Source organism: Protopterus annectens, chromosome 5.part0, assembly GCF_019279795.1.
Source record: "Protopterus annectens isolate FY-2018-M chromosome 5.part0, PAN1.0, whole genome shotgun sequence".
Lineage (NCBI taxonomy): Eukaryota > Metazoa > Chordata > Ceratodontiformes > Protopteridae > Protopterus > Protopterus annectens.
This window is the reverse complement of record NC_056735.1, coordinates 1,514,180,979-1,514,253,067: the sequence shown is the minus strand read 5'-3', so window position 1 is coordinate 1,514,253,067 and position 72,089 is coordinate 1,514,180,979.

Genomic DNA, 72,089 nt, shown 5'->3' with positions numbered 1-72,089 from the left:
TTTAAACAATACTGTGGATGCAGATAATACAGTGTTTATGGCTACCCACAAGTCCTGCCCTCAGTTGCCCACAGTATCATAAAGCAAGTTTACCTCTATCTGGAACTAGTTGATAAGTAACAAATTAATCCGTTGAATCAAATCTATCATTAAGGTCTATATTAAGATGTCAAAACGTCGTAATATCGAACACCTAAACATCAACCCGTATTCATCAAAATGCATTTACGCGAAATGATGAATACTTACAGTGCAAAAAAAACACTTGCCCCACAATCTAATATAATTTACCTAACCTAAAACAAACCTACCCATGTGGAGGGCTTTGCCCCCCCACACACCCACGACATGGGGGCCTGTGCCCTCTGAGATCGCACTACAGTGGATAAAAGGGCAACACCATGCAGTTGGCCAACTACAAATTTGCCCTGGAAGTATTCATAGAATCGCGTAAATGCATTTTGATAAATATGGGTCAACCATCTTGCGTTCAATATTACGATGTTTTGATGTCGTAATATAGACCCTATCATTATGCTCATCTGGACTGCTAAAAGACTAGCTAATGTTTCTGCATATAAAATTGTAAACTCATTTTTGTCCATACACTCATTTACCAAACAACTAAATTATCTTTCACTACTTCTTTATGATGTTCTTTCTTTCTTCCAGTCAAAGGTTCATACTAGACTGTTGATCAAGTAGATCATTTGTAGCCTGGCCTCAAGATCCCAATTTGTCATTGCCCTACAATATAAATACTGTACCGTGGGTATTGTACTCAAACAGGGTCAGTAGTTACCTTTCTCTACATCTATGGAAATTCTGTCCTTAAAAGAGAGATTAATTGAAACAGATGTCTATCTCATCAGCAGGCACTGTTTATTTTATACCGCAGTGGAGGTTAAGTCCCTTTGAGCATGTGTTTAGGGTTTTGCTTGTTTTGTGAAATGTAAAAGGTGTTATAGGACTGGATCCATTGAAGCCTTGTAGGTAAGGCAGATGTTCCCCCTCCGAACTCTGTACGAAACAAAGAGAGAGCATTTAAGGCACTTTTCATGGTTACATAGAACATAACTACCAAAGTATTTCAGCACCTCAATGTTAATTACAGTATCTCTCATACTCTTACTTCTAAAGCTAGGAGAAGTATAACAATTAATGCTCTAATCCCTACAACTGAATATCCCTTACCAATTACAGATTTTCTTTCTACAGAGAATTCTCTTATTTTGCAAACAGCAGAAAAAAATCTCTGATTTATTAACTTGTTACTGGTTGGCTGGTCGCTGAACGCCCCTGCATTCAAAAGGCAAAATGGTTACCTGTTTCTGCCAGGGTAAGTTGCTGAACATGTTGATTTTTAAGCATGTCAATGACAGAGCATGCCCTCCCCTTGCAAACAAATTACAGGTACATCAGTCCTCTTACTCCATAAGAAACAAAGGAACCATCAAACTAAACAGAGACCTAAAATCTGAGACAAGTTATTCAATAAACCTATTATTCCACATGGAACAGACTGCACAATAACATATCAGCCGTAGATGTCCTTTTACAGTTCAAGGCTAACCTGAAAGATCACCTTACAGAAGGCTCTAAATGAATCTATTTAGGAGCAATGGCTAAGGCTAATACAATTCACAGAACAAAAACAAAATAAAAACACCCTTAATTACATTGTGGTTAACAATTCATAGAAGAACTAATTCTGCCTCTTTGACTGCTACATCTTGCGATTCTAAAAATGGTTATATAGGTATATTTGTAAATAATGTTTAATTTATTATTTGTCTGTATTGTGTGTTTGTACTACTTCTATTTGGCTACTTGTATTCCAAAAATGTTATTATTTGTATATAAAGTTCAGATTATTATTGCTATGTCTGCAAACATTTTTATACACTTTTCTATATTATTTCTGTTATTGCCTATTGCCACCAATTGTGTTCTTTTCATTGTATTTGTTGCTATAGCTCCTTGTTGTAACTGTTGTTGATTTTTTTCTCACTATAATGCATTATGGCCGAGTAAGTGACTGAAGGGCTTCTAGCACCAGCCTTCTAACCCAGTTATCAAAGAAAATAAGCAAATAAATAACTAAATATAAATAAATGGAAATAGTATGGCTGGTTCCTTTCCACTGGAAAGATAAGCTGCAGAGTGTTTTCTCTTCTTAGGTAAATATCTTCTACCCTTATCTCTGTTGCTCCTGCATCAGTGAGCACAAAAGTGGCTCCTCCTACATGTAAGAAGACAGATATGCAGACACACTTTAGGTGGCCTGTAGCAGGTACAGTGGGTACACTGGGTGCTTCACAAATATCTCCATTTGAACAAACCAAAAAACTCAAAATACACAGGAACAATTGACCAGCACTCAAATCTGCAAGACACCATCAACCACCACAACGAATTGACCTAGGTTTCGTCTTTATTCAGACTTCTTCAGAATAATATTAAACAATTCAATCCATCCAAGCTTTATAAAAGATTTTTTTATGATTGATTGAGTGTGTTCATTCACTTTAAGTACAATGGATGTTAATTAGTTAATTGAGTAATGATGTCATGATTTGTCTTTTATAAAGCTTGCCTGTACTCTCCTCGTCACCTCTCTTCCACACTCACCATTACTCTGCTGATCCCCAAGTATTTAAATTCATCCACCTTCACCAGCTCTACTCCCTGCATCCTCACCATTCCTCTATCCTCTCTCTCATTCACAAGCATATATTCTGTCTTAGTCCTGCTGACCTTCATTTCTCTCCTCTCTAGAGCATAACTCCACCTCTCCAGGGTCTCCTCAACTTGTTCCCTACTCTCACTACAGATCACGATGTCATTGACAAACATCGGAGTCCACAGGGACTCCTGTCTGATCTCGTCTGTCAACCTGTCCATTACCATTGCAAACAAGAAAGGGCTCAGAGCTGATCTTTAACGTAATCTCACCTCCACTTTAAATGCAGTTGTCACTCCTACTGCAGACATCACCACTGTCACACTGCCCCCATGCATATCCTGTGCCACTCTTACATACGTCTCTGTCACTCCTGACTTCCTCATACAATACCACAACTCCTCTCTACTGCCTATCCATTTCAAAAATGGATGATGTCCCTATCTGCCAAGCCTCATAGCAAGCTAAAAAAGCAGGCTTATAGGCAGCCATGCACAGCTAGTGTGGCAATGTCTATCACCAATACCGGACATTTCAGTTTCCTGAATGCTTTATGGCACTGTACACCAGATAGCACTAGATAAATATCCCTGGCTTATGTCTTGCACTTTAATGTGTTACTGCAATGGAAGCTAGCAGAACATGGCAAAGGAATTGACTGATAGCGATATACAGCAAATGTTAGAATGTGAAGGGTACACTGAGTCCACAACCATCACATTTGACAAGACAGGAAATATTCTGCCATGCAGTTCAATTTAGACAGCACTTAGTATACCTGTGCAAAGTACAGCATATGGCATGTGTGCAAATACTAGAAGTGATATGATTCTGAAAATAGAAGAACCCTTTATTCACTTGGAAAAAAAGCATTCCATTGCAACAATCAATATATAAGCATTTATACTTTGACATAGTGTTCTCTTCTCATCATCTATGCATTAATAGCAAAGTTGCATGAACAACACTAATGAACAGCAGGAATATATGTCTTATGAAAGAAATAAAAAGATGAAATGAGTTAAACTTGTATGCTTTTAAAAAGTACAAAGATACATAAAAAAGGCACACTGGGCAAGACTCAGACCAATGATTTCATTTCTACTCTCTATAATTGAAGCCATGCTACCTGTGCTCAGCAAAAAAAACTGTCAAATTCTATGTACAGTTCCAATAAGGCAACAAGGCTGTTCGAGTAGTACAGGAAAATCAATTCAAACGGTATTCCTGGAACTATGTCTGATAATGGTCTTTCCTATATTTATACTGTAGCCTCTGCTCATAATAAGTAATTAAATCCAGCAGATTGTCAGACTCTGATTTCTGCTGCCAAAAGATTAAAGCAGCTGATGCCAGATTTACCATTCTAAGCTAAGTAGCTTGTTTACCACTAAGCTTACACTGGGGAGAATCCAATCCCAAGTGCCAGAACCCAGGTTCTTGTATCGATGGTATATTTGACCTTAGTGACCATGATGCAGCATCCTGAAACCTCTCCTAAATACTCCTACTATACTGACAATTCTACATCATGTGCAAGCAGTCCACATCCCTATAACCACATCTGCAACATCTAGTGCATTTGGACATCCCTCTTCTATATAACCTAAGTGGGGTATGTTGCCACTGATGTATAACTTTATAATACGTGAAAACAAGGGTGGGTATATTAGAGAATATAAGTCACCCTAACATTATATTTTCCCACTGCTCCATGGTAGTTGCAAAATTCAAAGCCGTAGACCATTTAGCCATGAATAGATCTCTCCAATGCGGTACATATGTTCACAGAAACTGATACATCACTGACATCACTCCCTTCATGAAGATCATGGTAGTAAATAAGTTTGCAAACTGGGGTGGCAGCTTCTTACCCCCTATCTGAGTAGGAGATCTCTTATCCATGGCATGCAGAATCATTGAAGATGCTCCCATAACTAACAGTCAATGTTTCCACAATTTTATCTCTGCATTCTTGGTATGATACAAGGGTAGAACCCTCATTGGTAAGTAAGCCATGCCAATAAAAGAAGTTGTGTCTGATCCAGGGTTACCAATATAAAGGTTTACCCTCCACTCAATATGCAAAGTTATCCTATGTACTCATGAATGAGGCTGTTCCACTACTTAAAATCTTTCTTAAATCAGTGGAGTCCCTCCCTCCTGTATCTTCCACCTTGTTTTCATCATCTGGCCCCTTCAAAACATGCTCAATTTGCATCACCATTATTTCGACAAGCACCCAGAGGGATGTTGGTACATTCTGGCTTGCAAAGTGTGAGTAATAGAAGACATCCTGACATACCTCTTGAGAGTGGGCATTTTCAGGCGTCCAAACTTCACAAGGCCTGTTAATTTCCTCATACAGATTTATGGGGGTTTTCGCCCCATAAAAAGGAGAAGAAAAGTTTTTGGAATTGAAATGGTTACTGTCAGTAAAAGGAATGTGTCTGGCAAAAAGTAAGAATTTTGGAGAAAGTTATATTTTAATTGCTCGCATTCTAGCTAGGAATGGTAGATGCAACCCAAGCCATTCCTAGAACATTCTTCTTATATACAGTAAGAGGGGTTGCAGGTTTAAATTAGGATAAACCTCATGTTAGTGGTTAGGCAAACACCCATATAGGTATGAGAGTGGTTCATGCAAATAACATTTATGCTGGTTACAGATAAGGCCAGATATTTGTCCAAAATACCTAAAAATCTTTAGAATGTTATTCATATTAGTCACAAGACCCTTGACCATAGGACATCATCATCCACAAATCAGGATGATCAATATACTCTAGAGACATTAACCTTCAGCCCAGCTTCAGAGGAATGTTATCAAAGATATGCTGTGACCATACTGGATCATGATCAGGTGGAGCCCTAGGCAGGTTAATGGGCCAGGGTCCTACCTCACAGCACCGCCTCTTGGCTGCATCCCTCCCAGCCATTCCGGTGTCCCATTACTTGGTTATTTCTCACCAGTTGGCATAAACACTGTTCAAACTTTTCAGTGTGCATATTATTTTCTTCTTTACTTTTACAATGATTAGAAATATTTAAAACTTTTCAAAATTTATAGCACAAACACTGATAATCATTTGCTAAACAAAACAATACAGTCTCATAATGAAAACAGACATAGCACGAACAGTAAGCTTTGCTGCCCTTGAAGCTCACATTCATTGAAATGGCATTGAAACCCACATTCAAAGAAAATGTATCTGGCCATTGGCAGATAATGTTTACCACTCGGCTGTTTTCAAACTATAGGACTCTTGCACAAAAAATTTTTTGACCATGCATTCATGCGTGTATTCTTTGAATGATGCACAATCCTGATTGTATTAAATTACATTCCTTGTATAATACAGTACCACTTGTTAGAGTGGATTTTAAATTTGTGGGTTTGAATATTTATTTCAGCCACCAATGAGACAAAATGTATGAAGCAGTAAGGACAAAACTACCCATTAGAGAACATTTCAACCACAAAAGGACCCTCAAACTTCCGTCATTACAATCCACCAATATCGGTCAATATACACAATCTCTGCAGAAGTAAAAGTCATGCAAATAATTCCATATTAAAGAGATCAATAACTAATGAAGAGGTTGTTGCTGGCAAACAACTTTGCATACCAGTTTTTCATGTACAAATTCAGTTCCTGTTGGCTTGAAGAATAAACTGCCATAGTTCCATTAAAATAGAAAGGTAAGCTGGAAATATTGCAATAAGGAATGGCTGTCAAACCAGCAACAGGATCATAATTACTAGGCATCTCATCCAAAGGAGGACACACTGAGGAGTGCAACACCCCATCCTCAATTAAAGGAGGCATGATAAAATCAGTACTCTATGTACATGGTGTGGAAGTAGAACTCACAGCTTTCTGCACCAAAGGCAAATATGCTAACTGTTGTGCTACTAATGCTGCTTTTAAAGGTGATAGTACAAACGCTGATGATGGTCATTTCTTAAGCAAAACAGTTACACATTGAAAACGGACCTTTCATGAGTAACACTAAACGTAGCTTCCCTTGAAATTCAACATTCCTTGAAAATCAACAGAAGCTCAACATTCCATGAAAATGCCCAGAAGCTCAACATTCTTTGAAACTGCAGAGAAGCTCAACTGTCTTTGAAAATGCACAGATGCTCAACATTCTTTGAAAATGCAGAGAAGCTTAATGTTCCTTGAAAATGCACAGAAGCTCAACAGTATTTGAAAATGCACAAATACTCAATAGTCCTTAAAAATGATAGTTTGTCAGTTGGTGTAGAGGATTCACACTTAAGGGTCCTGTACTGAATGTACAGGGGTTGAGCCTGAATGAGTTAACCAACCTGCCATTCCTAACAGGGCATTTCACACACACACAAACCCTTTTCTACTAACTTACTATTTCAGGAATGAATGACCCATTATGTTTGTCCAGAACAGTGGCAGCTGCAAAGGCATTACTAAATCCAAAATTTGTGCACTCTGTTTCAGTTTAAAAGTGTGTGCATACTAAATATGCATGTATAGAGGCGACTAAGAATGCACAATGCATTTGTCTTTAAAGAAAAAATGTAATGCACACAGAATGTGTTCCTAAATAAGAAATGTATGTTTTTGTGGCAGCCTCACAGCCAGTGGGCCCCCTCCTCATCTAGTTGCACCCCCCCCAAGCCAGTGGACCTTAGGCAACTGCCTTGGTCACCTAGTGCTGGATCTAGCACTGGTCTTTACTGCTTCTACTGCTAGAACAAAAAGCAAGGGAGATGCTGGGCATCCTGGACAAGTTCTTCTCTGCAGCACAAAGGGGGCAGATACTACACAACTAGTAATCACCTGGACCATGGAAGCATTATATAGCACCTTGCATCTATCAGTGAACCAACTTCTAATGTCATATGCACTGACAGCTTCCCAAATAAAGACCAATTCAAGGGAACTGAAGGCTATCCTAAGAGCCAAAAAACAAGCTCCCACTGGGAATTTTTGAGCCTTGCTAAATTGTTCCATATTGAGCCATAAATGCACTACATCAGTACCCCTTTCCTCCCTTTGATAAATACTTGTTGAGATAAGTGGATGTATTTAGGGAGAACATTTTCCAGCCTGTGCGCTAAAATCTTTGCATATGTCTTTGTTTCCTGTTGCAGCAGAAAAATTAGATGGCAACTTAATGGGGATTAAAGATCTATCTCTGGTTTAGGAAGAAAACTGATTGAGATTAGTCACGAGGAAGATAGAAATATTCCAACTTGCTCCACCCACTGATATAATTCAAGTAACTCATTACCTAATAACTCTAAGAGCATGGTATAAAAGTCCCTAGGAATTCCATCTACTGCTGGGGAACTTTCTTGAAAAAAGCCAGCAAGTGTTGGTAATAACCATATCAAAAAAGTATTTATTGACCAGAGGGGAGAAAACCTCCCCTACTGAAATACTGCTATAATGGATATCAATAGCAGAAAAAGCTTTAAACAAAAAAGCAATAAATTCCAATAATGTTTGATTCAAACCGGTTTCGGCTCCTCTGAGCCTTCTTCAGTGAAATAAAAAATGGAAAAACAGAGTATCACAGAACACACATATATATATGGATTGGTCCAACCCATGGTCCAATCCAAACACAGAATTCACAATTGGTCATTAAGACCAGGTGCAAACAAAGCTCCAAGTTTAATAATCCATTTTTACTCCTTGGAGCTAAGTAATTCCTGCCAGAACTGTTTATCATTACATTTCCCCCTAATACAATCAATAACCACAAATTTGTATGAAGCAGATACATGTTGCAAACAATGTTTATATAAAGCATTGCTAGTACGTTTCTTTTAATGTCACTCAGATGCTCACAAATTCTGAGACGGAAAGCTCGAAGTCTTTCCAACATAGAAAGCAGAACAAGTGCAGGTCACCAAATAGATGACCCACTCAGTATTGCAGTTAGCCCAAAACTTTATGTCAAAAACTTGTGAGGTATTTTTACTGGTGAATTCATAAGTGCGTGAAATACGAATACAAAATGAACAATGCCCACAGGGAATACATCCAACAATGGGTTTCCCTAGAATAGACCGCTGAGTTGGTTCAGAAAAATCTGCACCCACTCTCTTGTAATGACTCAATTTTGAACCAATGGTTTGTCCCCTTTTGAATGAAAAAGAGCAATGATCTGGCAACATAGAACAAAGTTTTGAATCAGCTTTAAGAATGTTCCAATGTCTCTGTATGATGTTTTTAAAGCCTTGTGTATTACGTCCGTATGTGGTTACCAAACGTAAGGGTTGCAACTGCTGACAATTATTCTTATCTTTGTATGTTAATAGATCTTCCCTATTTAAGCTGGACACAGATCTTTTGGCAACATGTATCGAACCTGGACGATAACCCCTCTTAATGAATCTACAAGTCAGATCATCTTGGGCATCAATGAAGGATTGGTGGCTAGAACAGATTCTCCTGGCTCTAAGAAACTGGGATTTCGGTATATTTTGGATGACATGTTGTGGGTGGAAGCTGGTAGCATGTAATATTGAATTAAATTCAGGGAATTTCCTAAACATCCTGGAGGATAGAGTGTTATCCTGGTTCCTAGTAATTTCTACATCGAGAAATACTATCCTTAGTTTATGATAAGTCAATTTAAATTCGATCCCCCATATATTATTATTCAGGTATTCAAGAAATTCCATGAGATATTGTTCATCAGCTTTCCACACCAACCAACAGTCATCCAAATACCGGCCAAATATCCATCTCACACATATATATATTATGTGTGACATCATAAATTATAATCTCTTCAATGTATGCCATAAACAGATCTGCATATATGGGTGCAAAAGATGCACCCATAGCAGTGCCCTGCTTCTGCCAATAGCAAAGATTCTGAAAATAGAAAACATTGCTAGACAGCACATATTCTGTAAGGCATACAAGAAAGGTGTTAAATCCAGATGGATATAAACCTGATCTAGCCAACCAATAATCCAACGCTTGTAAACCCGCCCAATGAGGAATGTTGGTATAAAGAGAGGTAATGTCCAGGGTACATAATAACCAATGAGATTGAAGTTGGGAATTGTTGATAATATCCAAGAATTGGGTGGTGTCCTGAATCCTAGCTCTAATTTGACTCAATAACGGTTTTAAATATAGAGTCAAATATTCTGATAGTGGTTCCGTAAGGGACCCATGTCCAGAGACTATTGGTCGCCCAGGTGGCTTGGTGGCATGTTTGTGAATCTTTGGCAAAAGATATAAGTACTGTTTTTTCGGTGACCCAACCAATAGCTGCTCTTTCACTTCTTGAGTGATAATGCCTTCATCCACTGCCTTGGTTAAAAAACCATCAATCTGGCACTTGAAGTGGGGAGAAGGATCCACTAACATCTGCCGATAATATTGTGTATCACCCAATTGTCTCATAGCCTCACCATCATAAGCAATTTTATCCATTATCACCACCGCTCCTCCTTTGTCAGCTGGAATAATAACCAAATTTTTGTTACCAATCAACTCATCCAAACAACCTAATTCCTCAGTAGTCAAGTTATTGTAAGTGACTGGAAAGTCTTTGAGATGACAATGTATGTCCCGTAGGACATTTTTTTGAAATACCCCTACTAAGTGATTCATAGGTGGAATAAAGGTTGATTTTTTAAATCTAAAATTACCAACTGTATCACAAGGCACATTGGAAACATTGCTATCAACATTGCTATCAAAAAACACCTTCAAATTTAATATACGACAAAAATTGGTGACGTCCTGTGCCAGAGACTGTTCGGAGACAAAAAAACCTGGAACAAAATTGAGCCCTTTATTTAATAATTTGATTTGTACATTGGTTAAATCATGAGATGAAATATTGTGAACATTAGAATCTGAACTTATTGCTGTGTCATGATCTTCATTAGTGTTTCCAAACTGTGTTTGGATTTTGTGTTTCCTATGCTTCCGCCCCCCTCGTCGGTATCTGAATTGAGAGGGTGTGATAAATTATCTCTTTTAGACGTGGGTAATCCCTCACATGAGTGTGAATCAGATTCTCCTTCTGTATTAGAGGAATAATCTTCCCCAGATGTCCCACTTGACAAACCAGTTTTGGTCTTAAGAATAGACCTAGGCCTTTTTCTTTTTGGAGTAGATGCTCTTTTATCATATTTCTGATCATCCCTGGGCAATCTAAATGATACATTCTTGGAATTGTCAAAAGGTTTCCCCCCATCATAATCACCCACATCACGAAGAAATTTTTTGATTTTCCTATCTTTAAGGGTGGTTTCCAATTTAGACAAATCTGTGGTAAGTTTCTTAACCTGTGTTGTAAAAGAATCACAAGCTTCAAACTTATTCGTCTGTAAACTTAAAGTATCCAGATCCTTGATACCCTGTTGTACCTTACGCCCGTAAAAATCGTAAGCATCCACAAATTGGGATGAGGCCAACTGTTGAATATGACCCCAATCCTGGATTAACTGGTCATCAATGTCAGAGACCAAAGGTTGTATTTTAACCCTAAGACCCCGTGGGGTAATATGTTTTTGTTGGTATGCCTTGAACAAGCGTAAATGCCACACATTGGTCCTAACCATCTTCATTTGTTTGCCCAATTTGTTAAAAAATATATCACATTGTGCATCCACATCAGACCCAACCACATCTGTCACAATAGATGAACCATTCTTGTCCAAACCAAACACAGATAAATCATGCATGTCAGCTGACAAACCCTGTATAATCGGTGACAATGCCATGTTTATAATTTATGAATTTTCTTGCTCAAACCAAACCAGTCAAATTGTGCTTCAAAAAAATGAACACCAAAAACCAAATGTTATTTTAAGCTCAATAAAGGCTAATGTAAATATTGACACACCAATAATCCAATATCTGTATATAGACCAAAATTGAATCAAAAAATTTGATCCAAAATCAAACCATTATACTTTCAACACCAAAAGATAAATTATATATAAATAACCTGGTGTGTATGTATAAGTCTGATGGATCAATAACCGATCAAATAGACCAATACTATGAACAGCCCAAACGACCTCCAAAAGACACCCAAGGTCATGTTGCTGTGTATAGGTCTCAGTATTGTCAAAACAAGATGCCAGTAGGCTATAAGCACGTATACATCAGTCAGAATATATCAAATACAGTATATAATATACTGAATTGAATCACATAATATTGAACATGAACCAACCTGTCCAACAATTGATCAATCAAAAGAATAAATTGTCATTAATAAAGGCCCCATATGAACTAAAATGTGTTCATTGAAGCACAATTAGACTGGCACCGGATCTGTTAGGCTATTATAGCAAACTAATGTATTTCCAAAATGGACCACATAGTGTCTGGTGAACAAAACATGGTTCAATTCAACACCCAAACAACATAGACCCCACCGACACATATATAGAAGACAATATGATCAATGAATATAAAAATATGAATATACCACCAAACATGAAACCAATATGTATCAACAGTTGTCCATATCTTAAACGTAAAAATCAAACTGTTGAAAAAATGGTGGTCTTACCAAAAGTCAGTATAGACTGTCCGAAAACCAACCTGTACAATGTGTATATAAAAAATTGGACATCATCCAGATTCTAATTGTTATAAAAAATGTGAGCTATATCAACCCCATAGAAATATATGTGTATCACATCTACATAACCATTAAACAAAAAATCATCCAGAATGATATTATATCCAATCCAAAAAACACACAATCACAAAAACCAAATAAATTATAGTTGTCTGCAAAAAATGGACATGTCATAACACTGTTCAAATGAATGTTCACACAAACTCTAATCCTAAATACTAACCAAACAAACAATGATCTAAATCAACAAACTGGCCTGGCGAAATTGGTTTAATAAAAATGTCATTAAACCAACTGAAAAGAATACAATTTAATAAATTCACTAGATTCACCAAACCCACAAAAATATAAACCAACAAGTTTAGATGGACCCCCAAGTATGGGATAAATGCAACAAAATAATCACATACAAGCAAGAGGGCATTTGGCAAAAAATTGACCCTACATGGAATCGCACCCTCATCTGATCACCCTTCGGACTAGTGAACCATAATGTTCGATTGTTCACACTAAACACGAACCATGAACCTACAAATAAACAAAAGTGACTGGAAAAACCTGCCACCTATCGCACTGACCAGCAAATTCACCTACCAGCACTATTCTATTAAACCAACTGAATATCTAATTATAGTGTTACATGTATTTAGTTGAGTATAAAAATACAAAACCAAAGCATATAACCAAGATGCAACAAAAGAATATTGCAATGAAGCACCTTAGTCCAAAATAATTAGCATGACCTACAGTCATATGATATGAATCATGGTTCATGTAAAGTCCTAACAATGCAATAAACAAAAGAAATTTTGTTGAAAAATACAGATCACCATTGAGAATTAAACATCTTACTATGGTAAAAATCACCACATGGTGGATCCGGACAGGAAATGAATCAGCCCAAACATCCGGAACTCTTCAAAACCAACAGATTAATGTAACGGTAAATATGGCCAAAACAAACAGTTACAATGATAGTAAGAAGTTCACAATGACTAAAGTTAAATCATACAGTCGCACATAAGGCTCATCATCCGTTATAGGTTATGCACAAAAAATGGTATTCGCGTAAACCGCGAAACATACACCCTACCAGACAAACAAAAATTGCATTGAAAGTCTGCCAAATGGCATACTATACAATAAATACATATGCCCGCCCTAAACTGTTGGATTAGATAAACATACAACCATGCAATGGTATCAAATATATCAAACTGACTGTAAAATGACAATAACATGTAAGCCACATACAAAAGTGTGTGACTATAACACTATATACAGAAAGAATGAACTAAACATACTATCGTAAGATGAAGATCCGAGTTCATATATAGTCCAGCAATGCCCTAAACAATTAATGAAAATGAGTCCAAATCGCCAAAAGAGTTGGAAGATCTTCCGATAGTAGAATTCATCGTATGATGGACCCAAGCAGGAAGTAAAGTGGCGTAAACATCCGGAGCTCCTCAGAATACGCAAACAGTTGTACCAACGCTAAACATAGCCCGAATAGGCTATAATGGCAGTCATAAGAGGTTATAGATAGCTGAGTACTGTGATACCCACAAAAGTCAAAACAAAAATAGACTAGGAATTATATACCAACGGCAGCGGGTTCCAGCAACTGTAGAAAAAGCATCAACAAAGCAGCAGGTGCCCGTGGAACCCTTGCGGCAAAACAGATGAACAACAGTCAACAAAAAAGCCAGCAAGTGTTGGTAATAACCATATCAAAAAAGTATTTATTGACCAGAGGGGAGAAAACCTCCCCTACTGAAATACTGCTATAATGGATATCAATAGCAGAAAAAGCTTTAAACAAAAAAGCAATAAATTCCAATAATGTTTGATTCAAACCGGTTTCGGCTCCTCTGAGCCTTCTTCAGTGAAATAAAAAATGGAAAAACAGAGTATCACAGAACACACATATATATATGGATTGGTCCAACCCATGGTCCAATCCAAACACAGAATTCACAATTGGTCATTAAGACCAGGTGCAAACAAAGCTCCAAGTTTAATAATCCATTTTTTCTCCTTGGAGCTAAGTAATTCCTGCCAGAACTGTTTATCATTTATCAAACATTATTGGAATTTATTGCTTTTTTGTTTAAAGCTTTTTCTGCTATTGATATCCATTATAGCAGTATTTCAGTAGGGAGGTTTCTCCTCTGGTCAATAAATACTTTTTTGATATGGTTATTACCAACACTTGCTGGCTTTTTTGTTGACTGTTGTTCATCTGTTTTTGCCGTGCAAGGGTTCCATGGGCACCTGCTTTTCTACAGTTGCTGGGAACTGCCATTGGTATATAATTCCTAGTCTATTTTTGTTTTGACTTTTGTGGGTATCACAGTACTCAGCTATCTATAACCTCTTATGACTGCCATTATAGCCTATTCGGGCTATGTTTAGCGTTGGTACAACTGTTTGCGTATTCTGAGGAGCTCCGGATGTTTACGTCACTTTACTTCCTGCTTGGGTCCATCATACGATGAATTCTACTATCGGAAGATCTTCCAACTCTTTTGGCGATTTGGACTCATTTTCATTAATTGTTTAGGGCATTGCTGGACTATATATGAACTCGGATCTTCATCTTACGATAGTATGTTTAGTTCATTCTTTCTGTATATAGTGTTATAGTCACACACTTTTGTATGTGGCTTACATGTTATTGTCATTTTACAGTCAGTTTGATATATTTGATACCATTGCATGGTTGTATGTTTATCTAATCCAACAGTTTAGGGCGGGCATATGTATTTATTGTATAGTATGCCATTTGGCAGACTTTCAATGCAATTTTTGTTTGTCTGGTAGGGTGTATGTTTCGGTTTCTTGAATACCATTTTTTGTGCATAACCTATAACGGATGATGAGCCTTATGTGCGACTGTATGATTTAACTTTAGTCATTGTGAACTTCTTACTATCATTGTAACTGTTTGTTTTTGGCCATATTTGGCGCCGTTACATTAATCTGTTGGTTTTGAAGAGTTCCGGATGTTTGGGCTGATTCATTTCCTGTCCGGATCCACCATGTGGTGATTTTTACCATAGTAAGATGTTTAATTCTCAATGGTGATCTGTATTTTTCAACAAAATTTCTTTTGTTTATTGCATTGTTAGGACTTTACATGAACCATGATTCATATCATATGACTGTAGGTCATGCTAATTATTTTGGACTAAGGTGCTTCATTGCAATATTCTTTTGTTGCATCTTGGTTATATGCTTTGGTTTTGTATTTTTATACTCAACTAAATACATGTAACACTATAATTAGATATTCAGTTGGTTTAATAGAATAGTGCTGGTAGGTGAATTTGCTGGTCAGTGCGATAGGTGGCAGGTTTTTCCAGTCACTTTTGTTTATTTGTAGGTTCATGGTTCGTGTTTAGTGTGAACAATCGAACATTATGGTTCACTAGTCCGAAGGGTGATCAGATGAGGGTGCGATTCCATGTAGGGTCAATTTTTTGCCAAATGCCCTCTTGCTTGTATGTGATTATTTTGTTGCATTTATCCCATACTTGGGGGTCCATCTAAACTTGTTGGTTTATATTTTTGTGGGTTTGGTGAATCTAGTGAATTTATTAAATTGTATTCTTTTCAGTTGGTTTAATGACATTTTTATTAAACCAATTTCGCCAGGCCAGTTTGTTGATTTAGATCATTGTTTGTTTGGTTAGTATTTAGGATTAGAGTTTGTGTGAACATTCATTTGAACAGTGTTATGACATGTCCATTTTTTGCAGACAACTATAATTTATTTGGTTTTTGTGATTGTGTGTTTTTTGGATTGGATATAATATCATTCTGGATGATTTTTTGTTTAATGGTTATGTAGATGTGATACACATATATTTCTATGGGGTTGATATAGCTCACATTTTTTATAACAATTAGAATCTGGATGATGTCCAATTTTTTATATACACATTGTACAGGTTGGTTTTCGGACAGTCTATACTGACTTTTGGTAAGACCACCATTTTTTCAACAGTTTGATTTTTACGTTTAAGATATGGACAACTGTTGATACATATTGGTTTCATGTTTGGTGGTATATTCATATTTTTATATTCATTGATCATATTGTCTTCTATATATGTGTCGGTGGGGTCTATGTTGTTTGGGTGTTGAATTGAACCATGTTTTGTTCACCAGACACTATGTGGTCCATTTTGGAAATACATTAGTTTGCTATAATAGCCTAATAGATCCGGTGCCAGTCTAATTGTGCTTCAATGAACACATTTTAGTTCATATGGGGCCTTTATTAATGACAATTTATTCTTTTGATTGATCAATTGTTGGACAGGTTGGTTCATGTTCAATATTATGTGATTCAATTCAGTATATTATATACTGTATTTGATATATTCTGACTGATGTATACGTGCTTATAGCCTACTGGCATCTTGTTTTGACAATACTGAGACCTATACACAGCAACATGACCTTGGGTGTCTTTTGGAGGTCGTTTGGGCTGTTCATAGTATTGGTCTATTTGATCGGTTATTGATCCATCAGACTTATACATACACACCAGGTTATTTATATATAATTTATCTTTTGGTGTTGAAAGTATAATGGTTTGATTTTGGATCAAATTTTTTGATTCAATTTTTGGTCTATATACAGATATTGGATTATTGGTGTGTCAATATTTACATTAGCCTTTATTGAGCTTAAAATAACATTTGGTTTTTGGTGTTCATTTTTTTGAAGCACAATTTGACTGGTTTGGTTTGAGCAAGAAAATTCATAAATTATAAACATGGCATTGTCACCGATTATACAGGGTTTGTCATCTGACATGCATGATTTATCTGTGTTTGGTTTGGACAAGAATGGTTCATCTATTGTGACAGATGTGGTTGGGTCTGATGTGGATGCACAATGTGATATATTTTTTAACAAATTGGGCAAACAAATGAAGATGGTTAGGACCAATGTGTGGCATTTACGCTTGTTCAAGGCATACCAACAGAAACATATTACCCCACGGGGTCTTAGGGTTAAAATACAACCTTTGGTCTCTGACATTGATGACCAGTTAATCCAGGATTGGGGTCATATTCAACAGTTGGCCTCATCCCAATTTGTGGATGCTTTGGCCGATTTTTACGTAAGGTACAACAGGGTATCAAGGATCTGGATACTTTAAGTTTACAGACGAATAAGTTTGAAGCTTGTGATTCTTTCACAACACAGGTTAAGAAACTTACCACAGATTTGTCTAAATTGGAAACCACCCTTAAAGATAGGAAAATCAAAAATTTCTTCGTGATGTGGGTGATTATGATGGAAACCTTTGACAATTCCAAGAATGTATCATTTAGATTGCCCAGGGATGATCAGAAATATGATAAAAGAGCATCTACTCCAAAAGAAAAGGCCTAGGTCTATTCTTAAGACCAAAACTGGTTTGTCAAGTGGGACATCTGGGGAAGATTATTCCTCTAATACAGAAGGAGAATCTGATTCACACTCATGTGAGGGATTACCCACGTCTAAAAGAGATAATTTAACACACCCTCTCAATTCAGATACCGGCGGAAGCATAGGAAACACAAAATCCAAACACAGTTTGGAAACACTAATGAAGATCATGACACAGCAATAAGTTCAGATTCTAATGTTCACAATATTTCATCTCATGATTTAACCAATGTACAAATCAAATTATTAAATAAAGGGCTCAATTTTGTTCCAGGGTTTTTTGTCTCCGAACAGTCTCTGGCACAGGACGTCACCAATTTTTGTCGTATATTAAATTTGAAGGTGTTTTTTGATAGCAATGTTGATAGCAATGTTTCCAATGTGCCTTGTGATACAGTTGGTAATTTTAGATTTAAAAAATCAACCTTTATTCCACCTATGAATCACTTAGTAGGGGTATTTCAAAAAATGTCCTGGACATACATTGTCATCTCAAAGACTTTCCAGTCACTTACAATAACTTGACTACTGAGGAATTAGGTTGTTTGGATGAGTTGATTGGTAACAAAAATTTGGTTATTATTCCAGCTGACAAAGGAGGAGCGGTGGTGATAATGGATAAAATTGCTTATGATGGTGAGGCTATGAGACAATTGGGTGATACACAATATTATCGGCAGATGTTAGTGGATCCTTCTCCCCACTTCAAGTGCCAGATTGATGGTTTTTTAACCAAGGCAGTGGATGAAGGCATTATCACTCAAGAAGTGAAAGAGCAGCTATTGGTTGGGTCACCGAAAAAACAGTACTTATATCTTTTGCCAAAGATTCACAAACATGCCACCAAGCCACCTGGGCGACCAATAGTCTCTGGACATGGGTCCCTTACGGAACCACTATCGGAATATTTGACTCTATATTTAAAACCGTTATTGAGTCAAATTAGAGCTAGGATTCAGGACACCACCCAATTCTTGGATATTATCAACAATTCCCAACTTCAATCTCATTGGTTATTATGTACCCTGGACATTACCTCTCTTTATACCAACATTCCTCATTGGGCGGGTTTACAAGCGTTGGATTATTGGTTGGCTAGATCAGGTTTATATCCATCTGGATTTAACACCTTTCTTGTATGCCTTACAGAATATGTGCTGTCTAGCAATGTTTTCTATTTTCAGAATCTTTGCTATTGGCAGAAGCAGGGCACTGCTATGGGTGCATCTTTTGCACCCATATATGCAGATCTGTTTATGGCATACATTGAAGAGATTATAATTTATGATGTCACACATAATATATATATGTGTGAGATGGATATTTGGCGTCGGTATTTGGATGACTGTTGGTTGGTGTGGAAAGCTGATGAACAATATCTCATGGAATTTCTTGAATACCTGAATAATAATATATGGGGGATCGAATTTAAATTGACTTATCATAAACTAAGGATAGTATTTCTCGATGTAGAAATTACTAGGAACCAGGATAACACTCTATCCTCCAGGATGTTTAGGAAATTCCCTGAATTTAATTCAATATTACATGCTACCAGCTTCCACCCACAACATGTCATCCAAAATATACCGAAATCCCAGTTTCTTAGAGCCAGGAGAATCTGTTCTAGCCACCAATCCTTCATTGATGCCCAAGATGATCTGACTTGTAGATTCATTAAGAGGGGTTATCGTCCAGGTTCGATACATGTTGCCAAAAGATCTGTGTCCAGCTTAAATAGGGAAGATCTATTAACATACAAAGATAAGAATAATTGTCAGCAGTTGCAACCCTTACGTTTGGTAACCACATACGGACGTAATACACAAGGCTTTAAAAACATCATACAGAGACATTGGAACATTCTTAAAGCTGATTCAAAACTTTGTTCTATGTTGCCAGATCATTGCTCTTTTTCATTCAAAAGGGGACAAACCATTGGTTCAAAATTGAGTCATTACAAGAGAGTGGGTGCAGATTTTTCTGAACCAACTCAGCGGTCTATTCTAGGGAAACCCATTGTTGGATGTATTCCCTGTGGGCATTGTTCATTTTGTATTCGTATTTCACGCACTTATGAATTCACCAGTAAAAATACCTCACAAGTTTTTGACATAAAGTTTTGGGCTAACTGCAATACTGAGTGGGTCATCTATTTGGTGACCTGCACTTGTTCTGCTTTCTATGTTGGAAAGACTTCTCGAGCTTTCCGTCTCAGAATTTGTGAGCATCTGAGTGACATTAAAAAGAAACGTACTAGCAATGCTTTATATAAACATTGTTTGCAACATGTATCTGCTTCATACAAATTTGTGGTTATTGATTGTATTAGGGGGAAATGTAATGATAAACAGTTCTGGCAGGAATTACTTAGCTCCAAGGAGAAAAAATGGATTATTAAACTTGGAGCTTTGTTTGCACCTGGTCTTAATGACCAATTGTGAATTCTGTGTTTGGATTGGACCATGGGTTGGACCAATCCATATATATATGTGTGTTCTGTGATACTCTGTTTTTCCATTTTTTATTTCACTGAAGAAGGCTCAGAGGAGCCGAAACCGGTTTGAATCAAACATTATTGGAATTTATTGCTTTTTTGTTTAAAGCTTTTTCTGCTATTGATATCCATTATAGCAGTATTTCAGTAGGGGAGGTTTTCTCCCCTCTGGTCAATAAATACTTTTTTGATATGGTTATTACCAACACTTGCTGGCTTTTTTGTTGACTGTTGTTCATCTGTTTTTGCCGTGCAAGGGTTCCACGGGCACCTGCTGCTTTGTTGGAACTTTCTTGAAAGTAATGATTTGACAGCCCTTAAAACTTCCTCCTGAGTGATGGCAGCATTCAAAACATCAAAATCATCTGGAGAGATCTTGGGAAGAATAACCCTACTCATAAATTCATCCCTTTGCGTCTTGTTTTCTTCCATATCTGATCTCTACAAAGCCTTATATTCCTTAGTCATTATTTCATTAATAATGCAGACATTCTGCTGAAGCACATTCAGGATATCCTTGAGACCTAATAAAAACATTCCAATCCATCCTCCTTTCTTTAATATGCTGTGTTAGGAGCTTTGGAGATGTAATTCTATTTGCCCATGCCTGGCTTCTCGATGTTTCCAAATTATCTTCTTTCTCTGCCATTTGTAGGGCCTTGCATTCTTTTTGTACTTGGGTTACCTCCCATCTAATAATCTGGTCTGCAGAACCCCATGAATTGTAGGCTTGCTCTTTGTTAGCCAGAAGGTACTCTAACTTTTCTGTCTTCTGAGTTCCTATGTCTTTCTTATCCCTGGCCATCCTTTTAGCAAAAATTCTAGTGTTAATCTTGAGCTGTTCCCAATATTGGCCTATATCAGAATTTAGGGCATTGTCATTACAGCCAAGTGCACCTCCAGGTGTTTCTGCTGTTAACTCCTACTGTGTCTCTAGGTATAAAATGTTGCTTGTTCATATTTCCATTAATAATTCCCAAACCATGCTACATATAAGGTATCACAATATTTTATCTTGAAGCTTACATGATGGCAAACATAATTGCATTGATATTTGGCTTCTTTCGATGAGCATTTCTTAGAACTGTAAGATGATAACTTAATTTTTTAAAGGGTCAAGCTCCACCCACTGGGAGTTAAAGGTACACATTCAAAAGACATCTTCTGGAGAGAATGAGTTAATGCTAGTGATTCTTTCCAGACGGTCTTCCATGAGCCACCTCCCTTCCTGTTTTTTAAATATAGTGAGGTCCATTCTCCATGGCCTATCACATGAGGGGTGCCCTACCTCTATAATCTCAAGCATAATTGAAGCATGGCATGTAAAGTGCACTGAACAGTGCTCACATGACAAAATCCCTCAAACTTTGCTAACATTAACAAAAATATAATCTAGCCTGCCAAGCCATTCCAGCTGTTGTTGCTAGGAAGATGTAGTCAGTTTCCCCAGGTAAATCATAAATGACCCAGCATATGTCAGCTAATGCAAAGTGCATCATAAAGTTATTCAATGCTTTGATTAAGTGTTGCGGTATCACCCTTCCCACTGGAAATCTGTCCATAGTGAAGCTGATGGCTACATTAAATTCACCACCACCAATCTTGGCAACACATCCCTTCCTCTCCTGCTCAAGGGGTCTGTTATACTGTACTATGGGTCAGTAGAGTCTGTATTAGAAATCAGCAAAAATAATGTAATCTTTTCCCATAACTACCCTGAGTATTATCCAGTGACCCTAAACATCTTTACACCTTCCAATAATGACCAGTTTAGTGACTAGGGAACTAGGGTAACCACTTCTGTCTTTGCCATTTTGGTACAACAAGCCTAACTTCATCATTTCCAGTACTTGAGACATTTCATAACTGCAGTATACTTAAACTTAGTTCTCTGAAGCACTACAATCTGGGCATTGTGCCGTTTGCAATAAGAAAAACATGACATTACCCTTGGTCATGTGGACAGGCCTCTGGCATTACAGGATACAATTTGGATCAATTTAGAATTCAAATACTTTAACACTACCTGGTCATAACTAGACATCTGCAGCAGACTTGTAAGTACACCAAATAAAAGAAAAAAAAATAAAGTAAGTCGTATGACAATAAAAAAATACAATAGCTTGTAAAAAGAAGCAAGACAAAAATACAGCAATGCAACATGTCTTCTAAATGGATCCCATTTCATTAACTGAAAGTACAGTTAACTGAAACTCAATTTGCTGAGACCAGTTACATGAAAAAGCAGTTCTCCGAAACATCAAAATGCTGAGCCACAAAACACAGACATGACACCTAGGTCAAACTCTCACACGAAACAACAAATATCCCTAAGTTTTATGGGGGGGGGGGGGCAAGCCGTCCTGCACCCCCCCCACACACACACACACCATCTGCAAATTGTATATACCAACTCTGAGATCACACTACAGTGAAAACAAGGGTAGATTTCTTGATCATACTGCAGTGCAATCTCTATTAAAGGTTATGAGTGCATTTTAAATAACTGTACACCTACTGGCATATCCACCATTAAACTCCAATAGTATGGTGCACTTGAAGGTCCATTAACTCCATATCACACTGCCAGCATCATGGGAAACAGTTTGTGTAAATGTAATTCGGCATTCTGATGTTTCGGAAAACTGCTTTTTCGTGTAAGTGGTCTCAATAAATTAAGTTTTAGTTAACTGTACTTTTGGTTAAAGAAATGGGACCTCTTCTAAATACAGCAAAGGCTTTGTCACTTAAAAACCATGGTGTACTGATTTCCACAAACCTTTTGCAGAATGTCAATGACAATTGGAGGCAAGAGAGTTCCAGCAGTTCCCTATGTCTCCTGGGGATATATCACCAGTCCACCAACCTCTGAATGACTATTAAACCAGTCCAGACCAAGATTCACACATCTGCCTGCAGAAAAAAAAATGTTGTTGTGTAGGGGCCCTTAGGAGAGTACTATAAGGAAGAGGACAACCACTAATGCCTCACTCATAAACACTAAGAGATATATTTAATATAAAGGGTACTAAACAGTCAGGGTGTCAGTCCCCCTACTGCTAGACCTTCCCTTGTCAGGTTGGCCAGATATTGTTGTTCCCAAGATGGTATCCAATTCTTCAGTTGTAGGGTCTGGTGTAACAAATAGGTAACTCTCAACAGCAGAGGTTGCTAAAGCTTGTAATGCTGCAAATTGGTTCTGTGTGAGTACTACAGCTGGAGGGAGATGGACATTCTGATGCCAGCATAATGGAGTAGGCCCAGCAGTTTTACCTCTAGGTGCAGCTCACATCCTGTTTTCCACCATTTTTTAGAAGGAGAGGAGGGATAAACGTGTTCTGCTCTCCTTTTATCCCTGTCTCTAGATGTGACCTTCATCTTGCAGAGAGGTCTCTGCAAGAGATTTTGGCAGGTTTCTATGTATGCAGTGTCTCTATGAAGGCATAGACTTCCACCAGACTATCAAAGGATGTCTGCTGTGTATTCACCATGACACAAAAAGTAGCAGGAAATCATTTTTTAACCTGGTAGCCAAGCTCCTTAATTTTCCATAGAAAAGTGACCATTGCTTTCCTTTTACTAAATACGTTGCTGCTATAATCAGGTGTCAAATGCACACCTATGCTACTCCTGCTATAACAAGGCACTTCCTAGATCCCATCCCCATCATAGCACAGTCCCTCTGTCATTAAAATCAAGGAAAAGCTATTCAAAATATCTTTGGAGGTTAATTGGACATGGCCTTGAATTTGTGCTATATTCACACTCTATGATGGGCTAGTGTTGTAGCTTCAAGGCCTTGACTAGCTTCGTTTGCATAAACTTCATGAAGGAAATGCCCTCCTTACCTTCAGGAATAGTCCAAACATCGTTCATTTGGCTTGTGTTTACCAGGTTGTGTAACTTCAGTTCCAGCTGGTATGTCTTAGCTTGCAAATCCATTATCTGTAGACCACTAAGGGAAACAAGTTCTTTCTACTGTCCAAATTCCTGTCACTGCATTGAGATTTCGTGTGCAAGATTTTGCAGGCACCATCCTGTTTCACTATAGAATCCTTAAGTTGAATAGTGTACAGCAAACCTGCTTGTACTAGCCAACAAAACTGCTTGTACTAGACTTGTGAGGTTCACAATCACCTTGTGAATGTCATCTGAAAGCTCCAGCGCTGGTTTGGGAGAAGCTGCCATGATGACCTGGTCTTGGCCATTAAATTTGCATCCAAGATTGCAGTGAACAGAGTGGCGTACAACTGATACAAAATACCACTGCTTCAGCTATCTAGAACTCAAAGAGAAGCATGTGAAGGATACTGTAGGTGTAGAAAAGATGATCAGTATCATTTTTTTTACAAAAAAGTACCAGGCAGAAAATAGAGATTTAATCTCTCAAGGGGAAGCAGAAGTTTCTCAGAAAAGTAGAGCCTCTATGCACGGGCATGTAAGCGTCCCAATAGTAGAAATTATATGAGTGTCCCTGATGTGTCCAGTGCTGCTGTTTACAATTGCAAATCATGCACAGACATATATCACTGTGCTGGGCATTCTCCAACATAGGGTAAATCATGTAGTCCATACACTAAATGAAATGTACCTCAGACAGTGCACCAATTTATACAAATGTACAGCACCCAAGATGTCAGTAAATATATACAATACACAGACTGCTTAGCTGATGACTGCACATTTCATATATATATATATATATTTATGGGTCTACTTCATTTGACTGAAAATACACTTCACTGAAAATGAAATCAGTGGGATCACTTCACTGAAAATTCATTTGACTGAAACTCATTTTGTTGAAAGTTATATATGGCTTTTCCCCACTGTAGTGCGATCCTGGAGTTAGTATATATATATATATATATATATATATATATATATATATATATTAAGGGGGGGTATGGGGAGCTTTATAAACATTTTAAACTATACACATTGATACTTACAAGTGCAATGAATAACTGTTTCCAGAAGAGAATATATAACCAACATGTGGGGGGCTGTGCATGTAGTCCATACACTAAATGAAATGTACCTCAGACAGTGCACCAATTTATACAAATGTACAGCACCCAAGATGTCACTAAATATATACAATACACAGACTGCTTAGCTGATGAGGACTGAAAATTTTATATATATATATATATATATATATATATATATATATATATATATATATATTTATGGTCTAGTTCATTTGACTGAAAATACACTTCACTGAAAATGAAATCAGTGGGATCACTTCACTGAAAACTCATTTGACTGAAACTCATTTAGTTGAAAGTTATACATGGCCTTTCCCCACTGTAGTGTGATCCTGGAGTTAGTATATATATTAAGGGGGGTTGTGGAGGGCACAGCTCCCGACATTAGGGGGTGTGGGGGGCACAGCCCCCCACATATGTTGGTTATATATTCTCTTCTGGAAACAGTGGTTCATTGCACTTGTAAGTATCAATGTGTATAGTTTAAAATGTTTATAATATGTGGGGGGGCTATGCCCCCCACAACCCCCAGCCCCCCACACCCCCCTTAATATATATACTAATTCCAAGATCACACTACAGTGGGAAAAAGGCCATATATAACTTTCAACAAAATGAGTTTCAGTCAAATGAGTTTTTAGTGAAGTGGGCTTGCAATGAAGTGATCCCACTGATTTCATTTTCGGTGAAGTGTATTTTCAGTCAAATGAAGTAGACCCATAAATATATATATATATATATATATATATATATATATATATATATATATATATACACACATATACCATATGCTGATATGTAGCTGTAAGAGGATGCACAAACCATAAGGGGGACAGTGGCAACTGTCACATACAGAGCATTCAGGTATGGATACACCAGTGTTAGTTGTGCTTTCTGAAGTAATTGACTTCGGTTGCTGTGTAGTGTATAAAGTTAGATGTTTGCTGGTGTAGAGATGGCTACAAGAAAGCAACCTGTATGACCACAGCAGTGGACATTTGTGACACAGCATGCTGCTTATGGCTCATGCCAACCATTAGTACCACAATGGCCTGTATGTGCTGAATGATGACAGCAAGTATGGGATCTCCTAGGCTCTTGCTTGTAAATATTTCATCTCCCAAGTCCTTGCTTACACTGCCAAGGGTACCAGAACTTGTTAGAGATTTGTGATGCATGGCTGGGCTTGAAAAGGTCCCAGTGGCGGTTAGTGTAGTACACACCCATGAGCCTATATATGCACATGTGTGTTTTTTTTGTGTGTGTGTGTGTGTGTGTGTGTGTGTGTGTGTGTGTGTGTGTGTGTGTGTGTGTGTGTGTGTGTGTGTGTGTGTGTTCAGTTATTCACTGAAATCTTCCCCAATATAACTATATTTGAGAATGTGAAATTTTTTACTTACTTATTTGTTATTGTGACAGAGAAGCTTCCAAGAAGGATATTCTGCCAATAGTGATGGCATGTAATATTTAGATATTTGCATTACTGACCACTTGAGTGTATTATATTCATGTAGCTGCACTTTTCTCTTATATAATTGATAAACATGGCATCAAAATTAATCAAGTCAAGTTACTATTCAAGGAATGAGTTTAAGCATTTACTTTTTCAAAACAAAAAAGTTGGAATATTTTTAGGAGAAGATAAAAATATGATGATCCTTGTATCCTTGAGTGAATGCAGTTGTAGTCACTGCCTCTACTAAACTGCAAAATAAAATTTCCTCTTAGCTGTACATTTTTATTTATTTTATTTATTTTTATTTTACATTTGTTGACCGGGCTAGTCCAGCTGGATATATGTCCATTTTCAGTGGAGGCCCAGGGAGAAAAGTTCCACAAACAACAAAACATAGGCCAAGACAATGATATTTACAATAGAAATTGGTACATTACAAAGCTTTATAACATATTGCATATCTAGGATTTTATATTCTGTATTCCAACAGGGAAAAACCTGATGTAAATAAATCTAAATGCAACAGTAGCTTGTATTAATAATGCAAATTATATCTAAGAGATACAATAGATTCTAAAGTCGCACAAAAATATCAAAAGAAAAACGCTAGTGTTAAGTGGTTAGAGTATTCAAAAGCAAAGTACAAGGATACAATTCTAATGTTCAGTCTCACAAGAGTTCTGTTCTTAAATGAAAATGGTTAGTCATTCATTTGTATATACATATTTACATGAGGAATAATCCTCTGAATGGTCAAGCAAACTATACTTTATCTAATGAACTTTGATGTTGCTCTGGGCGTGTAAACTACTGCAGCAAATTAATTATTATTCTAATGTCTTAATTTGGTTGCAGCTAGACCTTTGCTGCCCAAATACCTCAGGGACCAAGCTTAATGTTAAAGCTGCTATCTAGCAGAGCAGACTTTCAGCTCAAACGTGAATGGTCAGGGAACCACAGTGATTAAGTAAGTCATTTCTATTTTCCACTCTGTAATTACACTGCTCCAAGAAGAAGATGGATATGGTCTTTCCTGATCAATTAGTGACCATCTCTGCATGGGTTCATTAAATTATTATACTCTAGCCATAATGATGTTTGCTTTATTCTTCTTCGCTTTAAAGACATTGTGATGACTAACAATGCTGTCAAAGTAAAAGACAATTGCCTTTATTCACAACCTTAGCAGATTTTTCCTTTTCTATTCTTATTTTAGTACTGTTTTGGAGTTTCAGTATACTGATTTTTTAATCTGATTTGTTGTACACAAAGTATGTTATTTTTGTATCATGGGGTATTAGTATCCTGGTGCATTAAAAGAGGCCTGCCTGCACCTTGCATTTCAAGCCCATTAATGTCATGAAAAAATAATGTAAAGCTTATGCAGAATTTAAATAATAATGATAATAATGAGATGATGCTAATAATTATTATAATAATAATAATTGAATAGCCTCATATGGCAGTTTGTGTTCTCATGTACTGTACACCTGGAAGCACTGTAAAACTATCCATTACTTGAGCCTCTAGATAATTGGATAGAAGCCAGCGTCCGGTGGCTTTAAATTACCAAGCACAGTACATGATGTCCAGCAATTACAGATTGCTTATGTTATATCATGAAGCAGATGGAACACTGTGCTAAGAAGCCTGGCATTTTAGGAAGTCCAAAGATCAAAATAATGTTTTGTCTACTCTTCTTAGAGCACAGATAAGCCACTCAGAACACAGTACTGGCATAGACATATAACTGATTGTGATACAATGAAAAAATCATATCTTGTGTGATTTAATGTAAGCGGTAGATGGTGAAAATCTTTCTATCATTAGATAATATTCATTCAGTGTAAATCCTATCTCACTGAGCTGTTAATGTGCCTCTGTATGGTTTCATCAGATGTTGTGTATTCTGCAATTATATGGGCATTTTCTATAGGATAAGTTAAATTATTACTGTGCTCATGGTTTTCTAACTGGAGGTGATGCTTTTTCCCCTTCTGGAGGACTAGTCTCTTTTTATACTGTTCCTGCCCATATTTTTTTCTGGCTAAATATCTTCTTTTTCCTCATCTCCACAGACTGAAACACACCAATGAAAATGAGCAGAACTTTAGTCCATTATAATTTTTTTTCATTTTTTTTTTTATTAGGTGTAGAATAGCTAAGTGTAAGCTACGTCTTATGACTAACAGGTAATACAATTCTTGAGTCTCCAGTGAGATTCTTTTAATGTAAAACAATGCTGCAGTTTAGTTAGGTATTACATTATTAACATCATTAAATGAAAGTGAAGGAATAAGCAAGAAAGAAGTCCAAAGTATTTAAGTCAGCTATTTTTGCTAAACGAAATAACAGCAAATCCCCATATCAGCATTCTGCTACCTGGCTTTTATAAGACTTGCACAGCTGACAGAGTGACAGCTGTCAATAACTAATTAATTTTTAAGTGCTGTGTGTAAAGGGAACACTTTTTACTTTTAAACAAAACAACGTCCTGGATATATCTTAAGCATCTTTCAGAAATATTGTATCACATCTCTAGTATTGTTTTCCTAGAAAGATAACTACATTTTTTTTTCTTTTCATCTGTGCACATCTGACAAAGTAGATATTTTATTTTTTCTGCCTGATCCATTTTTTAACAAAAGCTCAAGACACTTGTAAGCATATATGCCCATGAGAGAGGAAGGTAAAGAGGGACAGCAAACAATAGTTAATCTTCTTCTTTAAATATGTAAACTAGAACTTATCAGGCTTTGCCATGCTATTCCTTTTCAGCAAATAAGGAGTTTTTTTTTTCCAGGAGGTTTCTTCAGAACTGGATCATGGTCAAATGGGCCCCTAGGCAGCATAATGGTTCAGGTCTCCCCCACAAAGCAGCACCCCCCCCCCCCCCGGTAGCATATCTTAATTCCAGTGTCCCATTACTTGGTTATTTTCCCCAGTGACCATAAAACTGTTCAAACTTACACACTATTTTCTTCTTTAATTCCACAATGATTAGAGATATTTAAAACTTTTATTTCAAGTTTTATAGCACAAACATTGATAGCCATTTGCTCGACAAAACAATACAGTCTCACAGTGAAAACAGACTTAGCATGAGCAGTAAGCTTTTCTGCCTTTGAAGCTCAACATTCATTAAAACAGCATTGATACCCACATTCAAAGAAAATGCATCTGGTCAGTGGCAAATTAAGTTTACCTTTGGGCTATTTTTAAACCATAGGCCCCTTGCACACATTTTAGGACCATGCACACATGCAAGTGTTCTTTGATGCACCATCCTGATTGTGTTAAATTATTTTCCTTATACAATAGAGCAATGCTTGTCTTAGTGTGTGTTTTAAATTTGTAATTTTGAACATTTTTCCAGTAAACAATGAAGCAAAACATATGAACCAATAATGACAAAACTGCCCATTACAGAACATTTCAACCTCAAAAGGCCACTCAAACGTCTGTCATTACAATCCATCAATATCAGTCAATATGCACAGTCTCTGCAGAAGTAAAAGTCATCTAAGTAATTCCACATTAAACAGATCTATAACTAACGAAGAGGTTGCTGCTGGCACACAACTTTACATTTCACTGTTTAGTGTACAAATTCATTGCCTGCTGCTCTTGAAGAATAAATTGCAAATGCTAAAAAAAAAAATGATAAGCTGGTAATATTGCAATAGGTAATAGCTATCAAACCAACAACAGGTTCACAGTTACTGGGCATCTCATCCAAATGATCACACACTCAAGTAGCAGCAGCCCCATTCCACCCTTAAATGCCATTGCAATATAAGGACTCCACCTACACGGGGTGGTATTGGAACCCACAGCCTTCTGTACCAGAGGCAAGTATACTACCTGTTGCATTACTGTTTTCAAATTTTATAGCAGAAACAGTGATGATAGCTGATTGTTAAACAAAACAGTTACACATTGAAAAAGTACAGTTGTGCAAGATGAACTTAGCATAACAGCAGATGTTTGAATGATCACTGCTGCAGTAGCCTTAGCTATATGTGTTGTATCCTGCAAAGGATATAACAGTTGGCCAGCTTTCAAAGCTGCAGGATATATTCCACACACCCAAACTGTCAAGCATCTCAAGCTGAGCTGACTAAAAGATAAGTTTAGGCTCAAAGCCCTTTAGAACTTTCCTGCCAGCAGGCAGAGGGAGACTGAGCCCAGAGAGGACAAGGCTATGAATATCAAAAAATAAATGTCCACATCCTGGCATAAGAAATACAAAAAAAAGAGGGGAGTTGGAATGAGGAAGTGGCTACTGCAGCCATGATTATTCCAACATCTACTGTTATGGCAAGTTCAACTTATGCAACTGTACTATGTTCTTCATATTGATCACTGCTGCGGTACTCTTAGCTATATGGGCAAATTACTATAGGTAGTTATATTTGAGAGGTGTTAAAAGAAGGATTCAGGAGCCCCTGGAGAATGGTCCTAGCAAAGCATGACCTGGACCTAGAGAAGGAATCCAGCTTATAATGCTTAATAAAAGTATGCACAGAGGACCAAGTAACTGTTTCTAAAATACTTCTCAAATCCAACTCTTTCCAAAAAAAAAATCAGAAGAAACTGAGGACCTTAAGAGTGGGCCTTGACTCTACTTGGAATAGATTTGTTATGGTAAGTGCAACAGAAGATAACAGCCTTAGACAACCATTTGGAAAGTCTCTTTTGGCACCTGTTGTCTCTTCTTCTTACCTTCACAAAAAATGAAGAATAGATCCAATGTTCTGAAATATTTATTTCTGTTAAGATAGTACCTGAGTTTTCTGTGAAAGTCCATGGTAAGGAGCATCCTTTCTCCCTCATTTTTAGGTTCAGAACAAACCCATGGAGATGGATAGTTTGACTTAACTTGGATACCACTTTAGGCATAAAAGAAGGATTAGTTGATTTTCTGATTACATGCTTTAGCAGGGAATGCACATGAGAAGCTAAGCACTAGGGAACAGCAGCCCAGAGTGAACAATCGCATTGTTTATGCTGGATTATTAAAAGAGTTGATGATCTTTAGGGATGGTTTTTTTAGAGCACAAGATACTGCAACTCTCAAATTATTTGCTCCAGAATTCTGATCAAAGCCAAAAACAATTACAAAATAAATGTTCAAAATTAGGAACACTGTTTAAATATTACTGTAAGTCATGTAAAATGAATCTAATAACATTTTGCATCAACATGCATTTTATGGACAATAAGAAGTATGAAACTCTGATGTCTGGATTTATTGACTGTCTCCAATTCTGAATGATTTACCAGCAAATCTAACTTTTTATGAGGTACAGAACCAAATTATGAGGCAAAATCAGCAACATTCTGTGAAATCAGGAAGAGTGGCAGGTATGCATTACTCCTCAATGAGATAAATAAAAGTGACTTACCCCTGCTGTTGTTTGATGACTGCTAAACATCAGTCACTGATCTGGTGTGCCAGTACTAATGCTGCACAATGCACTGTTGTTTGCTGAAATCAGTGTAAAACTAGCACTGCTAAGGCTTATGCATGCATGTGTGTGTGGGTGTGTGCAGGTGTGTGCGTGTGTGAGTGCGTGTGTGTGCATGTGTATGGGTGGGTAAAAAATATCACTGAGTTTTATCTTTAAACAAACACAATGATGCTGGGCAAGTACATAACTCTTCTGGATACCAGTAAAAATGCAGTTAACAAGTAATAATATTTCCAAAGTAAGGCATAAAATACATCACAAAATATTCAGATACTTAGATCTTCTAAATTTCTAGTGGCCCCCACTCCCTAGACTGTATAAATGGATTTTGACTTGGACTTCATGATGGCCTCTGCTCTCAGCCGCCTCCATTCTAAAACCAGCCCTGCTCAGTAAGTGTGTACAGAAGGTTGCTGTAGGTTGTGTGAGGGCTGGTGATAGTGCCGCAAATATTTTAATTTTCATCACAATCGTACATTATGGGTGTACACTTGAGGTCATTATAGCTTGTGTTGGGGCGGAGAACACTGTGGTAACTGTTTACTTTACTTTTCTCACACACTTCAGAGGTGTATAAAGGGGGTTACTATAGTTTGTGTAGGGGCAGTGTAACACCTAGGAGTGAAAAAGTAGCATGCATTATTGTAATCATTATTTTATTTTATTTTATTTTATTTTTCTCTCTCCATACAGTCACACATCAGTCATGCATACAGGTGGCTGTCTTAGGTGAGTAGGGCTAAGGATTGAGGAGCCATGCTATGTATATGAATGACAACAGTCATTTGAAATACATTACTGTGTCCATTTGAACATCTGCTTTTATCCCAATCTAACACCAAAGGGGTTAACACAACTTATGTCTTCCTTGAAAAAAAATATAACTAAATTTCTTATTTGTGATTTTTGTTCAAGCCACCATGGGATTAAAAGGTTGGGAAAATGCTCTGAAATGCACCTCAGAGCATCTGTAACCCTAAGGTTTCTAGGGTCCATGGCCTGACTGAGTTATTTCCTAAAAAGTTATTACTGTCTTAGGGTATTCAAAGGATGCAAGGAAGACTAAAGTTGATCAAAAACACCAGATTTCTGTCCTTAAATCACAACTTCTGCTCACTCCATCATTATATGAAAAGGTTGAATAAATACAAAAAAAAACTTTAAAATTAATGTCTGAGAATATTGAATGTCATGGCTTCCTGAAAAAGCTGAAGATGAAAAAAATGGTAATATGCATGGTTTGAGGAGCCCAGGGTGTGGGGAACAGGAGAAAGGACTGGGAAATGTGTTTGTGTTTTTGGTGGGAGCTAGTGCAGCAGTATGCAGTGCCTAGGGTGCCATTTCACTTAAGTCCAGCCCTGCTCATAGAGTTGATGTAATGTATCATTGCTGCAAGAAAATGCTAGCAAGTCATATTATCCCTCTGTGTGTTGGGCCAACATGGTGTGGTACACAGGCCTTTCATCATGTAAAAGCATTGCAGCTACAGTTCAATCTGTGAGTACTACTGTTTAAACTGCAGCATGAACTAAAAGGTTGCTTAGAAATGGTACCAGTGACTGGCTGATTATTTGACTGGAAGTATCCAGGAGTCCCAATATGTTGACATTTACTGGGGGCTCCCCAAAATGCTAACACTAGACCTGAATAAAATAATATAAGTAATGACTTCTTGGGCAGAGCTTTATTTACATTCTGTGTAACATTATGCATAAGTACAAGAATCTGTCTTTTGCCATGATCCATGACCAAGATTCATAGATACGGTATACAAATGCATATGGCCAGTGCATGGAAGAACACTATATGATCCAAAAACAGACATGATATTCATTGTAAATACAGCAATGCCACAGCATACTGCAAAGATTTATAATATGGAACAGATACATAAATGAATGATCCTGTCAAAATAATTTTCTGGGTTTGATGCAGAATAACAGGAAATATACATCATAAAAAAGAGCCTGAGCTGTGGCACCATACAGTGTCAGTTTTGTATCAGCTCACACTAACTGTGACTGCAGGCACCAGTGCATGCTTTCCAGAGGACAGTTTGCAAAGCATAGGCTTATACGTTCATGGGTACTTACCAGGGGATTGATCTGTGAGGATCTTAAGAAGCCCAGTCTTGCATTCCCATTGCAATTATTAATCTTTATCTTTTGCAATATGAATATCCAAAGGTAGGACAAACAAATATATTTTGGGGTAATGGTTTACTATCAAAAGCTCAATAAATACTTTACCACTCCAGACCCAGACACAAGCACTAACATGGTTCCAGAAGGGTGTCAGAGTTACATATTCTACATTTTCACTCTTTGACATTCTGACAGTAGGGGGTTGGATTTCAATATGCCTCAAATTAAGATTCTAATTCTCAAGCTTGAAGCAGTACACCTGGGTTAATTACATGTTTTCCCTAGCCATGAGGGTCAGTGATGCTAAACATGGGATAAATTTGTGGTTGTGCATCCATTGATCCAAAATACATTTGAATAGAATAAGGGAAGCACTCCAATTTATGTGGAGTGAAAAATGGTTTCATAGGAATGGCATTCTCTATCATACATACTTGTCCTTCCTGCATGTTCTATTAATTTTGCAAAAATAAGATTTAGGTCCCTTAGGTAGGTGCTTAAGCCACCACTGGATATGTAAGCATATAATAGGATTGACATAATAGTGTCTGTTGAGCTTCTATAGGCAAGGCAAAGGTCCCCTTTCAATAGCATGTGTGATACTGAAAGGTGACACAAGGCTTTGAGACAGTCTCATAGTTTTATGATTTAGACCTTTGTTTTTTGTTTTTTGTTTTTTTGCTTGTTTGTTTTTGTGAGAAAGGATTGTGTTTATTTCTATTGTGATAAGTGTTTGGACAGGTACATACTGAAAGTTGTATTATACTCAATGATCAGCCTAATTAATGCTGAGTACAATGGAAAAATGATGTTCTTGGATGTGAATCCCATACATTAACGTATAGGCTGTGAGATGAAAATGGCCTTCTTTACAACAGTGGATATGTAATGATCAAACAACAACTAATTGTCGACATAGGTACCCCTATCTCAATCTCTGGGGTCAATTGTTAGAGGGGTATTGTCAATGAGATAGCTACAAGGAAGTCACACTTGCTGAAGGATACAATTCTTTCTTTCTTGACACTAAGTTTTAGTATTGGTTGTAATGTAAATGATGTAGTGAAAGACACCATGTTCCCACACAGTCCCACAAATGCAACACCTTGATTTATATGCTTAACATCATACCCATTTGGATTTCCAGTAGCAAAAGAATGGTGACCTCCAAGAATTCACAACACAGCACCCATCCTCATTCTTCATGAGATATTAACGCATGAAAGAAAACATGCATGTAAAATAATTCAGCATACTACCTTCTCTGTATATTAACTACATGTGTATCAACAACTGAAAGTGTGCAATGGGGTACAGTGATACCATGTAGAAGCACCCCAGCTGCTTTCCTCTACCATACCTCTGCAACACATGAGACATTGTTCTCCATGTTGTGCATGACAAGGAAAGTTATAGTGCCAAAATGCAGTAATATGTCTCTGTGACCCTGGCCCACACATAATCATCCCCTAACTGATGCAGCTTTCAAAGTACATATGCTGTACAGAAGAAGTGTGCTATGCATGAAATGTCTAAAGCCACAGGGACTCTCCAGAATATCAGCTAACATATAGACTACTGTACAATTTACACATTCCCAGCATATTTATGAGTTAGTCCTCAGTCATCTTGGTTGGGTACATATATGACAGATGTGGGGATCCAGCAATGGAAACCATCTTTAGTATCTATAGCACTATGCACCATAGTGGCATACAACATGCCATGCTGTGCTGCCTAGATTTAGAGACACACACAGATGTTATTATTTTATTGTATTTACACTTTCTTGACTAAGGTTGTCCCTCTAAGCTAGCAACCTCATTTTAGAAAAATCCCAAATGTGGGTTTCATACTGACTATGGAATAATTTGGCTAGGACATCTGGTATCTTCCCTTACATTTGGTAGTAGGGGAAGAGTCTGCATGTAACACAATGGACTTCCTGTTTCTGTTCCAGGCAAAGAGGTGGCCCTGAAGAACAAGGAAAAAATATGGTTGATTTAACTTTTGCTGAAACTGAAGAGAAAGTTTGAGAAAATGCAGTCAGAATGGTAGAATCATTACCAGAAAAGTTCTCAAATGATTTGGGAGCAGAGAAATCATTGCTTTCAAATGGAGAGGAGGTTGAGGAGGAAATGGAGGTGGATGTAGAGGTGGAAATGGATTTGGAGCAAAATTTCCAGAAAAATCTGTTTGAATTGACAGAAATAATGGAAAAACGCATTGTTTCAACCCTCCAGTCAGTAGGGTGCAGGATGTTTATCTGAAGGAGATGATAAACCAGAGTGAGCTAGAAAGTAGAGCTGCAGTATCCTGGAGTAAGATTATAGAGAAAATAGAAGAAGAAAATGTGCCAGAGAATGTTCCAGAGAAGAAGACTTAAGCTGAAACAGTGGGACAAACTGCCAAAGTGGAGACAGTAATAAAAGAAACAAAGAAGAAATTTGTGGTTCAGGTGAGCAGTAAACAGGAGAAGGCTTGGACAGATATGAGATATGGGACAATGTTATAGTGCCTCTGGGTGTTAAATTTGAAGAGATAAGAGCTTTCATTTTAATTAACAAAGAAACATGTTATATCTTGATATTTGAAACAGGTCAGGCTATGGACAATTTTGGGGAAGTTTATGAAACAAAGAAAGCAGACTTTTCATGATCAGAATATTTTGTAGACAAACAAAACAAAAAAGGTTTTGATTCAGTTTAGAAATGAAGGGTAAACAAAAGAACTGAAAGAATATCTGTTGACAATATGTAAGGAAATGACGGACACTACTAAAATATATGATGAAAGAGAACTATGGACTGGGGGATGGGAATGGAGAGTTATTTTAAAAATGGAAAATGACAATGTGATACATATACCTACTATTATTAATGTTCATGGTAATAGAGGGTTTGTGAATTACAGAGTAAAACCTAGAATGTGTTATTTTTGTGGAAAGAATGATCATTTTAAGTTATGAATATGACAAAAAATGTTATTTATGTGGTCAAACAGGCCATAATGCAAAGAAATGTGGATTAATGTATAAAAAATGTAGGAATACAGGGCCTTCATGGGTAGAGTGAGAGACAGAGACACAAGAAAATGAAATAAAAATGAAACTGTAAATAAAATTATACAAGAAAAAGAAATAGAAGAAGGTGCTGTACAGGAAGTTACCTTTAAAATCAAAGAAAATGAAAATGCAATGAAACAAGTAAAGAAGAGTCAGAGTAGCATATGGTAAAGTACAAGAAAAATTCTGTAGGAAAAAAGTTAGGGAGAGAAAATGAAAGTTTAAAAATATTATGGTAAGAGAAAATAAGAAAGGTAAGGGATAAAAACATCCTTAATATAACTGTTTGATAAAGCTGAAAATTGTAGCTCTAAATATGAACAGTATGAAAAATATGAAGAGGAGAATTAATATTATGTATTGGTGTCCAGCTACCTTCCGGGAGAGCCAATACTGAACAAACTTCGCTAGACTTAAAGTTATTTACTCTCAAACTTAATTTACACTGCTTAATAAATGGCAATCCTGAAACCTTTTTTGCATACAAACTTATTTAAAAGAAGAAGCACGGTTAACCCACCTTTACTGCCAGTGGTTCGCACTTTTTAAAATATATGTGAGAGGGACATCCGGTCTTTGTTAACCAAAAAATGTAATCATGGGTATTACAATCTCACAAGAGAGGTCCAGAGGATTTTGTCCACTTTAAAATATGACAAGGACATTAGATGTATGCGACCAGATAAAGGGGAAGTCTGGTTATTATGTATAAATTGGATTACAATGGTCGAATGTACAACCCACTGGGAGACAGTGACTCCTACAGTTTAACATCTTTAAATGAAATTAATATTGCATATAATAGCATTAAGGTGGCCCTGGACGAATGGCTACTTTATGATTACATCAGTCTGGATTTGCATGCATTTTTAGAAGTCACTGACCCATTAATTCCCAGGATATTTGGCATTCCCAAAATCCATTCCAATGTAGAAGAGCCCCCCCTCTATGATCGATTGTGGCAGCCCAGGGCTCAGTGACGGAATCACTAGCAAAATTTGTGGATGCTAAACTTAAGAACTTATTTAGTCCATTCCCCCGCATCATTCAAGACTCGTGGGACCTGCTAGACAAGGTCTACAGAGTAAAATTTGATGAGAACTGTCTTTTTGTAACCTGTGATGTCAAAAAATGATTCTCTGTAATTCCCCTCAAAGTGGGATTGCAATGGTTTAATGACATAATACAATAGTTTGGCAACTTCATGGAGTGTGAAACTTTACTTGTGCATGACTGTAAAGAAATGGTGTTATCAAACAAGTTCATTCATGTTTGTGGGGAATATTTCAAATAGCTGACAGGGGTTGCCATGGGTGCTGCATGCTCCCCAACTTATGCAAATGGAATTTTGTTAAAATGGGATTTAGACATACTATTCCAAACCCCACTTTTCAAGTTTTGTAAAGGTTATGACAGTAAATTGGATGACTTACTCATCATATAGCACGGGAATGTACAAGAATTTATTACTTTCTTTGACTTTATGGAAAACAGCACCATTTTTTTTAAATTCACCTACAAACTGGGCTGGAAAGAGATTAACTACCTCGATGTCAATATATGGTGGTCTCCTGAAACTGGACTATCCTCAGTTCTATACAGGAAACCAACTTTTTGCAACACATATTTATTTTTTTACCAGCTGCCATCCATATCATCAAAAAAGAGTCAAGAACCAATTTTTCAGAATTTCCAGATTGACATCTAATGGTGAACATTGTCAAAAAGAGTTCATCTCGCTATATGAGATGTGTCAGGCCAGGGGATACCTATAGATTTTCTTGAGACCATAAAAAGAGAAATTTGGTCTGAGAGAAATGGAAAGTATGGCTCTATCCTTAAATATGGGCTACACTTTAACAACAAAGATACCCCTCCTGTTAATGTGAGATCTGATGTTTCCAACAACACTGTTATTCATTACTCACTTGATGTTGAGGACATTGAAAACATAGTCTGAAAATACTGGTCAGTTTTTCAATGTGATGATACTACCAAATGGCTTATATCTCATAATCCTGAATTTACATATAAAAGGAAACACAATATTAAGAGCCTATTGAAAAATTGCCAGCTTAACACTGAAAGGTCTTTTCCTATGACTAGACCTTGTGGCAGATGCAATTAATATCCATACATCAACAGTAATTACACTGGTGATTTATATGATAAGACTGCAAAACATTACAAGGGTGGAAAGTTTCATTGTGGTTCTGAGTGAGTGATTTACCTGGCACAATGTCACACATTCTATATAGGTAAGACAAACAATGCATTAAATAAGAGAATATACCAAAATAGTCTGCAACATTTTGATAACAAAAGCGCCCTGGCACATCATGCAACTCAATGTAGTGGGTTTAAAAAATTCCAGTTCTTAGTTTTGGAACAGGTTTGGTCTCCTGTTTATTTGGGAGACTGGAAAAACTTTTTATTACATCGAGAGATGTTTTGGCAACTCAGGCTTGATGCCACAGCCTTCCCAGGGTTAAATGACAATATATCCATTACACGTGAACTTAAAAGAAGGGTATGCATTGTTTGATTGTGTTTAATACAATGTTTTTCTACTTGCCTTTTCATTTGTTTTTCCATTTGTTTTTTATTATTTCTTAGATCAGTATTTTATATTTGCTGTGCATTATATTTGCAGTAAGGTTTTCTAGATCCTGAATTATAACCTTGCTTTTTAGAAATGAATTAAATTACTACTGTATAACTTAAGTGGGCGGAGACCTACAAGGGGGCATTTAGACATTCTTAGTCTTTACACACACCCCCGGATTCAGCAATCCTCCATGTAAGACTAAATAAGTCTTACACGAAAGCTGCAGTTGAACGGTATGACGTCAGCATGCCATGCATATTCATGAGGGCATGCTGACTCATACTCTAGTCTAACACGGTCCATGTATGAAAGTAGGGGGCATGTCTGATTGCCGAGTACTGCAAAGTGACACACCCCCAGAAGAATTAGAGTCCTGATAGTAAACACCCATGAGCGAGTCCACCGATATGTCAAGAAACACAACACCACACATCCACACAGACTAAACCCTAGTGAAAGTGTTTAAAAAGTAAAAATAACCGTTTCAATTTTTTTTTATAATTTTCAATATGTTTGCCCACATTTGCGCTCATTTGCACGCGTATGCCCTTCGCTCAACCACAGTTAGCAGATATGACATTGAAAAGCATATAAGATCTACATATGCAAATTAAGCAAAGTAGCAATAGTGTAGCGGTAGAGACGTCACCCCAAGAATAGGTAGTCATGGTTCGCGCACCACAACATTCCCCTCCATTTTTCTTTAAATAAGTATGAAACAATTCCCCGATATATATAAATTTAATTTAAGTAAAATGTAATGAAATGGCCCATGTATGTCTGAACAAAACCTATATTATGTATATATAAAAAGGATCATAATTGCCCGTAGCTTAGCAGTGCTTTAACAAGCTTAATATGAGTGCCCGTAGCTAAGCAGCACTGTACCTAGCTTAATATGAGTGCCTGTAGCCAAGCAGCGCTTTACCCAGCTTAAAATGAGTGCCCGTAGCCAAACAGCACTGAACCCAGCTTAATATGAGTGCCCGTAGCCAAGCAGCGCTTTACCCAGCTTAAAATGAGTGCCCGTAGCTAAACAGCACTGAACCCAGCTTAATATGACTGCACATAACTAAATAACGCTTTACCCAGCGTAAGCCATTTGCGCGGAGCTGCGCAGTGCGCCAACCAGCTTACCGTCGGGCAACGTTGTGCAACGTGTAGCAAAGTTGCCTTTGCACAGACACACCTCCTAGCCTGTCTAGACAGTAGTAAAATAAAAAAGCAATGACAAGGGTCGAACCCAGGATACTGTGCACCATAGTCAAAGCAATGAACTACTAAGCCATGACACTTGTACTTAGAAATCCAGTATTACCATACATATAGGAATGAATGAAAATATAACCATGACAAAGCAGGCTTGCTCTTAGCTGAGAAATTTCCAAAATGGCCAATCACAAATAAGTGCTTGAAAACCAGCATATATAAGCTCCATAGGCGGGAATACACACCATAACTGATTGTGGTACCCATTTGCAGTCAGGATGGCAGGTGTCAGAGAGGGAAATCGCTTTAGAGCACAAAGGTGGGGCATTGAGGAGTCCAAATATATGGTTTGGCTCCCAGTCCATAATCATGAAGGCCGACTCATGCAGGGCCAGGTTCAATGGGGTGTGTATAAGGCAGAGGCGTGGAACCAGTTGGCACATGATCTCACCAGTGCCACAGGCATTCCGAGGACTGGTGAACAGGTCCATCACCACCATGCGGACATGAAGCGGGGAAAGGAGGACCAACTGAACCGATAGATCCAGGAGGCCCGTCAAATGAACAATGCCCCACTACTGAGTAAGTATACATGTAATTAAGCATGTAAGAAATGCTATCTTAGCCTATAGTATGGATAGGTATGTTCCAATATCCCTTCATTTATATTACAGCTGCAGGTGTTCGTTCCGCAAATCGGCAAGCCTATGCTGATAGGCTGGTAAGGCTGTGCCACCAGGCAGGTTAGTAATTATTCAGCTGGTATTATTATAGAATATAAGTGAGACAGCCTGTAAAAGAGTTCAGTGGTGCAACCCAGTGATAAAGGTCAAATAAGCCTAGAATAAAGCTTCTGCTAGTATTCTAAGTTCAGAAAAGTGATGCAGCCTGAAAAGGAGTATTGTAATCCATTAATAAAGAGTAAACAAGTCTCAAATAGAGTTCCCCCTGTATTGTAATATCAGATAACTGCTTCAACCTGAAAATGAGTGTTCTAAACTATCAATAAAGGACAGACAAGTATTGAATACATCCTTGTATATACTGCATATGAAATAAATGAGTCAGCTGGAAAGGATTGTTGTAACCCAGTAATAAATGTTAATAAAGCCTAGAATTAATTACCATCCTGAAATGTAAATATAAAATAAGTGTGAGTGTGAGAAAGACCTTGAAGTCTGTAATAAAGGTATACTGCATGCACGACATAATGAAATGAATGAGGCAGCCACAACCAAAGAGTGAAATGTTTTAATGAAGTACAATACCTGGACTGTGTCTGTCCCACATTTCGGATATGTTGTTGTACCCTTGCATTATGGAGATAGTATGGTTGTATGAAATGCTGAACATCCACAGTTGTCTAGGCCCATATAAACTGGCTGATGGGAATGCCAGTATGTCAGAAGAATATTTATAGTCCTCAACTGTGTCATGTATAGTATTTACCTGTTAATCCGGTACATGAGCAGCTTGTGCTTGTGATCCCACAAATGTCAGTGTGCTGCTAGAACTGTACGTAACTGTTCAAATGTAGCAGGATGAATACAAATGGAATGTATATTAATGTAGCAGTAACATCTCCATCATCAACATTTGTAAGGTTACATACAGGAAACTGTACTAATACATGTAGGGGATATATATCTGCATCTAGTAGGAATGTATAGTATATGTATAGGTATTTTAAGTTGTTAATGTAATATTTTATCACCCTACCTTATGTTCACAAATGATGCTATTCCACACCAAACTGGGTATGTGTATTCACAATTAATTCCTATGGACATTTGTCCTGTTGGTTTATACATATCTGCATGTATGTTGATGCATGTGCCCTGTTCACATATCCAAACCTGATGGCCTGTTGCCACCAATCAACCCTGAATGCTGTTGGAATTTCCACTGTTGTCCTAAATATGTATGTGTTATGCTTGCTGTTCAACTTTTGGAATCCATGTGTGTTTGGTAAATGGGAATACTAATGCATGCTGTTACAATTAATTTGGAATGGTGTTGTTTGTTACTAACCCAAAATGCCATTAAATACTGCTAAACATAGGACAACTGGGAAGGTGGGTGCCAGCGGACCCACCTCTCCCACCTCAGCTGGCGAGTGTACCTTGCACCAGTGCCCAGGCCGGGACCTCCTCCTCCGGTGGCCCTGTGCCACCCTCGGGTGGAAGCGCTGCAGGGGATGGGGCTCACCCCCCCCCCTCTGCAAGAGTGGCCGGAGGAGAGCCTCCACTCACCCTCCAAAGGGTCCGGTCTGTGGTGCATAGTGAGATCAGGCGTTCCGTGACTGATCCCCTATGCCAGCTCGAGGCAAGAGTGGCGCAACTCACGGGTGTGCCTGCCCATCCTATCCAGCCCCCAGCACAGCCCCGGCCTGGGCTGTGAAGGTGCAGTGGTAACTGCCCATGGGTGGGGATCTCAGTTCCACTGTTGCCATCAGTGGGCTCATGGGCTTGCGATATCCAAACATCCGTCCCTGTCAATTGTGTTTACCCCCCACATGTGTCATACTCCGCTCCTGTATGCATCTTGTTTGTCTTGTCTGTTAACCTCCCCAATCTACCTCCCCAAATATATCTACTTCCTGTACCTCACATTCCACTCTCACCTGAAAAAAAAAAAAGGGCACTATGTTCCCACAAAACAATTACGTCCCATACATAGTTGCCCATTTCGCACACATGTCTGCTGGACATGTAAACTGATAATTACAATTGGCTCTAGAACATACTTTGCTGTCCTCACTCCTCTCTCAGGGGTGGAAGGTTTCAAATCTCACTCTAAATTTCTAACATATGCACAGCTGTTGCTGGTAAAGAATTGGGCAGCTATGGGCCTTCCCTACATCCTTCCTGCACATCCTGAGCTTGTTTTCCTACTGTCCTACCCTATTTGTGCCCCCTTTATCACCACTTTCCTATTTACCCATTTTCTTTTCTTTATAAGAAAATAGCGCGGGTGTTAACGGGAGTAAGCACTTTTAAGCAGTTGTAAGCCTGTGTGCGCTTGTGTGTGCTTAGCTAAGCGTAAATAAGTGTAACTAAGCATTGCACAAACTCATGCAAACCCACTTACAACTGCTTAAAAGTGCCTTAGTCACTCTGTATGACAAGGCCCTTGTACTGTTCAGCAGCAAAATAAAATATCCTTGTCAGTCTTAAACCCCACACCTTGGACTCACCAGTCTGCATGATATGCCACTAAGCCACAGCATATAACACGCATTACAAGGAGTGAATGTAAAGGGGAAATAGGAAAGCCAGAGCAATACATTTCAAGAAAGAAATGTAACATGCGTTACAAGGAGTGAATGTAAAGGGAAACTATGAAAGCCAGAGCAATTAATTTCAAGACAGAAATATAACATGCATTACAAGGAGTGAATGTAAAGGGAAACTACGAAAGCCAGAGCAATACATTTCAAGACAGACAGAAATATAACATGCATTACAAGGAGTGAATGTGAAGGGAATATAGGAAAGCCAGAGCAATACATTGGAATAACCAGTATTGTATGCTAGTTAATTTCCAAATTCCAAAACAAAGTACATACTCCCATGTATCCAGTGTTGGCATTAGGAGGTGGGAGTAAACTGACACACTGAGAAGAGCGTACTGGAAGAAGCAAAAGTCAGGTTTCAGTACAACATGCATTTCACTGTCTACAACCCAGCTTCAGATATGAGACATATACCAACCATCTGACTCATACAACAGTGTCCACAGCAAACAAGCATGGTCCCCACCTTGCAAAACTGAAAGGCCTATGCCTACCTAACCTATCATTTTATAGCAGTGTCCTGAAATCACAGTGAGAACTGCAATTAGCACACAGCAGGCTGCATGCAATTACTAAATGGTGGACACCAATTGGTGCAGAGGACATCACATGCACATGTGCAGATACCTACAAAAGCAGCCTGTACTTGCTGTCCACACATGCAATTATATCATTGCAGGATATGGAGAGAGAGAGAGAGCAAGCTAGCAAGCAAGCGAGAGAGACAGACAAAAAAACAAACAGACAAACAAACAGAGGTGTTTGTAGACACCAAAAAAAAAATATTTAAAAAAAAAAAAATAAAAGTCAACAGATACAACAGACAGAGGTAAGAAATACAAAGGTAAGGTATGTAACAGATATGTATTTGGTGGGATGCGAATGATGTGTATGAAGGGTACTGTACATACTGTGAACCCTCCATATGTGTGCGCAGTCCATATCTATATGTAAATGCAGATGTGCATAGGGCAAGGTACATACTGCAACTGTTAGTGAAGGCTAGACATATATATGTAGTTGAAGGTTGCTATGTCCACATATCTATGTAGGTTGTAGTGTGTGGCATTGAAAACAGCAAGCAGTGCAGGTATATGTCATGTGGTGGTTAAATGCTGTGGGACTGAGACAGTGAGGCCTGCTACAGCTATATGGCCTGAGGACAGCAAAATGCATTCTACACAACACTGTGCAATATTTTTACAAAATTGTATGTCTCACAACTGTTTAATTATTCATATTCCCAACATGAAAGGTGGCCAGTATGTGTGCCTATATGTATATATGTATATATACATATACATATATATATATATATATATATATATATATATATATATATATATATATATATGGTTCCCATTCAGAAGCCTGAAACATCATAAGCCTGAAAATCAAAATCCTGAAACCAAAAGCCTGAAAATTCAGAATCCTGAAAACTCAAAATCCTGAAAGCCCAAAATCCTGAAAGACCAAAATCCTGAAACTCAAAATCCTGAAAACACAAAATAGACATACTGATGTCATTGTGGCTTTGCTATTGTTAGCCCTGTGGTGTTAGGTCATGCGTTGGGGTCAGGTAAGTGTGCGTTGGTTTTATTTTAGGGTTAGGGGTGGTTTAAGTGAGTTAGGGTTAGGGGCAGGTTAGGCATGTATGCAATAGTGACAAATATTGGGGTTAGGGGCAGTTTAAGTGAGTTAGGGTTAGGGCGCGGGTCAGGTGAGTGTGCGATAGTGACGGACCTTAGGGTTAGGGTTAGGGTCAGGGTCAGTTGGTAGATATTAGTGTCTTTATAGTGACATATTAGCATTATTTGTGTTTTCAGGATTTTGAGTTTCAGGATTTTTGGTCTTTCAGGATTTTGGGCTTTCAGGATTTTGAGTTTTCAGGATTCTGAATTTTCAGGCTTTTGGTTTCAGGATTTTGATTTTCAGGCTTATGATGTTTCAGGCTTCTGAATGGGAACCATATATACTTAGAGAGAGAGAGAGAGATAGATATGTATGTATATATATATATATATATATGCATGTATATATATATATATATATATATATATATATATATATATATATATATATATATATATATATATAAAATATATATAGCGTGAGAGAGGGAGACACAGAGTCAGACGTACTGCAACAGGTGCCTGCTGACCAACCCATTGACTGAGCACCAGTATTGATACTGCAGTACCATACCCCATTCCAAAACACTTTACACACTAACTACCAGATAGGTGGCTGCCTGCCCAACACTGAAGGTGTCAGAAGGGAACATGGGACATGGTGTACAGTAGCCTCCCCTCTGATAATCTCAGTTCAACACTAGTCTTGTAATCCCTCTAAGTGGTACGTGTCATCACAAAAGGTGTGCCATCTAGGGAAATATAGGTCAGCGTACCCCCTACTCCTCACAATGCCCCATGTGGTATGTACCTCACATGACAACCACAGCAAGTGAAAAGGCCACAGACATACCTAACAAAGAGTGACACTGCCCCAAACACATGCCCTATGCAGACTGACTCACAAAACCACAGCTAGAGTGCATTGCATACATTATCCACAGAGGTTACCACTGCCAGACATACAGAGGTATGTCACACCCATAGCAGTCGGCCAACCACCATGACAACACCTCACAATCCCTCTGGGCTACATGACCTAGGGCCCTAATCCATGTGAACGCACTGAACAGCAAATGCTGGAGGTACAGGTTCCTATACACAAATATTCCATACTCTGGACTAAACTATCCAGCATTAATAAACATGGCTCATCATTAGTAGATGTCATACACACCCCTGATGAATGTTATGGAGATAGGTAATATGCCCTGTGAGTCACCTCTGTGTATCCATTTGACAGGAGCAAGTGTAATCTCATTACATGTGTGTCAAATGGCAGGGTATCATATGGCTAGGCTGCTGTAGGCCCCTGCCCAATAGTGTAGTACCTACCTATGACACAATGCGCACACACATGTACTCAGTGCAATATCACCTATGTGAGGTGGAATGAGTGTGATACTGACTGTGTGCAAGGTCTGTAAAGGTGTGATAGCTTAGCATGAGGTTGTGTCTGTCATGGTAGTTTCTGTCCTAGGTGTGAGGGCAGAGAAAGACGTGTCAGTTATTGGGATGCAGACATAGTAGGATGGCATATGTTGTGACGTAGTATCTTGTGTATGACTGTGGTGTCCCATTGTAGGCTGTAGCAGTACATCTATGCTCAGTAAGTGGTACTGCTGGTGAATCCAGGTCACATATGAACTGTTGTACTACCTGAATTTGTAGGACTAAACACCACAGTATGGTGTATGTTCACATTCCCTGGTATCACTGTCTTGTGTGTTTCCTGTAGTCTGCACAGATTACATTCCTCAGGCATAGGTATCTGTAAGTAGGGGCACACAGTACTATAAGGTACACAGGTAATGCTCATCTGTGTTGGCATACATTTGTGGATTGTATGTTTGACTAATGTGTGTGTAATGATGCCTGTACCATGGCCACAATCACGTGTATTACAGGGTATGTTTGTGTACCTAGCAACATGCATACTCTGTTACAGCAGTATGCCAGCTATATTAACAACCGTGCACATATGTTAGGTAGGGGTATGGCATCAAAGACTAGGGTGGTTTACTGTTAATACTGTAACTGTACATTGCATTCATTGCATTGGATGACAATATTCGTCATGCATTAGCTTGATATATCCCCCCAGTGTGAGGTTGTGCATTGTATCCAATACAATGTGTCAAGTACTGGTGTATACTGGTTTGTTGTATGGAGTGCGGCAGCCACTGTCAGGCAGTTGTGGGCTGAGCACTGATAAGTGGTATTGAAGGTGTGTATCCTCTGATAGACAGACAGATGCTATATCTGGCAGTTAAGTGATATCTGTACTTTATAATGTTAAGTGTGCCACATGACTTGCTCACACATATTGTTTAATTGTCTTCCAGGGTTATGGCTCATCGCCACAATCCTGTGTATACAGCTGCAGAGGAGGAGGTCATACAGGCCAGCCTGTATCAAAACTATGCACGGCTTTTTTCCAGGGCCAGCCAGCACCAGCATGAGTGCACTGCACTGTGGCAAGGATCTTGTTCACTGGGTAAATGACATAGGCATGCATAATCGGACATATGAGGAGGTACGCCATCACTGCAATGATTTAATCAGACATGTCCGGCAGCGTGCATCTGATATCCATAGGCAACAGTTTGCTACAGGTGGTGGTGCGCCCATACATCACCCCCTCACCAGAGTGGTGGAGCTGCTCCTAAGTGTGCTGGCTCCTGGCCTACAGCAGCAGCAACATCATGCATGTGTCATCATGGAGGCCGGAGCTACCCAGCAGGACGACATGGAGCATGCAGGTAATATGCCCTAGCTGTAGACTACTGTTACCTGTATTGTTAGAATATGCTTATGTGAGATGTGTACTGTGTATTTAGCAGTTGTGTTGCCTCTCGTGTACAATACTGATATTTGGAATAGTATCTCCACACCTGTGACTGTTGACTGTTGTTCCACTGTAGATTAGCGCACTCACTCATGGCAGCAATGCCACAGTTGTGGCCACTGATAAACTGTGTCATATTCTTGTAGGTCCCTCTGGTGTGACAGCAGGGCAGACGGTACATGCTGGTGAGTGTTAACACTTTCATAATGGTAATGAAATGTGCATGTCATAGGTGAGGTGTAGGCCATGTACATGTAACACACCTAGGCATAATGCATGCTGTCCATGTTTGCTGTGAGACATTAATCATCACATTAAAGTCAGTAGCTGCCTCAAGCACATACACTGCACAGTGCAGCAGACACAAGTGTGGCAGCACTGTACTGCACCTTAGATATGCATAGTTGCTACAGCTGTACACAACAGAACACATTTATCATATGCAGTACATGAAAACATGCTATACTCATAGCAGTCATTGCTTTGCACCTCAATGCTGTGCGTGTGCAAACATATGCACCTATACACAATTTGCATAGCATGTTGTGTGTGTGCTTACATATGCCAGTATACACAATATGCACAGCAGTTACTATCCAAACAACATGTCACATATATGTCCTGGAATGCTAGTGGGTGTATAGGTCACTTAACAAACATTGGGTTGTGTCCATGTACAAATTGTGTTCCAGGGTGTAGCCAATCACTGAACAACGACACAGTTGCAACAAAGCCATGTATACTGCCATTACATTGGGGCGTCTACACTTGCACTGTATGATCTTGTGCAACACATATTCTGCATGCTGACACATGTCTGGTGACTGTTTACCTTGTGATACTGACACCCACCTTCACCCACTATAGAGTATGTGTTGGATTGCTGGTGTGTGTGTATGTGCTGTAGTGAGGAGTGTATTACTGTGCATGTGTGCATGTGCTCATGTGTGCATGTGTGCATGTGTTCATGTGTACATGTGTACATGTGTTCATGTGTTCATGTGTGCATGTGTGCATGTGTTCATGTGTTCAAGTGTGCATGTATGCATGTGTTCGTGTGTGCATGTGTTCATGTGTGCATGTGTTCATGTGTTCATGTGTGCATGTGTGCATGTGTGCATGTGTTCATGTGTAGACCGTAAAGTGTGTTTCCTGTGTTCTTCTCACAGGTGCTGAGTTAGGGCTGGCTGAATGCAGCAGGGAACCTGAAGCCACTGCCACGAATAGTGCTGATGATGAGACATGTATATTGACACAGGGAGGTTTGACAGGGTCTGTTGTTAGTCCACCAATCGACAGTACACAGCGTTCAACCCCATCTATGCACACACTCATACTGCCAATACATCCCTCATTACCAATGGCCATAGGCGAGGGACAGCATACAGTTGGCACTGACCAGGAGAGTGTGGTACCCATGGCACTTGCATTTCCTCACAGCAGCCATAGCCATATTCCTGGAATGGTACCACATAGGCAGAGGTCCAGGGGTTCTCGGGCAAGCACCGCTGGTCGTATTGCCCCTGGCAGGCGTGCCCTCACTGGTCTCATGACATCCAGTATGTTCCGGGCTGTAATGCAGGCTCAGGCACATATTGAATGGTACACCAGGCAGGGACTTAGGGCGCAGAGGGCACATTACACCACTATCAATGACAGCATCCGTGACCTTTCCGGTGCCATTCAGACTTACACAGAGGTCATTGGTAGACATTGGGGGGAGACAATTGATGCCCTCCACAATATGTCATCCATGAGCCAGGACCGTGCTGGACGGTTGCGACGTTGACGCGGATGCATGCCAGCAACAGCAACAGCTGGCAGTGGTCACGGATGGCCCCTGGGTCACAGCCGCTCCCGTAGTGGCAGTACCAACCCCAGCAATGCTGGAGCTGGCCTGTCCATTGACTGCCCCAGTAGACCACGTGCACGTGGCTCTGGCCATTCCCAGCAGGGACATGGGTCCAGTCATCCCACCTCTGCCTCTGAGGACAGTACCCAGTCAGGGTTGGTACCCGATACTGTCCGTAGCACCCCTGCCAGGCACAGGTACTGTGTCCATGGCCGGAGACAGTAATCTGTACAGCCTAGCAGGTACAGTCTGTGGCTGTCCCTCAAACTACTATATATGACAGCCACATGGTGGAGCTGTGTGCATGCAGACACACACACATTAACCAAACAACTAGGGCTCACACATACACACACACATTACATCAACATTGGCCCATGCTGTACTGTTGTCCCTTACACACACACACACATACACACACACGCACACACACACACACACACACACACACACACACACACACACACACACAGACATGTCGATTGGATGGGTCAATGTCAGGCTCTGGCAAACAACATAACGCACTGTGCATATGGTGATACCTGTGTCGCCTCCTGTCATCTGTAACATTGATGGAAGAACAGGCTAACATGGTACTGATGCACAGGGTGACACTATAGCAGTGTAGCAATATTAGCAAGTTGTCAACAAGAAAGTGTAATGACATCCTTGTAGGTATATCTCAGCAGACATTCATCAATGCTCTGTATGTCAATGTAGCATTGTTTACACCACTGTTAGGTCTGACTATGTATTGTCCACCCATGTGCTACTTGGCTGACGTGTAATGTGTTGCCAGCATGTGTTAGTGAGTGGACAGTATGTGTGTGATGTGTGCAGTACAGATTAGCAAGTGTACATCTGTGAACATGGTGGGTGTGCACTGTCTGTATGTACGTGCATAGTAGACACATGGGACATGTGGCATACCCTGTTGTACACATAGTGAACATGTCACAGTGTCTTTCAATGGCCAGTATGCATTTTACTACAGTTATGTACTAACATGGGTAGACATGTGTGTATGACATGGGTAGACACCATGCTGTGGGTGATACTGTTAGTATCTGTCAATGATTTGCAGTGTGGTAGTATGCATAACCTCAACAGCATGACTATAAGCAATCATTGGATGTTGTCCTGACAAATGACACACAGTCATAGAGAACTCAATAACAGTTGTATCCTTCCGGTGCTACACTATAACACTAACCAGTGGTAATTACTGCCACCCATTCCTGTGTCCACACCTGTTTGGCATATAGCCCCCTTCGGTACATGCAAACACACTAGGGATGTGTTCATCCACATCTGGTAATGCATGCAGTGGCCTACAATCCATTTCCTGGATGGGACACATATCCTACACAAGGGTATCATACAGACAGATGCCTGTCATGTGATACATGCTGTAAAACAGTAAGCCGACTATGGCATAGTCATCCACATGTACAATACTTCCTATCCCATCAGTACCACATTGGTAGTAGCCCTCAACATATATGTTGGGTACGAATGTGTACATACAGCCTCATGTTATGTCATGTGTCCCTTGGTATCCACATATCCATAGGTATTGTGGAGTCCCAAGGTTTGTCACATGACACATTGGAGGCCTGGATGCATATACACAAGACGGTTGTACACCTATAAAGACTATCCATTATTGGCAGTCATGGTTGTGTATGAACATGCCTGACATATACCCCAGGCATATACCCTCACTCACACTACTGTAAAGTAACTGTCATGGGTGTGTGTGGCACAGATGACCTTGGCCATGGATCACGACAGTGGATGGGCCTGTCACATACATACATATGTGACCTACAATCTGAGAAGCTGCGGCACAACCTGTCAATGGCAACAAATGTAGTCATGTAGTATGCAGGCTTCACACCTATGTACTGATTAAGGGAACATGTACACATATATATTTGCAATGCATATACCTGATGTGTGCAATGTACTTACTGTTGTAATCATAATATGCCATAACATAGTAAAAGCAAGACCCACACTGCATTGACCACGAGTGACACACACACAGTCAGCACTTGCAGGATTCAAACCCCTATCTAACTAGGTTATGATACTAGAGAGAGACGCATTAGCACAGCGCACTATTTGCTTTACTGGGTGGTTTCCCTTCTCTGTCTGTATTTCTAGGGTGCTGACATTATCAGTCTTTCCAAAGAGGAATATACATCTGTAGTGTGTTTTCCCAGTCTTCAAAAAGGCCACTCCTTTCATAGAGAATCGCACACACGTACACACACAGTCAGCGTTTGTAGGATTCAAAACCCTACCTAACTAGGTTATGATACTACAGAGAGACGCATTAGCACGGCGTGCTATTTGCTTTACTGGGTGGTTTCCCTTCTCTGTCTGTATTTCTAGGGTGCTGACATCATCAGACTGGACATGGTAATGTGTATACACTTTGTTTTATGCCATTCCAGGAATGGTCCATGTGGGTCATCAAGTGTCAACAGCTGGAACAGGAACTCATAATCCTTACCTTGTGTGATCTATCTGTGGACACATTTCCTTTATATGTCAACACATATTTATGCACAGCTTGTTGGTTTTGTGGCTACTACATGTGTCTGGGATGTTGATAAAGGGCTATTCAAAGTGTATGTGAGACATGTGTAGCTGGGTTCAGTGATGTATGTCCTGTGTGGCTGCCTTGCATACAGTCTAGCATGTTTGGGAACCATGATCCACACATGAACATACCACGGTTAGTAGGGTTGTGTGTATGTCAGCTTCCAATAGCTTGGTTTATGACTTCAACCATGATGAACTCCATGGCTTGCAGATCATACTTCATAGGCATACTGAACTGTACACCCCATGGTGTGTTGTGCACCAACACTTGTGAGGAGTGCCATATGTTGCTGTAACACATTCAACGGTTCCACATCCTGTGTAGGGGGGGAGGTTCAGCTGACTGTTCAGGTGCAGGATCTGTTTGTTCTGTAGTTTATACATGACACATATTGGTAATCAATGTAGTCCACTTGATGCCATGCTTTTAGCATTGGGGGTAGCTGTTCATCCAGTCTACATGTGATATCTCCTGGTATGATGATATGGACTACCGTCGGTGGGAGGTGGGTATGTATATATGGGCCTGTTTGTCAGGATGTCAGCATTGTCAGTCAGGTGCAGTTGGCCCTAACTCATGACATATATGTGTGTACATTGCTATATATGACATAGCTGTCGGAGGTGTCATGATTCAGTCTGGACTCCTTCTCAGCTACTCTTTACAGAACACCAACAAACCTGAGCACTAATCCCTGATATACTCCTTTACACACTTAACACCCTACTAATCCTTTGTCATCTGGCTACAGAGTATGTCATGATGATATCCTGGCATGTCCAGGGGTCGGCTTTGTGTGCACTCTCCAGTCCAGCTGGTGAATATTGTGATGTAGACACAATGTCACGTCTGCCTCATGTACACAGACAAGACTCTCCTCCTCACAACAAATCCAGATATATGTGTGAGATGCACCTATAGAGACATACAGGGTGCTGAACTCTCTCAACCCATGACTGGCATAGTCTATCAGGTGGTGAAGATAACCACACACACCACATATCAGTCTCACATATCCTCTGGCGACAGCACTCAAACCACATTATCACACATACATATACTTGGATGCTGTAAATGAACTCTGCCTAAGCAGCAGAGACCTCCACATCAGGCACACACACAACTGCTACCCCACTACAATTCCCACATCTCACATAGTTCACAATGTCAGGGTGCCACACAGTCACTTGCCTTCGGGTTACACAGCACACATAATACAGATGTGCTAGGCAACACTTATTGTCAGACACACTGACGTACCACTCACCAGCCCATACAAGGGAATAGTCCCTTTGTGCTGTCTCTTGTGTGTCAGGATCTGACACATAACACATGCAGTCAGGTCACTACAAAGCAAGTACAGGACTGGCACCATCATTGCCCATGCTTGTGCGTAAAACCTCAGATGTTACTCCCTGGACCACATGACATGGTACATGGAGGAACAGTGTCATGATGTAGCCCAGGCCAGTATGACCCTGACCTTGTCTAGCATCTTACACCCACCAAGTATGATGTCACAGTATACAGACAAACATATCATGTTTAACACTTGGCTAACAGATTGGTGTCATTCATAGGGGATACAGTGTCTGTCAGTCTGTGGTGACATGCTCAACATGCCACATAGCTTCACTATGGACAGCTTGCACCTGTCACTCTTGGACCTTTGAATGCTGGCTAAGGCTCTTGCTACCACCATAGTGCATTTGTTGAGCAGGGCTCAAAAGACAAACCCACCTACATAGACATTACAGGTTAAATAACACTAAGGGTAATGTTGCTCAACACCAGATGTGTTACCCTCATATTGCGGCCACTCAGGACTCCCCTCAGTATGGGGGATAACAATATATGTGCACTAACAGATGCCTAATTGAGGGTCACATATGCACACCAGCACTACCAGGTTATGTTTCATACCATGCTTTCTGACCACAGGACTTGGAACGGACAACACAACTAGGGGGTGTATCCATATACATCACAGATACACACACCTCCGGGTTAGTGGCACTGCACTAAGCATCACAGACCATACATATGCAACTACCATTGTTCAAAACTGCCTTTCAGTTTGTTGCCTACTACAGACCACCCTCCCATACTCAGGAACCACACGTGGCTTTCCTGGGAACAGTGGGGGATATGATGGTCTCCACAAACACCATTATATTGGGTGACATCAGATACATGAATATTGACTGGGGATACTACTCATGCCGCAACAACCTCACCCTACAGTCGCTACAATTTGTACATTCATATGCTATGGCACAACCAGTCACCACAGCCACAAGGGGGAATACATATTGGACATGATCATCACCGACATGGGGACGCTATCTTACACACCAGCAATATACCCCTCATTGGTAAGGTCGGAACATACAGCTATCTCAGTGGACATACATATACACTCCACACACCCATCCTGGGTAATCTTGGTGAACGTCTGATGAGCCAATGTCTCACTTCACCAAAGCAAGGTGGTATCCTTCAGAGACCTTGAGACAGTGTGAAATACAGCTCCGACTGCTGAATCCTTTACATACACATTCTATGGACTCCTAGTGGACTGCATGGATTGTGCTACCCCAAATAACAACAAGACTCACTCTTCCAATGGCAGGGGACCTGTCTGATAGACACCATCCATTAATGAGCTGTACAATGTCAGGAGGAAGCTACTACATGATAGAGCACAATCCCAGATGGGGAAAGCATCTGTGATCTGTACTAGCAGACAGCTATGATCACCCCTGTACTTATCTAAGGTCTTCTTCTCACGGACAATTGCACCAGACAAGTAAGACTATCACAAGGACATTGTCTGTTATGTCAGGAACCTGGGTGGACACTCACTGATATGCTGTGAGTTACTGCATACTGACTACACTTACCCTGAACCCACTGGCATAGCCAACATCCTGGCAAACAGGTTCAGTGCAGATGTCTCCCCCCATCCCCCCTAGGGAGCAACTACCCAACCCAACAGAGTGTAACCTCCCTGACCACACAGTAACAGGTGAGTGCTGCCCTCCCCAAAGCATACATTACAGCATCAATGTGACCAGTTGGTGTCCCAGCTTGCATCTTACACAAGCTTAATGACAGACGTAACCCTCACATTACATCACTGTGCAATATTGGAGTTACTACAGGATATGTACCCACGGAATGGCATACAGTGACAGTGTTCCCACTCGACATAGTGGGTGCCAGAATGGAACACAGACAATATTGCCCTATAAGCCTAACTATCCTGTTATGCAAAGCTATGGAGTGTATTGTCATGGGACTCTTACGCATAGACATCAGGAAACTACAGACACACTGTGTCCTACACATTTCAGCATTGTTGTGGGCAGACCTTGCCTCTTGAACATGTTTGTATTCTTTTGACAGTTAACAGGTCCATCAACATAGGGACAGTTGTACACGCAGCCTACCTGAAGCTTACTAAACCCTTCCACACAATAATCCACTGGGCCATTATGCATAGGCTCACCAGCATCGATATGGACACATATCTCACATGATGGATTGCTACCTGGATCAGGGATAGCACCCACATGGTCAGAATTGCTGGTGCCATGTCTGACTATACACCAGTTACACGTGGCATCCCACACGGCTCAGTCCTGGGACCTCTTTTGTTCAGTATATATTTGTCTGATGTACAGGCTACCACAGGGGGAATATGACCGACCTTGTTCACACCTGACTGCAAACTGGGTGCCATGATCACCTCTCCAGCTGCCACATGCATACTCCAACAGGGTCTCTTAGAGATGGATGACTGGTGCCTGAGCCATGGCCTACAGCTAAATGCCATTAGTTGCATAGTCATCCCCTTTGGGAATAACAACATGCCCACACATTAACACATAGGTAGTACTCCATTACATATGGTAGGTGTTGTTAGGTGATTGGGGACATGACTTGTTCGTACTGTCACCTTTGACATTCACGTTGCCGCAGTGGTTGGACAGACCTTCTATATAAACAACCTTATCCCATATGGTTTCACATCTAGATTGAGTGATGTCATTGTGCCCCTATACTAATAACAACCGTGCTTGGTTATAATGCCACCTTTGGGGTGTACCTTACCCAACACCTGCAGCAACTGTACTGGCCACAGATACCCAAGCAACAGCCACCCCTCAACAATATCCATGAATCACATATCTCACAAAATCAGTGTGCCTCACAGTCACAGCCCTTAAGGCCAAACAACACACCAAATACAGTTGTTATAGGGGACTCTATTGTCTGGCACACTGATGTCCCTCTCAACTGACTGAAAAAGGAGAAGGTCACTGTAAGCTGCCTGTCAGGTGGCAGGATCCACCACATAACGCAAGCACTCTGGTCACTCCAAAGCAGGTACAGGTATGACTCTGTCATTGCCCATGCAGGTGTGAATGACATGAGACGTACCTCCCTGGACTACAAGACATGAGACATAGAGCAGCTCTCTGATCATGTAGCCCAGGCTGGTATGACCCTGACCTTGGGTAGCATCTTGCCCTCACCAAGAATGATGCCAGAGTATATAGACAAAATAATCAGTTTAAACAATTCTCTAAAGTATTGGTGTCATTCAATGGGAATCCAGTGTCTGTCAGCCTGGGATGACATGCCTGACAAGCCACGTTGCTTCACTAGGGACAGCTTGCACCTGTCACCCTTAGGCTTTTGTATACTGGCCATGCCTTTTGCCACCCCCATAGTGCATTTTTTAGGCGAGGCTCAAAGGACATACACACCTCCATTGACAACCCAAGGATACAAAATCTAGAGGTAATGCTACTCAATGCCAGACGTCTACACCTCAAGATGCACACACTTGAGGCTCTCCTCAGTATGGAGAATATCGATGTCTGTGCAGTAACAGAAACCTGGTTCAAGGCTCCTGAGAGCACCCCAGCACAACCAGGTTATAACTCATACTATGTGTTTCACACACAAAACTCGGACCGAAGCACAAAAGGAGGGGTAGTATCTATATTCATCAAAGATACCTACACCTCCAGGTTAGTGGCACTGCACGAAGCATCAGAAACCATCCATGTGCAACTAACAGTGGGCCAAACTGCATTTCAGTTTGTAGCCTGCTACAGAACACCCTCCCTATTACAGGAACCCCACTTGGCATTCCTGAGAACACTGGAGAATATCAAGGTCTCTCCTACAACTATGTTATTGGGTGACTTCAACTACCCAAACATTGACTGCAACAACTACTCATGCCCAAACACACTTGCCCAACGGTTCCTTGAAGTTATAAACTGTAATGCGATGGAACAACTGGTCACCTCTCCCACAAGAGGGAACAACATATTGGACCTGGTCATCACCAACATGGGGACTCTATGTTCCACACCAGAGGTAAACCCCTCATTGATAAGATTAGACCATTAACAAATTTCCGTGGACATCCATATCCCGTCCCCACTCCCAGCCAAGGAAATCACTGTATAAAATTTCTCAAACGCCAACTTTGCACTTCTCAAGACTGAGGTGGAATCCTTCAAAGCCCACAGGCCAGAGGATAACAGGCCAATCCGCAGAATCCTTTACAAATGCATTGTATGAGCACCTGCAGGAATGCATGGATCGTGCTATCCCAAATAAAACAAAGCCTCACTCCTTCAAAAACAGGAGACCTGTTTGGTGGACCCCGGCCACAAATAAGCTATACAACAGAAGGAGGAAGCTACTACATGACAGAGCAAAATCCCAAAAATGGAAGCCATCTCTGATCAGTATTAGCAAGAAACTTCAATACCTCATAAAATCATCAAAGGCCAGTTTCCAAAGGGAAATTGCCCTAGACACTACAGATAATCACAAGTCCTTCTTTAGTTATGTCCATAATATGGGTGGAAACTCCCAGATATGCTCTGAATTATTGCATAATGGTACAAAATATACTGAAACTACAGACAGCCACCATCCTGGCAGACAGATTCAGCACAAACCTCTCCCCCCCTTCACCCACAAAGGAACAAATGCCTATCCCAACTGAATGTAACCTCCCTGACATCACAGATGCACAGGTGAAAGCTGCCCTCACCAAAGCAGAAAACACAGCAGCTATGGGACCGGACGGTATCCCAGGCTGTGTCTTACACAAGCTCCAAGAAGAACTGAACCCCATAGCTGGCATTAGGCACTCGCCAAACCCACGGCCGCGGGGAGCCCCCGATTATCTCCCCACATACGAGGGCCCCCATATGAAACAGCTGCAGGTTTCAAAATCACTCCCACTCCTTGCTTGGCGCCTCGTTCATTTCGGCAGCGCCATCGCGCGATTCCACTTTTTTTTTCCCCTGAAAGAACTTGCTTCCTTGATGGCTGCAGCCATTCAGGTCCATTGCTTTACTTGTTAGCTGCTCTCAATCAGGTCCGCTTCAGTGAAGCAAGGGACCTAATTGGCTGTATAAATCAAGAAGCAAGTTCTAGCCAAATTGGTATAAACGATTATTGGTATATGTTTTTCTTTTTCTTACAGACTGTGGCTAAAAGGAGTACCAGTTGGACTATCCACATAGAAAAAAAATAAAAATATAAACAAACAAATTAGCCAAACTAATGAACTAAGTAAATAAATAAAACCTTGTCCCTTGAGATTTAGTAAATAGTTTTATTAATAGCAGTAGTAAGTGCGACAGAAATTAACTATTTTATGTTTATAAGTACACATCAAAGTCCTCTGTCAACAACTCCTTCCTTTAGATCACATTCTAAGGGTCAAATCTATTGTTTTGTTCTCTGTATACATCAAATAAGTACTTTTCTAGGGTTGTCCATAATTCAGTCTTTCCCCTAGGGTTGCTTTATTTGCCTAGGTGTACTTTATTTCATTAACAATTCCCTCATAAGTCACAATACATTGGATCAATAAAGGCTGCAGTCACTTTTTTTTTTGATATTACACCCTTGGTATAAGAGTGGTTTGAGATATGGTAAACATTGTGATTTGGTAAACATTATTTACTAACTTCATTAACTACAAAATGTAAAATAACTCCTATAATTTGTTTTGCAAGGCATTTCACCCATTCTGTCCTAACTAATTAGTAAACCAAAAGTCATTATAAGCATGTGAAAAGGACTTTCTTACGTGCATTGTTTCTATCTCTCTGTTACTTCAGCATTTTCAGGCAATTTGACTTTAGTAACACATAGACAATCAAATTATTGCCATTACATAATATAGCAATAACCCACGCCTGGGTGTGGGTAATGCTGGATTTACCCACGGTTGGCGTGGTTTGGTCCCGAGGGCGAAGCCCGAGGGACCAAACAAAGCCAACCGTGGGTAAATCCAGCATTACCCACACCCAGAAGTGGGTTATTGCTATTATACAATGGCATTATTTAAGAAAATAAATAATTATTTTTCTTAAATAATGGCATTGTATAATGCCTCTTTACTGCCCTTCCACAGCTGTCTGGTATTCTGCGGCAGTTCTGATGTACTGCGCACTTGCGCAGTACATCAGAACTGTGGGCAAAAGCAACGGAGAACGCAAGATCTCCATTGCTTTTTTTTACTGTCTCGCTATGTTAAATAGGTTTAACATAGCGAGACAGCTTTAAAATAAGCAACGGATATCTCCATTGCTTATTTTAAAGCTGTCTCGCTATGTTAAACCCATTTAATATAGCGAGACAGCTTTAAAAAAAAAAGCAACGGAGATCGCAAGATCTCCGTTGCTTTTTACACACTGTGTTGCTATGTTAAAGGAGTTTAACATAGCAAGACAGCTTTAAAAAAAGCAACGGAGATCTCCGTTGCTTTTTTTTAAACCTGTGTCGCTATGTTAGACTCTTTTAACATAGCGAGACAGTGTTTTATACTAACGGAAAAAGTCCGGGCGACCGGACCTTTTTCCGTTAGTATACTGAGGGATTTACAACGGGCACGCTGGTTGGGCTTGCCAATCAGCCTGCACGTTTTAGGGGAGGAATTGTATAATATCCTATTTTATGTACTTTGTCTGTCCTGTAAATTGGGTTGTCTGTTTAAAACTCAGCCTTAGAAATTTAAGTGCTGTGAGGAAACCTGGTAAAGTTAGTCATAACAATCTTAGGTCAGAGAGAAGGCAGATTTTTCCTCATAAGTAGACTGCTTGGTATAATTTTATCAACAGGATTCTTTTCTGCAGAATGTGAATATTTACTTTGAGTCACCAGGAAACAGCTCAAAACACTTGATTCACCAAAAGAATATGTAATTACATATGCAGGACAGGAAAGATCTTCAATTAATTATGAAGTTTAATTATTCTAGATTATTTCATTTGCTTATATTTTGTCTTTCAGTACAGGCAGTACGTTTCCAATTTTCATGTTTGCACTAATCCACTTAACTGCTTGTGTGACTTTAGGAAATCCTAATATAGTTTTCCAGATTTCATGAAGTAAGAGGAAATGTGCACAACAGAGAAATACGTCCCGCATTAGTCTAAACAAGTGAATCAGGGTACTAGTCAATTCTCTGAAAGCAGACTGAGGTAAACATAGCTTCCAAAACTAAGAATAACCATAAGGCATCTTTCAGTTAAGTCCACAGTCTTAAGGGCAACACCCAAGAATGTGTGGAATTAGTTGTAGATGGCATCACCTATACTCAGCCGGAAGACATAGCAAATCTGCTGTCTGATAAATTCAGCTCAAATTTCACCAACATATCACTTCCAGATCTCCCCCCAAAAATCCCCTCTACCACTCCACTTCCAAGTATCACAAAAGAACAGGTTGCCACTGCACTCTCTAAAGCTTAAAATACAGCTTTACTGATGCCTGACAATATGAAGAGTAAAGCAAAATTTGAGAAAGGGAAGGAAAAAGTAATGTGCATAGCATCAGAAGTCCAAGATGGAGGTGGGGAGTGATCAAGGGAAGATTGGAGAGTATGGTGTGTGTGTGTGTGTGTGGTTGTGTGTGTGTGTGTGTGTGTGTGTGTGTGTGTGTGTGTGTGTGTGTGTGTGTGTGTGTGTGTGTGTGTGTGTGTGTGTAAAACAGTAGGCCTATAGGCCTAGGGCCCCATTTCACCCAAGTCCAGACCTGTACATAGAGGTCCTGCAATGTATAATTGGTGCAACTACATCCTAGTAACTTTCCCTTTGTGAGATGGGCTAACATAGTGTGGTACACAGGCCTGTAGTAATTAGGAGCACTGTAGCTACAGGTCAGTCAGTTTGCAGCATGAACTAAAAGGTTGTTTAGGAGGGGTATCAGCAATAGGGTGATACGTAGACAGGAAGTCCCTAGGGGGCCCCCAACTTGACATCTGCCGGGGGCCCCCAAAATGCTAACACCGGCCCTGATGAACCCTCACATTAAGTCACTGTTCAAACTTAGCCTTACTACAGGATATGTACCCAAATAATGGCATATAGCTACAGTGGTTTCACTCTGCAAAGGTGGTGCCACAACAGACCCTGGGAACTATCGCCCCATAAGCCTGACTAGTCTGGTCTGTACAGCTATGGAGCGTATTATCATGGAACTCATGAACAAAGACATTGGGAGCCTCCAGACACTGGACCCTACCCAATTTGGCTTTGTTAAGAGCAGATTTTGCCTCTTAAACCTAGTTGATTTCTTTGAAACAGTTACCAAAGCTATGTATGAGGGCAAGGTAGTCCACACAGCCTACATGGACCTCGCAAAAACATTCAACACAACATCCCACTCGGATGTCATACATAAGCTTAACAGCTTAAAAATCAACCCCTATATCACAAGATGGGTTGCAAACTGGCTCAGGGATAGAACCCACATTGTCAAAATCGCAAGTGCCATGTCCAAATACAAACCAGTTACAAGTGGCATCCCACAGGGCTCAGTTCTGGGACCTCTCTGGTTCGGTATATACTTCTCTAAGGTTCAGGCTAACACGGGGGCATTATGGCTGACAAGGTTCGCAGATTACTGCAAACTGGGGGCCATAATCAACTCTCCAGCTAACACAAGCATCCTCCAGAAGGGTCTCGCAGAGATGTTTGCTGCAGAGCCACAAGCTTGAGCTACATGCTATAAAGTGCGTAGTCATCCCCTTTGTGAAAAACAAGGTGCACACAAATTACCACATAAGTGGTAATCCATTAAGTACAGAAGTAGTAACTTAAGATTTGTGGACCAATGTAGATAGTAATCTCTCCTTTGATAATCACATTGCCAAACTGGTTACAAACACCTTCTATATATACCACCTTATCACGAACGGGTTCGCATCTACATCAAGTGAGGTCATTGTGCCCCTCTACTCGTCAGTCATCAGCACTATACTTGAATACAATGGCCCTTTTGGGATGTACCTTACCCACCACCTGCAGCACCTGGAGAGACCCAAAAGTACCTCTCCAAGAGGGTCATGGGCTACAAACAGATGTCATATGCAGCTCACCTAAGGAAACTCCAGCTCTACTCAGTTGCTAACCACCTACTCAGAGGCAATCTATGCCTGACATACAAAGCCATGTCAAAGCCCGAATTAATGGACATGCTCCACCTCAAAAATCCAAGTCCCTAAGAGATACATGCTCCAGGGACTTAAACCTCAGCACGGAATAAAACGGACATGCTGGAGGGACAGATTTATTTCCCAGAGGCTCCCCTCACTCTGGAATAGAATCCCAATTCATATTAGACATAGCCCCTCGCTGACCCTCTTCAAGGCAAATTTGGACACATGGATGGGAAATCACAAATTCACCCCTGGGATCTCTTCTGTGTCCCTGCTAGACAGAGGCACAGTAGCCTAAATGTACATGGGCTATCTTGTGTGACCTACTATTCACTGGCACAGTGTAGTACTCTGACAGGGCTTCAAAAGCCAAAAACACTCTGGCAAGGCTTGTACATACCCTAGGGCAGATAGCCTACTATCGACCTCTGAACCTATGCTTCTGCTCAGGATGCACAATATTTACTGCTGATACTGTTTGCAGGTCTTTATCGTGTTTGCTTTCCCAGTTTCTATGAACAACTTAGGTATCTGTGGAACATGTTTGATCATGACAGGGTTCCACTATATTATATAAGTGTCTGTTGTCATGTAACTGTGTGCACAGGGTGGATTGCTGGATAGTGAGAGGTTCCTGGGTTAACACATGCAACTGCCAGATGTGTGGCCCACTGCTGTAGTCAGACATGGCCTAAGTGTGTGAGCATGCCCAGTTCAGGCTTTCCATGTTTTGTTGCCTGACATATGTCTCATTTATCCAAGTGTGTGAGCATGCCCAGTGTGACCTTTCAGTATGTTGCAATCTGAAGTCCACTACATTTGTGGATGTGTGTGAACATAACCGATATTAACATTTATACTGTGTGTGTTGGAAGTCAAGTTCTGTTCTTACTGCAGGACTCACCTTTGTGTCATAACTCAACAGGGATTATGCTGTGCCTGCAGGGTTTCCATGAGATACTTTGCATAGACTTATCAACATTCCTTCATACTGGCTGAACAGTACAATGCTGTCATGGTTTAGTGGTTCAGTACTTTAACTATGGTGCACAGTATCCTGGGTTCGAGGCCCATCCCTGCTTTATATTTCCATACTGAGCAGACTAGACTGCTTAAGGGGCAGTTAAGCAAATATGAGCATGTTGGCTTTTGTTCTGCTATGCCCTACTTAGACCAGGCTTGTCCGACATTGCTGTATATCCAACAACTCTGCTGGACATTGCCCAATATTACTCAACACTGACCACAGTTGTACTAGTTGGTGTGTGTATTCTGTTTGCATATACTACATGGTGGTAAATGCTGTTTAGCACTACCTTAAATTTCTTGACACATGGCAATCATGCCTCAGGTGGTGCTGCAGGGATGCCTATGTCGGATGCACATACTACACTCCCTGTATATGTTTGAAGCAGGTAGTGTCAACTTAGGCATCCATTTTACTATATGTGCGGGTCAGAGAGAGGTATCATTTCCAGGGTTCCTACTGAGCCAGTGTATGTGCTATGCATTGCCTATTTGCCAAGGCCAAAGGATACTGGGCACGCCTCCTTCTGCCTTCTGGGGCAGGCTCAGGTTGTTCCTCCTCTGAGTGTCGCTCTGCCTGTGATGACCTTGGCAATGGTGGGGGCCTGTTTGGGCCAGGCCTATGCTGGTCCTACTGCAGCTGTTTTTGCAAAGGATCATACTATGTAGCATAGCACATACCATGACAATTTGGGTATATGTAGTTGGAGTGTACTGCAAGGCTCCACCAGATGTGTCCAGGCACCGGAACCGTGACTTGAGCAGCCCAAACACACGCTCAATTACATTTCGTGTTTGTGTGTGTGCCTCATTATGGCATTCCTGTTCAGGTGTGTGTGCGTTTCTGATGGGTGTCATCAGCCACAGCTCCAGTGCACAGCCAGCATCCCCCACTAGGTGACCATGTGGGATGTCCCCATTGGCAAATGTCTGGTACAGCTGCGTCAGATGCCAGATATGGGAATCATGGTAGCTTCCAGGGCAGCCAGCACACACATTCAGTATTATGCCCTGGGCATCACACACAACCTGGCAGTTGATGGAGGGGAAGCCCTTGCAGTTGAAGTAGACCCTACCCCACTCACCGGCTGGTGCTTTGATGCATATGTGCATGCATTCTATTGCACCCACTACCTCAGGGTATTCCGCTATTTGCTGGAAGAGATGCATATTGCTGGCCAATACCTCACGGGAATTGGGGAAATATACATGATCACCGACATGTGCTGACATGGCATCCAGAAACTGTTGCAGTACCCTGGATGCTGATGCCTGTGATATCCCCATCATATCACCAGTTGGTCTCTGGAAGGTACCTGTTGCTAGTATTCGTAGGCCAACACATACCTTGGTTTCCACTGGAATGGGTTCCCCTCTGTTGGTTCTGTGTGTGATGCGTGGCCTGCACAGCTCAACAATTTGCTGCTTGAGGTCTCTGTCCACTCTATAGCGCTCCACTATCTCCAGCTCATGTAGCCCCTGGTAGGTTACCCTGGGCCTGTGCACTCTTCTCCATCTCCTCACTGGGGGTTGGTTGGCAGCATTCCCATTGTCACCACCCTCAGCGTGTTGCATATGTCGATTTATGACAGCAATGGCAGCCCCTAACATTTCCTTGTCTCAGTTAAGCCTTTTCAGTATTCACTTCTCTTAGCTTACTGCAGTGCTGCAGTGTCTCTGAGCAATACATGGTGAAACGTCGTTTGCAGAGTTTTAAGTGCTGGGCTGGGCTGGGCTGGTTTACTGCCTGTGTAATTGCCTGATTCTGATTATTTCCACGTGCTAGCTCTGCTGACTCTCCCTGGTTAACTTCCTACTGTTTGTTGTGCTTCCTTTTCCCTTTCCATTTCCTGAGGGGGCAGCGCCACACACACTAGCGCAGATGCGCGTACACATGCTAACATGCACGCACACAGGCTTAGATGGACTTCCACCAGCTAATTCCTGCCTAAACTCGCTCACACGAGCGCAGAGGCGCTTACAAGACTTTAAACTTCCTTATACATGTTTACTCCGGCTTAAACACCCTCACTGATGCTTCCACGCGCTCACACTGTCTTACTCGGGTTTACAGGTGCGCACACATGCGCATACACGGTGCAAGCATTTTTCAAGAAACTTTGGTGATACCCACAGTGTGCACCTTCTATTTCTTGACTTTAGCTAGGATACCTGATGACACACCTCTTCCAGTGATGAGCAACTGACAGCTAACACATGACACTCTGCTCCAATGAGATTATCTTCTTTTATACATACCCCCTCCTGATGTCACCTATAGCCTACTCTGTTACTCCCCTTATCCTAGTCTTACACTCCACTGACTGTGCTCATTTGCTATGTAGACTTGGGATTCACTATCCTTACCCTCATTTGCATAGGATTGCCTACTAATGCTTGATTACATCTCTTAGACTGGGTTTCCCCCTTAGCAACCCCTACTCGGTAGCCATGTTGTATTCAGCATGCCATTGCCTTGCATTGTACAATACAAATCCCCATAAAATCCACATTTGTGGGTTTTAATTTTTATTTTTCTGGTTTTTTGAGAGCAGCCCATTTGCGTGACGCTGCACTATGCTTAAACATGGAAAATCGGAAAAAAAAATGTAATTACTTTTTTTTCATTTTGCATCGGGTAACATTACCAATGGCCGTATGTTTGGCCATTGGCATGCTTCCTCTACTGGATGCAATCTTTATTTGGAGCTGTCATGGCTCTGTTTTGCTATTTTCAGAATGGTACTCAGTTGTCAACTGAGTACATTTCTGCAGATAACACTACTCTTACTCGGACAGGTTCAGGTTTCCTGGATCGCAAATCTACCTCATTTTCATGCCTTTCAGCTGCAATTGAGGTAATTTGCATGTCCCAGCCCTGTCCGTGTAAGAGCCATTTTAGGACCTCTCTTACACGCCCCTACAGGCTGTTCCTAGATCACTCATCAGACATGATGGCTGCATGGAGTCTTACTCTACTCTTAGACTCCGTGCAAGCCATCGTGAATCTGGCCCACACTGTTCTGATGATGTATTTTTGCTTTTAAGATGAAAGCGCTTAACATAGTGTGTTTTGTTGTGTTTTTAATGGATTTTTTATTGAAAGTCTCTATTGTATCTTGAGCTGATGCTGAATTTTTTTCTTTTTATTATGTATTGGTGTGCAGCTGTACATGCCCAAATAATAGTGTTAGAAGACATTAGACTGTTAATGGAAGAAGAAAGGGTACAAAGAGAAAGGCTTTGGAATGGTTCTGTTATTTGGAATACAGGTAAAGAAACCCCAAAGCAGAAATGCAAGCAACCTCCACCCCCCAACACAAACCAAATCACACATAACCCACAAACTCAGTGTGCCACTCAACCACAGCCCATAAGGCATAACAACGTACCCAACACTCTAGTCATAGGTGACTTTATAGTCAGGCACACTGATGTTCCACTCACCAGCCTAAACAAGGAGAAAGTTACTGTCAGCTGCCTGTCAGGTGCCAGGATCTGCCACATAACACATGCACTCAGGTCACTCCACAACAAGTACAAATATGACTCTGTCATTGCCCATGTTGGTGTGAATGACCTGAGATGTACCTCCCTGGACTAAATGAAAAGAGACATGGAGGAGCTGTCCGATCTTGTAGACCAGGCAGGTATGACCCTAGCCCTGAGTAGCATCCTGCCTTCACCTAGAATGATACCACAGTACAAGGACAAAATGATTGACTTCAATAATTGGCTAAGCTTCTGGTGTCATTCCAAGGGGATCCAGTATCTGTCTGCCTGGGACAACATGATCGACAAACCACGATGCTTTGCCAGAGATGGCCTGCACCTGTCACCCTTTAGATTCTGGATACTTGCTAAGGCTCTTGCCACCCCTACAGTGCCTTTTTTAGGCAAGATTTAAATGACAAGTTCACCACCATAACAGGTACAAGCAAGCAAAATCTGAGGGTAATGCTACTTAATGCTAGAAGTCTAAACCTGAAATGCAGTCACTTGAGGCACTTCTTAAAATGGAGAACATCGACATCTGTGCAGTGACAGAGACCTGGTTCAAGGCTCCAGAGGGCACCCCTGCATTACCAGGCAATAATTCATACCACACCTTTCAGCCACCTAACCTGGACCGAAGCACTAAAGCCGGAGGCGTATCCATGTTCATTAATGATATCCACACCTCCAGGCTAGTCTCTCTGCATAATGCATCCGAGATTATCCAAGTGCAACTAACTCTGGGCAAGACTGCAATCCAAATTGTAGCTTGCTACAGATCCCCCACCATGCCCCAGGATTCCCACTCCTCATTTCTTGATACGCTGGAAATATTAGGGTACAACCTAACACCCTAATAATGGGCAATTTCAACTACCCCACCATTAACTGGGAAAACTACTCATTTACCAACTTATGTGCTCAAAGTTTTCTGGAATTCATAAATTCCAATGCCTTGGATCAACTTATCCACACCCCCCACCAGGGGCAGCAGTATCCTAGACCTGGTCATTACCAACATGGGCAACTGGTGTTCCACACCAGAAGTCAAATCCTCATTGGTCAGATCCGACCACAAGTGAATCACCCTAGATATCCACATCCCACTCCCACCCCCCATTAGGGAAACAAACGTAAAAAATTTCTCCAAAGCCAACTTCACACCTCTTAAGACAGAAGTGGCAAACTTCACGACACCCATGCAGTAAGAAGCTGAGATCCCTCATAAAATCCTCCAAAGCTAGTTATGAAAACAAAATCACCACCGATTCTAAAGACAACCACAAAGCATTCTATAGTTATGTCAAGAATGTCAATGGCAACACTGAGATCTGCTCTGAGTTACAGCACAATGGCACTAAATATACAGAAACAACTGATGTTGCCAACATCCAGGCAGATAGGTTTAGTGCTAACTTTACCCCTCTCTCATCCCCTAAAGGGCCCATCTCTATACGGGAAGAATGCAAAGTTCCTGTAATCACGGCTGCACAGGTAAAAAACACACTCTCCAAAGCCAAGAACACAGCATCCATGGGACCAGACAACATCCCAGGCTGCATTATACATGAACTACAGAATGAACTGGCACCCCACCTAAGTACCATGTTCAATCATAGCCTCACCTCTCGCTTTGTGCCCACTGAATGGCACACAGCAACGGTTATCCCACTCCACAAAGGATCCCAGGAACTACCGCCCCATTAGCCTAACGAGCCTGGTCTGCAAGGCTATGGAATGTATCATCATTGAACTTATAAACAATGACATTGGTAATCTCCAAACTCTGGACCCTACTCAGTTCGGGTTTCTAAAAGGCAGATCATGTCTCCTAAACCTAATAGACTTCTTTGAAGCGGTCACCAAAGCCGTAGATGAGGGTAAGGTGGTTCACACAGTCTGTCTAGACCTCCCCAAGGCTTTTGACACCACCCCCCCACTCTAGAATTATAGATAAACTCACTAAACTAGGTATAAATCCCTATTTCACAAGATGGGTTGCCAGCTAGCTCACTGACAGAACCCACACTGTGAAAGTAACAGACTCTAAATCCAACTTTAGACCAGTGACAAGTGGAGTACCACAGGGTTCAGTCCTAGGTCTTCTCCTGTTTGGTATCTACTTCTCTGAAGTACAGGCTAGCACAGAAGGTCTTTGCCTAACAAATTTCACAGATGACTGCAAACTAGGAGCCATAATCAAAACTCCTAATGATGTGAACATCCTACAAAAGGGCCTCATTGAGACAGATGCATGGTGTCAAAGCCATGGCCTCAAGCTCAATGCCAAAAAGTGCATTGTCATCCCTTTTGGTAAATCCTCTGTACCCATGAACTACAACATAGGCGGCAGTATACTTAACACCGAAAGTGTGATAAGAGACCTTGGGACACAGGTGGACAGTAGTCTCTCCTTTGATAATCACATCGCCACAGTAGTCAGGAAATCCTTTTACATGGCACACCTCATCACAAAAGGTTTCTCATCCAGGAAAAAATAGGTCATTGTTCCCCTCTAATCATCACTCATTAGACCCATTATAGAGTACACTGCCCCTTTTGGTATGTACCTCACAAGACATCTACAACAACTGGAAAGGCCACAGAAATACCTCACAAAGAGGATTACCAGCCTCAAACGCATGCCCTACACAGACCGTCTCAAAAACCTCCAGCTTTACTCTGTCGCATATCGCCTACTCAGAGGCGATCACTGCCTAACATACAAAGCTATGTCAAACCCAGAGCTGTTGGACATGCTCCACTTAAAGAAATCCCAATCCCTCCGAGCTACACTCTCTAGGGACCTAAACCTTGTCACCACAATAAACAGAACATACTGGAGGGATAGATTCCTGTCCCAGAGACTTCCCATACTCTGGAACAAAACACCTGTCTATATCAAACAAAGCTCCTCATTAGCACTCTTCAAGAAAAATCTTGATGATTGGATGGGAGACAAGAAAGTCACCCCGGGGATCACTTCTGTAGCTCTGCTTGATAGGGGCACAGGAAAATAATTTTCTTGGGTGGCAAAAGCCAGGGTACCATTTGGCTAGGCTTATATAGGCCCTAGGGCCAATAGCCTAGTACCTACCTATGAACCTATGAACATATATATATATATATATATATATATATATATATATATATATATATATATATATATATATATATACATATATATGGGTTCACTTCAATTCACTGAACTTTCAATTCACTGACTTTCATTTCACTGACACCATTTCACTGAAATTCATTTCACTGAAACTTAATTTCACTGAAAGTTCATTTCACTGACAACTAGTATTAGCAATAAAATGGAATATTCCCCCTTCCCCACTGTAGTGCAACCCTGGAGTTAGAATATATAGTTAGGGGGGTGTGGGGGCAGAGCCCCACATCGAGGGTGGGCGCAGCTCACTTCATTTCATATGATATTCTTACGTTTTGATATAATATTGCTTAGTAAAAGAAAAGTAAGTGGGGGGCTGCGCCCCACCACACCCCCCGATGTGGGGGGCTCTGCCCCCACACCCCCCTAACTATATATTCTAACTCCAGGGTCGCACTACAGTGGGGAAGGGGGCATATTCCATTTACTTTGTAATAATACTTGTCAGTGAAATGAACTT